Source organism: Neoarius graeffei, chromosome 24 (assembly GCF_027579695.1).
Source record: "Neoarius graeffei isolate fNeoGra1 chromosome 24, fNeoGra1.pri, whole genome shotgun sequence".
Classification (NCBI taxonomy): Eukaryota; Metazoa; Chordata; class Actinopteri; order Siluriformes; family Ariidae; genus Neoarius; species Neoarius graeffei.
This window is the reverse complement of record NC_083592.1, coordinates 1,600,930-1,673,018: the sequence shown is the minus strand read 5'-3', so window position 1 is coordinate 1,673,018 and position 72,089 is coordinate 1,600,930. Positions and strand designations below refer to the sequence as shown.

At 43.0% G+C, this 72,089-nt stretch overlaps 2 protein-coding genes across 4 annotated transcripts; both read left to right on the top strand.

The window, feature by feature from the left end:
• Positions 1-53: 53 nt before the first annotated feature.
• Positions 54-11,497, top strand: LOC132872390 (uncharacterized). 3 transcript variants are annotated; one of them, XM_060907166.1, is made up of 6 exons: positions 54-137; positions 4,915-4,968; positions 5,427-5,735; positions 6,354-6,659; positions 6,785-6,823; positions 11,097-11,495. In XM_060907166.1, exons 1-6 carry the CDS (start codon positions 116-118, stop codon positions 11,336-11,338), a joined length of 972 nt encoding a protein of 323 aa, XP_060763149.1. In that variant the 5' UTR covers positions 54-115; the 3' UTR covers positions 11,339-11,495. The 3 variants fall into 3 exon arrangements, with proteins under 3 accessions (XP_060763149.1, XP_060763147.1, XP_060763148.1); XM_060907164.1 differs by lacking the exon at positions 54-137 and adding an exon at positions 524-871 and having other exon boundaries at positions 11,097-11,497; XM_060907165.1 differs by lacking the exons at positions 54-137; positions 6,785-6,823 and adding an exon at positions 524-871 and having other exon boundaries at positions 11,097-11,497.
• Positions 11,498-29,197: 17,700 nt separating this feature from the next.
• On the top strand, positions 29,198-54,767 carry LOC132872693 (uncharacterized). The gene is made up of 6 exons (XM_060907680.1): positions 29,198-29,428; positions 45,225-45,269; positions 45,633-45,935; positions 47,899-48,189; positions 52,300-52,338; positions 52,445-54,767. Exons 2-6 carry the CDS (start codon positions 45,227-45,229, stop codon positions 52,675-52,677), a joined length of 909 nt encoding a protein of 302 aa, XP_060763663.1. The 5' UTR covers positions 29,198-29,428; positions 45,225-45,226; the 3' UTR covers positions 52,678-54,767.
• Positions 54,768-72,089: the final 17,322 nt, after the last annotated feature.

Below are 72,089 nucleotides of genomic sequence, written 5' to 3'. Positions count from 1 at the left end.
CCTGGAATTTAGGCCACGCCCACTCTATAAACCGGGACACACCCCTTGAGGCAGTCTCAGTTCGAGTCCCTCAGCAGCTGCGCTTCATCCGGACCGCGTTTAGCTTCAGGATTTAATGATGTTTGTACAGATTATTGGTGAGTACAGAACTAAACAACCTCTCTCTCCCATATCAACCCCCCCCCCCCCCTCTCTCTCTCTCTCTCCCATATCAACCCCCCCCCCTCTCTCTCTCTCCCATATCAACCCCCCCCCTCTCTCTCCCATATCAACCCCCCCCCTCTCTCTCCCATATCAACCCCCCCCCTCTCTCTCCCATATCAACCCCCCCCTCTCTCTCCCATATCAACCCCCCCCTCTCTCTCCCATATCAACCCCCCCCTCTCTCTCCCATATCAACCCCCCCTCTCTCTCTCTCCCATATCAACCCCCCCCCTCTCTCTCTCCCTCTCCCATATGAGCCCCTGTGTGTGTGTTTAGTCTCCAGTCCGCTGTTAAATGAAGAGGTTTCTGAATGAACGCTGTTAGTTTAGTTTTGGGTGATCAGATTCCCCGAGTCTATTCCGGGACACTTTGCGCGTGACCGTGATACTCGTGCGCGCACACGCGCTTTGACGTAAGCGCGCGCGGCTCAAAGCGGCTCAGACAGGTGCGTTCATCATCCTGTCCCGCTCACTTTATCAACACCTCCGACAATAATCAACTGTTTTCTTGTTCTCTACATGTACTTCTATCACAATTCAGTTAAAGTAAGAAAATCCGACAGCAGAAGTGATGATGGGGAATCGGCCAAAACTTCAGCTGATTTATTTCACCTTTGTCGGGACTGGGGACACACAGCTCAAACTCGAGACTGTCCCGGTCACGCTAGGTCAGGTTTGACGTAGAAACTAACACTGCACTGTTGTGTTAATCACTGCTGAAACACACATTCACTTGCAGGGGTTCTCAACCTTTTGCAACCTGGGCCCCACCAAAGCTGGTTCATTGCAGTTGGGGGCCCCTCTTCTCGCCCCCCCCCCCCCCCAAACACACTCACCCGCAGTGACGTCACCCGACCTACAGCACCTTATATCGACCGATAGATAGATAGATAGATAGATAGATAGATAGATAGATAGCCCTGGGCTAGATTATTATTATTATTATTAGTAGTAGTAGCAGTAGCAGCAGTAGTAGCATTATCCATAGTAGACTAGCAGTAAGAAAACAACAAAAACAACAAATTATTTGGGTAGAGCTGAAATGGGGAAAGCAAAAATACAGTGTGGGGTAGTAGTCTTTAAAAAGACTGTTTGGGTTTTGCGCTGTATCGATGGATTGATGATAGTAGACTAGCGAGAGTCGGCACGAGTTAACTCGGCAAGAAACCAGACTAGTGTGTGTGTGGCAAGCACTCACACGGTGGCCACGGTATGCAGACTCACTCACGTGACGTTGCGTCATGTTCGCGTCACGGGCTTAAAATAACCTACACACAAGATTTTATGATAGATTGATGATAGATTTTATAATAGTATTGATTTGTATGTAATAGTCCAATGTCCTGCATTTTGCCATGGGTAAATGTGTTGCATCTGCTTAGCTACTATAGCCTGTTAGCCCCAGATTTTTTTTTTCCTCCATACATGAAGCCTACTCGCGACCCCCCTGGAGTACCTCCGCGCCCCACCAGGGGGCGCGCCCCACCGGTTGAGAACCACACACACTCATTCACTTACACACACATTCACAGCTGCTCCATTTCCTTCCCACAGTGACTCAATAACATGAATAACATACAGTTGTGGGTTTTTTTTTAACTTCCTGCTGCTGCTGATCACAAACAAAACACCCCAAGTATGTATTTACAGTTATTTTCAACTGCTTACACACATTTTCAAAGCTCTGTGTCTTTTTCTCAAAACTTTACACACAAATCCAACTATTGCTCACACGAAATGCAAAAAGCGCGCTGTCTCCTGCGAAATGAAACACAGGATTCAGAATATTCTAAACACACCTCAAAAGCAAGCATTTGTCTCACATCATAAACACATTTCCCACAGTATCACATACGTGTGTATATCATTTACACACTGTTGCTCTAAATCTAAAGCTCTTTTGTTTTTATGTTTTTTTATATATTGCCATACAAGAATGAAAATACAGTATTATGCAAACAGAAGTCAACACAAGCAATTCTGGAACCAAAAATATTAAATTTTCTGAATAAATCGGTTGCTGTTGTGAATGCAGTATTGTTCAGCATATAAGAAAAAAAGAAAGCAAAGTGCACCAACCACCACATATGGTGATACAGCAACCAAAAAATAGACATGTATGAAAAAAGTGTGTGTGTGTGTGTGTGTTGATGGGGAGAGCAAGTTGGGTGTGTATTTAGGATGAATCTCTCCTCCGGGCTGGGTCTGGCCACAATATTTCATCAACATCACATGCTATATTTTCTCTTGCCAAACATCGAGGAAAGAATCGTCTTGTGTGGCGTATCCAACCTTGGATAGAAGCAGCATCAGTGTCACCACATGCTTCCTCCATTGCCTGGAGAAGTGTAAGGCGGGCATAGGGACGATGATCATACACTTTCTAACGCCATGTTAAGAATTCTTTGATCGGGTTAAGAAATGGTGAATATGGAGGCAGGTTGACAACAGAAAAATGGGGATGGTTGACAAACCAATTTTGGACCAGCTGGGAGCGATGAAAACTGACATTATCCCATATAACCACAAATCTTGCCTGTTCTGGATTCTCTTCTTTTGGAGCAAGAATACCATGAATATTGTCCAGAAATGTTAGGATATGGCCAGTGTTATAGGGGCCAAGTGTTGCATGGTGGTGCAGGACACCATTCTGCGTTATGGCGGCACACATGGTGACATTTCCTCCACGTTGGCCTGGGACATTGACAATTGCCCTCTGTCCAATGATGTTTCTCCCCCTCCATCTTGACTTTGTGAGGTTGAATCCCACCTCATCCACATAAATGTATTCATGGAGGATGGGGTGGGCATCCATCTCCAAAATTCTCTGTATTGGACAAAAGAATAGATTAGGATACGCACAATACAATAGTCTGTCTCAGCAGGTGAAAGTCTGATGTACTGGCAGTGCTATGTACATACCTCCACATAGTCACGCTGCAGGTTCCTGACTCTGTCACAGTTCCTTTCAAATGGGACCCTGTACAGCTGCTTCATCCGTAACTGAGTCCTCTGGAGGACCTGATGTATCATAGATAGACTAACAGCATCAATATTGTTGAATATGGTGATGTCTTCCAAAATATTATTTTGAATCTCACGGATTCTAATGGCATTATTTGCCAAAACCATATTCACAATTGCGGTCTCCTGCTCTTGTGAAAATATACGACCTCGTCCTCCATGATGCTGTTGTCTTTCCACTCTAGAAAATTCAGAAATACAGTAGTACTGTAAGAGTGCTGTATAAAGTCAAGGTTGCACTGCCCTGTGACCATTCATACAGTGTAGTGCAGTAAAATGGATGCTTGGAGCTACAATAGTATACATGTATTTTACAGCTATGCAGGAATGGCTATTACATGTACATTACAGTACTGTTGATTGTTGCATACCTGTTCTCATTTCGAAAAGTTCGAATTATGGCCGCCACTGTAAATCGACTCAAGTTGGGCTGGACTCTGAGTCCAGCCTCTCTCATGGTCAACCCATGATTGATCACGTGATCAATCAGAGTAGCCCTAATCTCATCAGAGACTATTCTTCTTGGTTCTTCGTCCCTTCCTCCTTCAACTTGTCCTCGTCCTCTTCCTCTTCCTGCTCCCTTTCCAAAGTGTCCTCCACGAACCCGAACTCCTCGTCGTCCTCTGTGCCTTCCTCTGACTCCCCTGGCTCTCTCTGCATTGTTGTTATCCATTGTTCAAGACTGATAACTTGACCTTTACCCTGTTTATAGGCCTATGACAGGCAGTGATTGGTTGGTGTTCATTAAAGCAATTATTGTTTGCACATATGAGGACATAGTCTGAGGCGCTGATGAATAAGTGTGGCAGTTTGGTTGGTTGTGTGTGAAATAGGAACTCAAGTTACTTCCTGTTAGATTTTCGTGTGTTAGGTAGAGAATTGGGGGCGGCACGGTGGTGTAGTGGTTAGCGCTGTCGCCTCACAGCAAGAAGGTCCTGGGTTCAAGCCCCGGGGCTGCCGAGGGCCTTTCTGTGCGGAGTTTGCATGTTCTCCCCGTGTCCGCGTGGGTTTCCTCCGGGTGCTCCGGTTTCCCCCACAGTCCAAAGACATGCAGGTTAGGTTAACTGGTGACTCTAAATTGAGCGTAGGTGTGAATGTGAGTGTGAATGGTTGTCTGTGTCTATGTGTCAGCCCTGTGATGACCTGGCGACTTGTCCAGGGTGAACCCCGCCTCTCGCCCGTAGTCAGCTGGGATAGGCTCCAGCTCGCCTGCGACCCTGTAGAAGGATAAAGCGGCTAGAGATAATGAGATGAGATGAGATGAGGTAGAGAATTGTGTGTATTGATTTGCAGAAAGTGAATAGCTAAATTGAAAACTGTGTCAAGGCTGAGAATTAGTTTATGGTTTTGCTGATTTGAGGTGGAGTTGTGAAGTTTGAGTGACAGAGTTTAGAAATAGTGTAATATAGAAAGGTTTTGCGTGCAAGCAATTGAAAAAAACTGTAAGTTAACCATAAAAGGCTGCGAACCCTTCTCCACTTCCGCAGGGGGATATTACGCCTTACTGAGACTGAAGCCCTAAATTTGAATGGTGGTCAAAAATCACAGTAGTGTGTGACATCATTCAGGTTGTAAAGCCTTATATGGGGAATTCCAGAAGGGCGGTGTGTGTGTGTGTGTGTGTGTGTGTGTAACAGCAGAGTTAAACTGGGACTTGATGTTTATCTGATTGTGTTTCTGTCTGTAGATATTCAGACCTTCACTCTGCACACCGTCCTGCTGTGGCTGATGTTTGCTGATGGTGAGTTTGGGATATTCTTTCTTTCTTTCTTTCTTTCTTTCTTTCTTTCTTTCTTTCTTTCGAGTAGAGTTGCTCACTCAATGAGGATTTAATACTGAAACACTACCATCCAGTGCTGTCCACAATTATTACAAGAGCCCTGTTAGATTTTTCTACACTCATCATTTCCTCATTTTATTGGCGCTCTGTTAGAAATATCCGGTAACGTTAGCAGTGTGAGCTTCATGCAGGTGACGTTAACAATCTGAATGTGGAGCTCAGAAACTTCACTGAATCAGCTGCAGAACCGACTCTAAACACCAGGAACTTTCCTCACAAACACTGACGTAACTGAGACTCTGAGGATCATCCTCACTTCATGTGTTTGTACACACTCACTCTCTCTCTCTCTCTCTCTCTCTCTCTCTCTGGCAGGAAGTTGACTGTATTTGACTTCCTGTGTCTGTGTGTTGCTGCAGGTACAGCCTCTGTGCCAGGCTTCACATCGACAGTAGGGAAGCTTGGTCAGCCTGCCACTCTGTCCTGTATGTGGAGATGTTCAGGCTCAGTGAAATGGACCATGATCCAGAGGCTGAGTCCAGATGTTGTGGTGGCTTGGTGTGATCAGAGTTCCTGCAGCTCTGTGGAGGGGTTTATCATGTCTCATCCTCAGTACATGGAGGGGAATCTCTCTCTCGCCGTCACTGCAGCTGCTTACAGTAGGCGTGGCTGGTACATGTGTCGGTGTGACGGCGAGGACGTCTGTCAAGTGAGTCTTCGCATCGAGCGTAAGTGTTTATGCGAGTTACACTGATGAGGGAAAAAGTGTTCATCAACTTCATCCAGTCTGTTTTCATCAAATCAGTCACAACTCAGAAGGTGTTGATTAATTCTCTGTAACAGCAGCTCTGACAGTAGTGCAGCTTTGTCAGTGCACTGGCTCTAAAACATTATGGTTTCTATAGTAACGGCTCAGTCACAGGGCGTGTCCAGGAGACGCTCCGCTGATGATGATACTCATTTACATACACGACTAATCAGTGTTGGGATTTCTGTCAGGAGAAGTGCGCGTGTGTGTGCATGCACATCATTTCTGGAAGGAGTCTCTAGTGCCAGCGCTGTGTATCAGTCAGAGGTGAAGCTGGAAGTTAAAGTTTTCCCAAATGTTCATCTTCAGGACAGAGGAGTTTACACTTCTTTGTAGTTTCTCAGGAACATGATAAGCTGTGTTTTGTGAGAGAGAGAGAGGTGAGGGAATGAGTGTGAGTATTGCACGCTGTCACTCGGTGTAAGTGTAGGAGTAAATTAAAATCACGATGTATTGGTTATTCCTGATGATTAATAATGGCTAAACGGGTGGAAGGGGACTAAGGTGTGTGTGTGTGTGTGTGTGTGTTTCTCCTCAGCTGTAGAGGTGGTGAAACCTCTCCGTCCTGGAGATTCCCTTGCTGTGGATGTGGTGATCCCTGAGCGGGTGGAGGTTGCGGTACAGAGGAGCGCTGATGGTGGTGATGGAGCTCAGAGCTCTGTCTCAGTCCGACTCTGTACGGTTGATGGACGGACGTTTCACTGTGACCCTGAGTATGAGAGGAGAGTGTCGTTCACATGCTCACTGACTCTGACTGCGGTGAATGAGACTGACGGCGGTGTGTACACTGTCCGCGACACTGACAATGACGAGATCATATCCAAAACCACACTCACACTCACAGGTAAGACTCGACACTCATCTGGCTTTCAAATCCTGGTTAACACTGTGTGTGTGTGTGTGTGTGTGTGTGTGTGTGTGTGTGTGTGTGTGTGTGTGAGACTAATATGTCTGATTTCACCATCACAGGAAATAACACGGATCCCAACAACACACTGCCTGCAAAAGGTACACATCTCTGACATGTTTATATATTTATTTATTGATCTAGTAATCAGTTTAAACACCTGATTCGATCAGAGAGAATACACACACTGGGACTTGTGACTTTTGGCTAAATGGAATATGAGACGCAGCAGGAAGTGAGTGTAAGTGCGACTTCTATAAACTGTAAACAGTGGGACGCGGTAAAAGGGCAAAGTAATTACTTGTGTAAAATCTCATCTCATTATCTGTAGCTGCTTTATCCTGTTCTACAGGGTCGCAGGCGAGCTGGAGCCTATCCCAGCTGACTACGGGCGAAAGGCGGGGTTCACCCTGGACAAGTCGCCAGGTCATCACAGGGCTGACACATAGACACAGACAACCATTCACACTCACATTCACACCTACGCTCAATTTAGAGTCACCAGTTAACCTAACCTGCATGTCTTTGGACTGTGGGGGAAACCGGAGCACCCGGAGGAAACCCACGCGGACACGGGGAGAACATGCAAACTCCACACAGAAAGGCCCTCGCCGGCCACGGGGCTCGAACCCGGACCTTCTTGCTGTGAGGCGACAGTGCTAACCACTACACCACCGTGCCACCTCCTGTGTAAAATCATCTGGTAAAAAAAGAACAAGCTCTAAAAATTTACTTCAGGGATAAAAGTAAAAGTTGTTTGTGTATCCCACTTTAGTTCCTGATGGTGAGGAACCGAACACTAGCCAAGGCTAACTCACTAAAGCTGTCCTCCTCTTCTCTCACATGCTAGCTAGCATGATCGTTACTCTGCTACGCTAATCACAAGCTGTCCCAGTACAAACCGCTGTGCTAGAAATGAAGTGTGTGAGAGTGGAGACTCATTAGGAGTTTAGTGAGGCTGAAACATCGCCTTGTGACTCTACGGACGTGGGATTATAATGAAACGCGGGGTGCAGGGAGTCGAGCTGCTCTGAAATGGAGTCATGAGAAGAAAGAAAGTCAAAAAGAAACCCTGTACAGTGGTGCTTGAAAGTTTGTGAACCCTTTAGAATTTTCTATATTTCTGCATAAATATGACCTAAAACATCATCAGATTTTCACACAAGTCCTAAAAGTAGATAAAGAGAACCCAGTTAAACAAATGAGACAAAAATATTATACTTGGTCATTTATTTATTGAGGAAAATGATCCAATATTACATACAGTGCTGAGCGTAAATGAGTGCACCCCCTTTGAAAAGTAACATTTTAAACAATATCTCAATGAACACAAACAATTTCCAAAATGTTGACAAGACAAAGTTTAATATAACATCTGTTTAACTTATAACGTGAAAGTAAAGTTAATAATATAACTTAGATTACACATTTTTCAGTTTTACTCAAATTAGGGTGGTACAAAAATGAGTACACCCCACAACAAAAACTACTCCATCTAGTACTTTGTATGACCTCCATGATTTTTAATGAGAGCACCAAGTCTTCTAGGCATGGAATGAACAAGTTGGCGGCATTTTGCAACATCAATCTTTTTCCATTCTTCAACAACGACCTCTTTTAGTGACTGGATGCTGGATGGAGAGTGATGCTCAACTCGTCTCTTCAGAATTCCCCAAAGAAAATAATTTCTTTACACCACAAAGGTGAAGGCTACAAGAAGATCAGCAAAGCTTTACTTATCAGTCAGAATACTGTAGCAAAAGTGGTACAAAAATTTAAGAAAGATGGAACTGCAACCATCTCACAGAGACGTCCAGGTCGTCCACGGAAGTTAACGCCTCGACAGGAGCGTCTTCTGATGAGAAGGGTTGAAGAAAATCGGCATGCAAGTTCACTGCAGTTATCTAAAGAAGTAGAAAGCCAAACTGGGGTGACTATTTCCCGCGACACAATACGGCGTACACTGCAGAGGAATGGCATGCATGGATGCCATCCACAAAAGAAGCCTCTCCTAAAGCCCAGGCACAAAAAAGCCCGCCTAGAGTTTGCCAGGGCCCATGCTGACAACGATGAAGACTACTGGGACTCTATACTCTGGAGTGATGAGACCAAGATAAATGTTTTTGGAACTGATGGCTTCAAAACTGTATGGCATCGCAAAGGTGAGGAATACAAAGAAAACTGCATGGTGCTTACAGTGAAACATGGTGGTGGCAGCGTCCTTATGTGGGGCTGCATGAGTGCTGCTGGTGTCGGGGAGCTGCATTTCACTGATGGCATCATGAATTCACAGATGTATTGGTCTATACTGAAAGAGAAGATGCTACCATCACTCCGTGCCCTTGGTCATCGTGCACTTTTCCAACATGACTAAACACACATCTAAGGCCACTGTTGGATTTCTGAAGAAGAACAGGGTGAAAGTGATTCAGTGGCCAAGTATGTCTCCTGATCTGAACCCAATCAAACACCTATGGGGAATTCTGAAGAGACAAGTTGAGCATCGCTCTCCATCCAGCATCCAGTCACTAAAAGAAGTCGTTGTTGAAGAATGGAAAAAGATTGATGTTGTAAAATGTCACCAACTTGTTCATTCCATGCCTAGAAGACTTGGTGCTATCATTAAAAATCATGGAGGCCATACAAAGTACTAGATGTAGTAGTTTTTGTTGTGGGGTGTACTCATTTTTGCACCACCCTAATTTGAGTAAAACTGAAAAAAGTGTAATCTAAGTTATATTATTAACCTTACTTTCACGTTATAAGTTAAACAGATGTTCTATTAAACTTTGTCTTGTCAACATTTTGGAAATTGTTTGTGTTCATTGAGAGAGTGTTTAAAATGTTACTTTTCAAAGGGGGTGCACTCATTTATGCTCAGCACTGTACCTGTGAGTGGCAAAAGTATGTGAACCTTTGCTTTCAGTATCTGGTGTGACCCCCTTGTGCAGCAATAACTGCAACTAAACGTTTGCGGTAACTGTTGATCAGTCCTGCACACCGGCTTGGAGGAATTTTAGCCCGTTCCTCCGTACAGAACAGCTTCAACTCTGGGATGTTGGTGGGTTTCCTCACATGAACTGCTCGCTTCAGGTCCTTCCACAACATTTCCATTGGATTAAGGTCAGGACTTTGACTTGGCCATTCCAAAACATTCACTTTATTCTTCTTTAACCATTCTTTGGTAGAACGACTTGTGTGCTTAGGGTCATTGTCTTGCTGCATGACCCACCTTCTCTTGAGATTCAGTTCATGGACAGATGTCATGACATTTTCCTTTAGAATTCGCTGGTATAATTCAGAATTCATTGTTCCATCAATGATGGCAAGCCGTCCTGGCCCAGATGCAGCAAAACAGGCCCAAACCATGACACTACCACCACCATGTTTCACAGATGGGATAAGGTTATTATGCTGGAATGCAGTGTTTTCCTTTCTCCAAACATAACGCTTCTCATTTAAACCAAGGAGTTCTATTTTGGTCTCATCCGTCCACAAAACATTTTTCTAATAGCCTTCTGGCTTGTCCACGTGATCTTTAGTAAACTGCAGATGAGCAGCAATGTTCTTTTTGGAGAGCAGTGTCTTTCTCCTTGCAACCCTGCCATGCACACCATTGTTGTTCAGTGTTCTCCTGATGGTGGACTCATGAACATTAGCCAATGTGAGAGAGGCCTTCAGTTGCTTAGTAGTTACCCTGGGGTCCTTTGTGACCTCGCCGACTATTACACGCCTTGCTCTTGGAGTGATCTTTGTTGGTCGACCACTCCTGGGGAGGGTAACAATGGTCTTGAATTTCCTCCATTTGTACACAATCTATCTGTCTGTGGATTGGTGGAGTCCAAACTCTTTAGAGATGGTTTTGTAACCTTTTCCAGCCTGATGAGCATCAACAACGCTTTTTCTGAGCTCCTCAGAAATCTCCTTTGTTCGTGCCATGATACACTTCCACAAACATGTTGTGAAGATCAGACTTTGATAGATCCCTGTTCTTTAAATAAAACAGGGTGCCCACTCACACCTGATTGTCATCCCATTGATTGAAAACATCTGACTCTAATTTCACCTTCAAATTAACTGCTAATCCTAGAGGTTCACATACTTTTGCCACTGACAGATATGTAATATTGGATCATTTTCCTCAATAAATAAATGACCAAGTATAATATTTTTGTCTCATTTGTTTAACTGGGTTCTCTTTATCTACTTTTAGGACTTGTGTGAAAATCTGATGATGTTTTAGGTCATATTTATGCAGAAATATAGAAAATTCTAAAGGGTTCACAAACTTTCAAGCACCGCTGTAACTGTAAAGTGCTGATTGTGTGTTTTAAATGAATGGGATGATGAAACGCCTTGTTGTTTGTTTTTCAGGTAAACAGAGCAGCTGGAACCTGAAGAGAATCTTTAAGGAGGAGTGGAGAGGCGTGGCTGTTGGAGTGTCCCTGGGTCTGGGTGTGTTTGGAGTTCCGTGGCTGGTCCAGTGCTGCTGTTTCATCAGGAGGAAAGTGGAGAAGTGTCGGAGATGCAGTGATGATCACAGCAGGCAGAATGAGGCGTGTACTCCTGGTGAAAACGTCAAGCTGAATGTATTTGATGATGATTTACGGCTCTAGGATGGGCGTGTCTGATGATGAGTAGGGCTCTAGGATGGGCGTGTCTGATGATGAGTAGGGCTCTAGGATGGGCGTGTCTGATGAGTAGGGCTCTAGGATGGGCGTGTCTGATGATGAGTAGGGCTCTAGGATGGGCGTGTCTGATGATGAGTAGGGCTCTAGGATGGGCGTGTCTGATGAGTAGGGCTCTAGGATGGGCGTGTCTGATGATGAGTGGGGCTCTAGGATGGGCGTGTCTGATGATGAGTAGGGCTCTAGGATGGGCGTGTCTGATGATGAGTAGGGCTCTAGGATGGGCGTGTCTGATGATGAGTAGGGCTCTAGGATGGGCGTGTCTGATGAGTAGGGCTCTAGGATGGGCGTGTCTGATGATGAGTGGGGCTCTAGGATGGGCGTGTCTGATGATGAGTAGGGCTCTAGGATGGGCGTGTCTGATGATGAGTAGGGCTCTAGGATGGGCGTGTCTGATGATGAGTAGGGCTCTAGGATGGGCGTGTCTGATGATGAGTAGGGCTGTAGGATGGGCGTGTCTGATGAGTAGGGCTGTAGGATGGGCGTGTCTGATGATGAGTAGGGCTCTAGGATGGGCGTGTCTGATGATGAGTAGGGCTCTAGGATGGGCGTGTCTGATGATGAGTAGGGCTCTAGGATGGGCGTGTCTGATGATGAGTAGGGCTCTCGGATGGGCGTGTCTGATGATGAGTAGGGCTCTAGGATGGACGTGTCTGATGATGATTAGGGCTGTAGGATGGGCGTGTCTGATGATGAGTAGGGCTCTAGGATGGGCGTGTCTGATGATGATTAGGGCTCTAGGATGGGCGTGTCTGATGATGAGTAGGGCTCTCAGGTGATGCGTGGTGTTTCCCGTTAGGAGGTGTGCATTATCCACGGTTACGTTAGTGTTTCCCAGCGTCACACATGTTGGGTTTACACTCCCACACGTGCCATTCTGTGTGTTCTGTAAAAGCAGTAAATGATATGAGATAAATCATGGCCATTAGCGTCACTGTCGGCTCTGGTACTGTTCCTGTACAGCGTTACCGCGTGGGACCAGCCGTCAGACAGAAACCTGACTGCACTGATACACGCTTTGAACCATTTTTTTTGTTGTTGAACATAAAAGTATGAAAAGCCTGCAGTTTTTATAAACGCTTGTACTTCTGTAACTGTAACGTGGCAGTGTTCAGGTCCTGTTTCATTCCTGTAACTCTGTCACATGACCGTGACGGGGGATGATCAGTGCCTCGCGTTAGACTCCAGGGAGAGGAAATGTTCAAGCGTTTACACTGACTTTTTATTCGTGAATATAATAAATAGAAAATCACACAGTGGAGCAAAGATATGAAGTTTATCTTCTTGTGTGGGCGGCACGGTGGTGTAGTGGTTAGCGCTGTCGCCTCACAGCAAGAAGGTCCTGGGTTCGAGTCCCGTGGCCGGCGAGGGCCTTTCTGTGCGGAGTTTGCATGTTCTCCCCGTGTCCGCGTGGGTTTCCTCCGGGTGCTCCGGTTTCCCCCACAGTCCAAAGACATGCAGGTTAGGTTAACTGGTGACTCTAAATTGAGCGTAGGTGTGAATGTGAGTGTGAATGGTTGTCTGTGTCTATGTGTCAGCCCTGTGATGACCTGGCGACTTGTCCAGGGTGAACCCCGCCTTTCACCCGTAGTCAGCTGGGATAGGATCCAGCTCGCCTGCGACCCTGTAGAACAGGATAAAGCGGCTACAGATAATGAGATGAGATGAGATGAGATCTTCTTGTGTTGAAAAATATTTTCACTCGTTCACTCTCTCAGGATATAAACATTCACCACTCGGAGATAAAGTTCAGATCTCTGCACCACCATGTCATCTCCTCTATACACGTGTTAAATGTTGAGTGTAATTATAGATTACATTTTGTGCTCATTTCATAAACAGAGTTGAAATGTATCGCTGATAAAAATGTTATTTTCTAATTTAAAAAGAAAATGATCTAATGTTTAAAAGTGACTTGATAATAAATTTTCACACTTTTTTAAAGGTGTAAACTTTATTCCTCACTTCACTATCGCACTGTCAGACACACGGGGGGATCCTGGGGAATCACTGGCTTTGTGACGTCATGTGAAAGCGACATTTACAGAGTTCAGGATGGAGGAGACCTTCAAGGCCTTGAATTAAAAACCATGATTGAAGGCATACATCTCAACCTTTAGTTCCCCACGCCCTTACAACTCTGTACTTTCCCCTTACACACACCCATGAGCCCTTATACACCAGAAACAATTCCAATATATAATCCAAAGCACCGATAGTTTTATTCCACATTATACACTCCTATTGTAATCAGCATATTTATCACACTGCATCAAGTTAAAGGGATCAAATAATAAGCATGTAGTGAATAAAAAGAAATTTTAGATCCCAGAAAAAACAACTGAATTAAAAAGGACTATATGTACAGTCAAGTCAACAATTATCTACTAAAGACAATGACTGAACTATAAACTTTATTTATTATACATTGTATCAGTAATACCAGAATTATTGAAGAAAATTTTGCAAATAAAATGTATTAATATTAAATCAATATTAAGTCAACTAAAGATGGCTGAACCACATCAAGAATATTATGTAAACAAGGATAAGTGAAAATATTAATAAATTATGAAGTTAAATTGAAAATCTTCCCAGTAATTTATAACAAGAAGTTAAATTTTATTCCTTTTTGGAGTTTTCTTTGCTGTACAAAGATGTTGCAGATTTGGCACGAGCTATAATATCACTGCTTGGGTCGCAGTTGTAGCTCCTCATCACACTTCATTTTAATTTGCAGATGTGCAGTTCATGTGTCTGCAGCCGTATTTTTTCTGTCCTCAGGATGAATTTTCCTAACCAATGAAAAAGCCCTCTCACTATCTGCATCGCTCTGTGGGAGGCACAGCAAAGCAGTAAAAAGTTGTTTCAGCATTGGAAACCTGGCAACACCCAGAGCAGCTTTTACATCCAAGACCTTTCCCCAATATACAGCTATTGGTACTTTTTTGCCATCATTTGCCCTGCATGGCACAACATCATCTGGCATAAGCTGAAAGTCCTTCCACTCGTCCTTCAACTGCTCCAGGTCAAAGCCAAAAGAGGAAGTTAAATTGACAACACTGCTATAGTCCAGGTCATCCTTTTTAGATGGATCTAACACTGCAAGATTGACCAACACATCATTGTCAAACGGAAATTTATCCATCATCTTCCTGGCAGCAGCCTCATAAAATCCTCTGACAGAGGAGACGACCTGGGCAGTTTTTGCGTCCAGGTCTTCCTCTAGCTCCACCAGGCGAGATCTGACTGCAGGCCCCACTGCCAGCTTGTCATCGGACTGCTGCAGCTCCTGGTTGCCCACATCAAATTCCCTAAGGTTCCTGCAGGACTTGACATGCTTCAGCTCCAAGAACTTCACAGCAAACTTCCGTAGAAGCCTGTCCATCTCAGGGAGGAGACTGACAACCATGCAATCCTCCCCTTGAAAAAGGATGTTAAACTGATTGAGCACTGGCATAATGTACTGCAGGAACAACAGTATCAGCTCAGTCAGGGGTTCCTGTAGCCTGTCATTTATCAACTTGACTTTGCCCGGATTCTCAACATCTTTATGACCAGCAAAGTAGCTTCGCAAGGCCGGCAGTTGGCTCAGCAGGCGGTTGCAGACTTTCTCTAGGGACAGCCAACAGGTAGGACAGTGCTTCAAGATCTGCTGCTCCTCAACCTAGAATTTAACGTACAACAATTAATTGCGGAAAAGCTGGAAGACTACCAGAAGAGAATCTCAAAGACTCCTTATGTTTTAGTGATACGCTAGGTCTGTTAGCTAACCTCTGTAAACTGCTGAAATTCTTTGAAGTCCTGAATGCGCTTTGAGCTGTGGTGGAAAAAGTAGAACACATCCACCAGAACGTCATCTACTTTAAATGGCAGCGCCGTCACACCGGCCTTCACGCAAAGATTTGTCAAGTGGCAAATGCAGCCAATGCTGAAACAGAAATAACAGTAGAATAAGTTCAGTACTGGAGTACTATTCTGATAAAATTTTAGTGCATATTATTACAGCACCCTCCACAATTATTGGCACCCCTTGTTAAGATGTGTTCTTAGCTTCTAATAAATTCTTTTTTTTTTAAATAATATAGGACAACAATGTAAAAAAAGAGAAAAATCCAACCTTTAATTCAAGTGCCACAATTATTGGCACCCCTGATGTTAATACTTTGTACAACTCTCTTTTGCCAACAAGACAGCACTTGATCTTCTCCTATAACATTTCACAAGATGGGAGAATACAGAGAGAGGGATCTTCAACCATTCCTCTTTGCACAATCTCTCTAAATCATCCAGAGTCCTGGGTCCTCTCCTATGCACTCTCCTCTTCAGCTCACGCCACAGGTTTTCAATTGGGTTGAGGTCTGGGGACTGAGATGGCCATGGGAGGAGCTTGATTTTGTGTCTGGTGAACCATTTTTGTGTAGATTTGGCCACATGTTTAGGGTCATTATCTTGCTGAAAGACCCAGTGACGACCCATCTTAAGCTTTCGGGCAGAGGCCACCAGATTTTGATTTAAAATGTCCTGGTATTTCGAAGAGTTCATGATGCCATGCACCCTAACAAGGTTCCCGGGGCCTTTGGAAGAGAAACAGGCCCACAGCATCACCGATCCTCCCCCATACTTCACAGTGGGCATGAGGTGCTTTTCCGCAAACTCATCTTTTGTGATGTATTAGTGTTTGTTGCCAAAAACCTCTATGTTGGTCTCATCTGACCAAAGCACACCGTCCCAATTGAAGTCCCAGTACTGTTTAGCAAACTCCAGACATTTACGTTTATGCTTGTAAGTGAGAAAAGGCTTTTTCCATGCATGCCTCCCAAACAGCTTGTTGGCATGTAGATAGCGCCTGATGGTTGTTATGGAGACTTTGTGACCCCAAGATGCTACTCTTTGATGCAATCCTCTAACAGTGAGCTTTGGAGAACTTTTTACTTCTCTTCCCATCCTCCTCACTGTGCGTGGTGGTAAGATAAACTTGCATCCTCGTCCAGGCTTGTTTGCCGCTGTTCCAGTTGTTTTAAACTTCTTGATGATTCCTCTGGCTGTAGATATGGGCCGGTGTAGGTGAGCGGCTATTTTCTTGTAGCCATTGCCTGACTTATGAAGGTCGACACACATCTGCCTGACTCGAATGGTGTGTTCTCTTGTCTTTCCCATGTTGAAGAGTGGATAAGAGAAATAGGCCTCTGTGTCACATCATATTTATACCCCAGGGAAACAGGATGTGATGAATTACTAATTAAAGGTTCCTAGATACTCTGATCAACTTTATAAACTACAGTAGAAATGACAGAAATGCTTCAATTGCATTTATTTTCCAGGAATTGTTATGGCTGCCAATAATTGTGGAACAGGTGAGTTTATGAAAAATAATTATTTCTTAGTCAGGGATTTTTTTTTAATTCACTTGAGCTAAAGGTTATATTTTTCTACAATTTTCAGTGTGAGATTATGCTTCTGCAATAAAAATTGAATTTATTTTAAGGCTTTTAACACATCTTAACCAGGGGTGCCAATAATTGTGGAGGGCGCTGTATATCTACATATATTATATATATATAAAATATATCAACTTATGACACATGAAACATACCTAAAAATCTTGGGACTTTTTGCTTGGAGCCTGGCCAAAACACAATCTTCCCTGCCAGTCATGGTGTTGCAACTGTCACTTGCAAACCCAGCCATGTTGGCCCAGGGGATGTCATTCTCACTGAAAATATGCATTCGTGCTCATTTTGTAATTATAAAAGTTACAAAGGTATTTATATTATTATACATATTACTACACACTTCTAGTCTAGATTGTTAAACAGGTATAGGGTGAATATCACTGATCGGTGCCTTTTGCTGTCCTGGACATAAAACAAGTCATTTGCACTGTTGATATAATATAAAGTTAATTGATAAAGGGTGCATTGTACTGAGCTTCATGTGTTGCATTCACAAAACACCATTTCTTAGCAATTTACATTCATATTAAAGACTTTTTTCAGTTTTATGTGATAGGACGCATGCTATTTTGGCATGTCCCCTACACCACTCAGTAGATTTCAATATGAAAAAATATATATATCATATTTGTTTTTCCTTAGATTTTATTTTAAATTGTTATTTTGGTAAGTAATACCTTGCCCACTTCAAGGTCATTTATCATTTGGTAGTAAAAATAATAATTAATTTCATAAAAAATGAAAAGATTTTAGATGTCCCCGAAACAATTGTCCACCCTGTCGTATTGAGAAATCTGTCCCTATAAGAAGAGGTCCTCTACTGCAGTGACATCACAACAACATTTTTTTCTCTACTCAGTGGCGACATTTAACTGCTGAGGTGAGTGTGTCTGATGACCTCTGTGTTGATCTTTGTTGTTGGTTTAAGTGTGTTTTCTTCACCTAACTAAGCTTACCATGTCCACCCTATCAGCATAATATTGAAGGATGTGTTAAATGTTTATTATTTACAAAATATGCAGGTTTATGTACATAAAATTCTCTTCAAGGACATACTAGCTAGTTAGCTAAGGACAGAGTGTAGTTACCTGAAATGCTAACTAATAGCTAAAAATGTCCACCCTGTCATATTGATATTTTTAGATTATAATTAGTTTATCCTGTTAAATATTGTATATTTAATCAAATGTGTTCTGTAGTTAAGTTCAGGGCAATAACATGGACGTAAGAATTCCATCCAAATATCACCGTTTTATCAAAATTGACGCAAACATATCTGCGGATGGTAAGAGTTCCTTTAAAATTGACAGTTTGCACAGAGTTTTATTAATTCATAATTACACACACACACACACACACACACATTATCTCTAGCCGCTTTATCCTTCTACAGGGTCGCAGGCAAGCTGGAGCCTATCCCAGCTGACTACGGGCGAAAGGCGGGGTTCACCCTGGACAAGTCGCCAGGTCATCACAGGGCTGACACATAGACACAGACAACCATTCACACTCACATTCACACCTACGCTCAATTTAGAGTCACCAGTTAACCTAACCTGCATGTCTTTGGACTGTGGGGGAAACCGGAGCACCCGGAGGAAACCCACGCGGACACGGGGAGAACATGCAAACTCCACACAGAAAGGCCCTTGCCGGCCCCGGGGCTTGAACCCAGGACCTTCTTGCTGTGAGGCGACAGCGCTAACCACTACACCACCGTGCCGCCCTAATTCATAATTAAAAAAATGAAATTAATAACCCTCAGTAGGAAAAGGGGACATCAGAAAAGTCTATTTTTATGATACTATTTTAATGAAAACACATTTTAACAGAATTGCATATGTCCATGACAGGGTGGACACATTATATGGTTTATGCTCTAATTAATATCCCATAATTAATTTAAAAAATGTGCAGGAGCTCAGTAAATACTAATTTCATAATGTTGAATGTCAATTATTTCTAATGGGACCTAAAAAGAATGGGAAATTAAGATTTGAATTTATGGAAATCCTGGGCCTGAAAAGGCACTCCCCAATGATATTCACCCTATACAGATTCAGCAAGCTGGCACACCGTTTTACAATTTAAAGAATAAATTCTTACCTCATGAAGCCGTCAACAGCTTCAAATATCGCTGAAGCTTTACCAGAAGCAAGTTCTGGTAAATCTAGTGTTCTGGTTTTTACACAGACATCTTTAAAAATGTGTGCCAGAATGACCAAGCGCTTGGTGCCGTTTCTGTCGTTGCGCTCATCTATCATAAGGCTAAACGGCTGCTGGCGCATTTTTTCGGTGACAGGATTTGTATAAGCAGGGGCTAAACTTCCTTTGACGACCATGGTCATCTTCGTTCGTTTGCATGCAAAATCCTGGGTGAACAACAAATGAATGAAAGGTTAGGTCTACGTACATAACTGGCAAGTACAGATTATTTTCCTGGTCAATAAAAGAAAATCAGAGCACGGCAAACATGTAGATCAGGGGTCATCAAACTATGGCCCGCGGGCTGACTCCGGCCTGCCACCCCCCTTTGACCGGCCCCCCAGCCCCTCTGCCCCCCACCACTTGAACCAGCCCTATGAGGCAATCCCCAAAAGTGGTCATAGCCTATTTTTTTTAAATTGCTTTTTGGCAAATAATAACATGTCTGCATCTTGTATTTTGTTGATTTTATCAATTAAAATTGATATTTAGTTATAAAATGAACTATTCATATTTTCTGAATTTTCATCATATGCTCGCGATCAAGCAGTGACAGGCAGCGCACGCGCAGAGAACTGTCAGTGTTCAGGACAGCAAAATGGCGAGCGGTCAGCGAAAAGCTGACAGAGAGTGCAGAGTTTTTAAAGAACAGTGGACCACCGATTATTTTTTCGTTCAGTGTAAGGACCGTGCAGTTTGTCTTGTATGTAAAGAAAGTGTGTTGGTTTTCAAAGAAAATAATCTGCGTCGTCACTACAAAACCCGCCACAAAGAGTATGCTAGCTTGAGAGAGAAAACAAGAGAAGACAGGATTCGGAGGATGAAATGCGGACTGGCTGCACAACAGAATGTATTCCTTCGCCAAACCCAGATCAATCAGGCGGCTGTCCAAGCTAGCTATAAGGTAGCTCACCTACTAGCTACCCATGGAAAGCCGTTTACTGATGGGGACTTTGTTAAAGTATGCATGCTTGCTGTGGCCGAGGAGGCGTGTCCCGACAAGAAGGATGCGCTCAACATGGCGAGTCTCTCCGCACCTACTATGACCAGGCAAACCGAAGATTTGGGGGACAACGTGTATGACCAGCTGAATGAGAAAGCGTCAGAATTTGAGTTTTTTGCTTTGGCCATGGATGAGAGCAATGACGTGCAGGACACAGCACAACTGCTGTGATCTATTGATCTATTGCTCATATTATAATTTCACTGTTTTTTTTAAATGTATTTATTTTATAGGCCTATTTATTTGACCTTTATTAAGTGCTGCACACAATTATTATTAATAATATCAACAGGCCTACCTACAATTTATAATTTTCCACTCACCTTTGCCAGTGTCAATCACCTCAACTAGGCAGATGTTTCTTACCTTGACAGCTTTGATGTTATTTTTATTAGAAAATAAATAAATGGAATATCTGTGGTATTTCAAATTAAAACAAAGTGCGAAGACTCGATTACCACTTTTGCAAACCACTAGTAAAGATAAATATGTGCCAGGAATCAAGTGTTGATATAGTAGTGGGGATATAGTAGTGTGGATATAGTAGTGGGGATATAGTAGTGTGGATATAGTAGTGGGGATATAGTAGTGGGGATGGCTGTGCCAGGCTAGTAATCTCTACTACACAATGAGGACTGCTGGTGGTCATATTTGTCTGGGTCATACAATTCTATGTTATATAGCTGACCCGACCCCGGCCCCCCATCACAGTCAGGAACGACAATGTGGCCCCCAGAGAAAAAAGTTTGGTGACCCCTGGTTTAAACAGTTCCGTTTGGAGATGGGAGTGGTAAGATGGCGGCCAGATGATGTCACTCTGATGAGTCAACGAGCTCCCTGGAGTTTATACAGAGTGCAGCCACCTTGAAGAGTCAGACAGTGAGGGAGCACAGATGGCGGCCGAGACAGTCGAGAGAACGCATGCTTAGCCGGTTGTAGAGGATTATTTTGCCTTAAACTTTACAATTATTACATGTGAACTTACTAAATTGACAGACCCATCTTCTGTTTTTGAACTTTGGACTCTTACGAAGACTTTCCTTGAAACTAACTCTTAATATTATCTAACACTGATTTCGTTCGCCCCTCCTAGAACTGCCACCTTATTGTGGTGGAGGGGTTTGTGTGCTTGAATGATCCTAGGAGCTATGTTTTCGGGGGCATTATGCCCCTGTTAGGGTTTCCCAAAGCAGACAGGTCCTAGGTGACAGGCCAGACCAAGAGCAGTTCACCGAAACCCTTATGGAGAAAAAATCGAGGACCGTGACGTCTCCCGGTATGGCACAGCCGGGGCCCCACCCTGGAGCCAGGCCCAGGGTTGGGGCTCGTATGCGAGCGCTTGGTGGCCGGGCCTTTGCCCATGGGGCCCGGCCGGGCTCAGCCCGAAGAGGTGACGTGGGCCCGACCTCCTGTGGGTTCACCACCCACAGAGGTAGCAGTAGGGGACTGGTGCAGTGTGGATTGGGTGGCAGTCGAAGGCAGGGGCCTCAACGACCTGATTCCCGGACACAGCAGCTAGCTGTTGGGACATGTGACCGAAAGAACAAGATTGCGGATACAAGCGGCCGAAATGAGTTTCCTTCGCAGGGTGGCTGGGCGCTCCCTTAGAGATAGGGTGAGAAGCACAGTCACTCGGGAGGAGCTCGGAGTAGAGCCGATGCTCCTCCACATCGAGAGGAATCAGCTGAGGTGGCTCGGGCATCTTTTTCGGATGCCTCCTGGACGCCTCCCTGGGGAGGTGTTCCAGGCATGTCCCCCCGGGAGGAGGCCCCGGGGAAGACCCAGGACACGCTGGAGGGACTATGTCTCTCGGCTGGCCTGGGAACGCCTCGGTGTTCTTCCCGAGGAGCTGGCCGAGGTGTCTGGGGAAAGGGAGTTTGGGCTTCCATGCTTAGACTGCTGCCTCTGCGACCCGGTCCCGGATAAAGCGGAAGAAAACGAGACGAGACGAGATTTCATTCGCCCATAACCCATCCGCCATGGGAGACAAATGGTCAAGAGAGCAAGGCAAGGCCAACAGAACTCTTTCATTTACATCATTAGTGCAAGATTCAGGAAACAATATGGACATATCTGCAATAAATGGGCATGCATACGCCCAAGCCGAAGTCATTTTACTCCCCGAATCGGCTCCTTCCACTCCCGCCATGAAAAAGGGAAAGATGGAGCCAACTCTCTCCGAACTGCAAGACAACATTGTGAGGTTGGTAGCGGAAAAATGAAAGAAAACGCAGACTCTTTAGCCTGTTTGATAAAGAAAAATGCGGATTCGATTGAGTCTCTGAAAGATTCGACGGAATTTCTTGCAAGAGAGGTTCAGATCGTTAAAGCTGACATGACATCATTAAAGCAAGTTAGTGAGAAGCATCAGGGAAAGCTTACAGAGGTGGAAGACAAAGTTAATGAGATACCGGTAGAACGCTATCATTGTAGATGGAACTTAAGATTATATGGACTTGAGGAAAAGGAGGGAGAAGTGGTGAAGGAATGTGTGATTGACATTTGTAAAGCCATCATACCAAGCAACAGCAGCGAGGATCTACGATTTCACGTGGACGTATCCCACAGAATTGGCATAAAGGAAAAGGGGAAAACGCGCCCAGTCATCACTCATTTCACGTCGAGATCTACGTGGGAATTGGTGTGGAAATGCGCAAAGTATTCTGGCTACCTCAAGGATAACAAGCTCAAGTTTGGAGAAGACCTTACTTCTAAGGATAAGGAGGCGCGCAACATGCTATGGCCTCAGATCGCTGAGGCTCGTAAACAAGGGAAAAAAGCCTTCTACGTTGGTGCGAAAGCCAGTATCAACGGCATAGAGATCAGAGCCTGTGAATGAATTGGCTTTTTAACGTAGCCTCTGCCTCCTTAATGTATGTAGGTTCGGCTAGCAAAGGCCTACTATCAAGGCTAGGGTGCATCAGTTGCCCTCACTTTCATAAAATCTGATGCATTTTTGTTTGGGTGTTCCTTTTCACCAATAAAGACATCCTGTAAAATTTTTTTGACCATATTCAAAAGTCTAATGGTGGCACCATGACGTTCATTTTTTGCTAAAAAAAAACGCTTATTTTATGTTTTCGCGTAAGGTTTGAATCACAATGTTGGACTCCATTTATTGATTTCTTGTGAGCCAGAGATCATGTTAAGAACCTTTGCAAGGGATTGAGAAGCATTAATGTGATTCATAATACATTTGTATTGTTTAAAAGTAGTTGAACAATGATTCAATGAACAGCTAAAACTCAAACTGTGCTTGATAATATATTTAGAATATGTACTAAAAATGTGTATCTAAGATATTTGGTATACTCTATAAGGTGCCATAATGTTTCATGAAAAGTGATTGAAATTTTGTCATAAAAATAGCAGCTTTTTCCATAACTTTGAGCTCCTGGTGCCACCATTAAACTTTTGAAGTTTGTCAAAATATTTCACCCAGTGTGTTTTCTTACCAAAAGGAACATAAAAACAAAAATGCACCATGATCGGAGGAACTTTTCATTTTTAGGGGGCAACTGATGCACCCTAATCAAGGCTGACTATCAAGGTTTACTTTTTGTCTTGATTGTTGATTGTTGTCTATCAATCGATTGCACTGAAGTTCAGCATTTGCTCTCATAAGAACTATGAATGGAAATGAAAACAAAACATTATTTTTCCTCTTTAATACATATATTTTTTCTTTCTCTAGGATACATTTTTCTATCGAGAATCTTTGGCTTGGCAGTCTGTAGATTGACTTATTCTTTTTGTTACTGGTACTGATATTTTCTGAGGCAGAATAATGCAAATGCAGATGTTTTTATGGTTCATAACAGTTTTTCCAAAGGTGAAGCTCATCTATACTGGTTCTAAAAGCTCAAGTTTTTTTGACAGGTTCCTGTTATAGCGCTCAACACGGCACTTTACTTATGTTCACTTAATGTTAGGGGTATTCGTGAGCAAATTAAGAGGAAGGCTATTTTTTTATTTTGCAAAAATCTTAAGGCTGACTTATTTTCTTCAGGAAACCCATGCTTTCAGACTTTCAATTTTGGAAAAATCAATAGGGGGGATGACATCTGGATGTTTTATGGAAATAGTAATTCAGCTGGGGTGGCAATTTTAAAGGGCTCTTTTCAAGGGAGAGAATGCAAGAGTATATCTGACAACTCTGGAAGATAGTTAATTCTAGTCATGGAGTTTTTGAATGACATTTTTATTTTAGGTAACATTTATGGTTATAACAGTAGTGTAAGAAACAAAACCCTGTTTGAACAGTTTGAGGAGCAAATTCATGCACTGACAAATACCTTTGTGAATGCTAAACTTATCTTGGGAGGGGATTGGAACTCTATAAGTGATCCTCTTGTAGATTGTTTCCCCCCCAAGACCAATGGGAGGATCTTATGGTGAATTTAGAAATTTATGTTTGCATTTAAATTGCTGTGATACATGGAGAACTAAAAACCCTCGACAAATCCAGTTCACTTGGAATAACAAAAGACCTGTCTAGAAGGTCTAGGATCGATTTCTGGCTTGTTTCTAATGAGCTATTAGACAAGGTGAAGGAAACAAAAATTGACCCCTCAGTTCTCTCTGATCACAAAGTTATCTCTCTTGCTTTACTGATGGAAAGTTCTCCAAATAAACGCAAGTTAAACTTGTGGAAATTAAACAATACACTCTTAAAAGATCCTATCTTCAAAGAAAAAGCCATAGGAATCATTACTGAAAATTGGAATAAAGCTCAAGAAGAAAAAATATTTGGTAAACACTGGGAATATACAAAATTCCAAATGCATAACGTTGCAATTTCAAGGGGTAAGGAAATGGCTAGAGAAAAAAGAGCTCTACAAGATAAAACTCTTAAGGACATAATAGCCATTTATGAAAAAGACACACTGTCCTGAGTTGACATCAATAAACTATCTGGTCTACAACTGCAATTAGATGGTGTGTATATATATATATATATATATATATATATATATATATATATATATATATATGAGAGCATGGCACAGGGTGCCTTTGTTCACTCCAGACGTAAATGGTTGGAGCAAGGTGAAAAGAACACTAGATACTTTCATAATTTAGAAAAAAGGAATGCCAGCTTTAACAACATACATAAACTAAAAATTAATCAATTTATCCAACTTTGTGGAAGAATTTTATAGAAAACTATACACTGAGCCAGATGTAATTTATGATACACTCCCTTTTTTGTCCTCTTTAAAGAATAATGTAAGGCAGATTGACCGAACACAAAAAAGTCTATGTGATCAGAATATGTCCTTAGATGAAGTTAAAAAATATATTAGTCGGCTAAAAAACGGGCGGCACGGTGGTGTAGTGGTTAGCGCTGTCGCCTCACAGCAAGAAGGTCTGGGTTCGAGCTCCGTGGCCGGCGAGGGCCTTTCTGTGCGGAGTTTGCATGTTCTCCCCGTGTCCGCGTGGGTTTCCTCTGGGTGCTCCGGTTTCCCCCACAGTCCAAAGACATGCAGGTTAGGTTAACTGGTGACTCTAAATTGACCGTAGGTGTGAATGTGAGTGTGAATGGTTGTCTGTGTCTATGTGTCAGCCCTGTGATGACCTGGCGACTTGTCCAGGGTGAACCCCGCCTTTCGCCCGTAGTCAGCTGGGATAGGATCCAGCTTGCCTGCGACCCTGTAGAACAGGATAAAGCGGCTACAGATAATGAGGTAGGTGTGTGTGTGTGTGTGTGTGTGTGTGTGTTCAAAGAAGCTCTAGATCTTGGTAAACTCCCTCCTTCCTTGTGTCAAGGGCTAATTACCTTGATAGCTAAAGCTAATAAAGATCATTTACTAATTGAAAATTGGAGACCTATTACTTTAATAAACAATGATGCTAAATTATTTGCACATATTTTCTCACAACGTCTCAAGGTGTGTCTGCCCTCAATTATAGATGAAGGCCAGTCAGGATTTATGCAAGGAAGACTTATCAGCAACAACATTAGACTAATTTTAGATATAATTGACTATAGAGAATTTCTAACCGGCAATAATTTTCATCTTATTTATCGACATATATAAGGCTTTTGACACTAACAATGTCTTATTTGATGTTCTGGACTTTTTATGGGTTCGGCCCTTTCTTTAAAAGGGCAATAAAAACTTTATATAGTGATTGTAATAGTTCAGTGAAACTTCCAGGAGGTACCACTCACAGATTTCACATATCTAGAGGAATAAAGCAGGGAGACCCTGCAGCACCAGTATTGTTCATTTTAGTTATGCAAATTTTGGCTCTGCATTTATTTAATGACTCCTTTCAGGGTATCAGCATTTCAGGAAGAGAAATAAAATGCTGTCAGTTAGCTGATGACACAGCTATCTTCCTCAAAGATGAAATGCAGGTCAAAAAAGGTAATTGAATGTATCAAGGAATTTTCAAATATATCAGGCTTGCATTTAAATCTCAAAAAATGTGTTCTCTTCCCTATAAAAGATGACGTCTAACTGAACTTGAAGGTATTCCAGTGTCAGACAAAGTGACTTACCTGGGTATTGACATTTGCAAAGATCAGTCAGAAGGAGTGAAATGTAACTTTAACCCCCTGATCCCTAAAATCAAAAGAAGATTTAACCTATGGTTAATGTGTGACCTTTCTATCAAAGGCTGCATTTTACTTTCTAAAACAGAAGGTTTATCTCGTTGAGTTTACCCCGCTAGAGTTCTTGACATCCCAAAATCTATTATTAAAGAAACAGACGCTACTTCATTCAATTTTATTTGGAGGAATAAACCTCATTATTTAAACAAACAAGTTCTAGGTAGCCCGTGTGATCAGGGAGGGTTAAATGCTCTAGACTTTCATTCATCCAATACAATTTTCAAAGTGAGCTGGATTAAAGATTATATAAAAAACAAAAACAAGTTATGGTACCTTTTGCCAAATCTTATTTTCCAGAAAGTCGGTGGCATAGAACCTTTGCTTCGTTGCAATTTTCAGGTTGATAAACTCCCTAAAGCTACGGCGCTACTTGTCTTCTCTGATGCATCATTAAAATGTTGGTGTAATACAAAACAGATTGTGGCTATGAGATAAAGAAAAAAAAAGAGTAAAAAACAGAAATATTTCTACATAGTAATCTCATCTCATCTCATTATCTCTAGCCGCTTTATCCTTCTACAGGGTCGCAGGCGAGCTGGAGCCTATCCCAGCTGACTACGGGTGAAAGGCGGGGTTCACCCTGGACAAGTCGCCAGGTCATCACAGGGCTGACACATAGACACAGACAACCATTCACACTCACATTCACACCTACGCTCAATTTAGAGTCACCAGTTAACCTAACCTGCATGTCTTTGGACTGTGGGGGAAACCGGAGCACCCGGAGGAAACCCACGCGGACACGGGGAGAACATGCAAACTCCACACAGAAAGGCCCTCGCCGGCCCCGGGGCTCGAACCCAGGACCTTCTTGCTGTGAGGTGACAGCGCTAACCACTACACCACCGTGCCGCCCTCTACATAGTAATGTGATATATAATCAAAACCAGATTACTTCTCGTCATCAGTGCCTCTAGAAGGCTTGTTATGTAATGTGTTCCTTGTTTGCAAGAACATGACACCACCTTGCCTGATTAAATATTAACACCACAATATTCTCCTCAGCAACTTCTACAGGTGCACAGTGGAGAGCGTCCTGACAAATTCCATCACTGTGTGGTACGGGAACTGCACAACTCAGGACAGAAAGGCTCTCCAGCGTGTCATTAAAATGGCACAGTTCATCTGTGGAGCTGTCCTCCCCCCACTACAGGACATTTACAACACCCGGGTCACAAAAAGGGCACAGAGCATCATCAGGGACCAAACACACCCACAACACAGACTATTCACGCTCCTACCATCTGGCAGACGCTACAGGAGTGTGAAAGCAAGGACTACTAGACTGACAAACAGTTTTTACCCCCAGGCCATCAGGCTTTTGAACCACAGATTATAATCACCATCAGGGCTCTCAAGTTTTGAATGCAGGCAAGGGTGACATTCCCCTCCTCCCCCATTGGGGGGTCCGGTTGGACGGGTCGCAGGAATGGGGGTCTTTCATTAATAATATCATTAATAGTGTTGTTGTTATTAATAACTGCTCAGACTTGCAGAAGAAAGGACAAACACACGGCACTGACAATTCAACCAAATACAAAGTCTTTATTCAATTTCCGTGTACTGAATAAGTGTGTGTGTGTGTGTGTGTGAGAGAGAGAGAGAGACAGCCACAGCCCCGCTGCCGAGTCCCATACCAAGACCCATGCCACCTCCATAGGCTGTGGAGCTGCTGATGTAGTTTCCACCTCCAAAGCCACTCCTGGTTCCTCCATACACTGTAAGAAGGAAGAAGAAACCTGTAAAATCTAACACTTGCATTAACCTTGTTTACTTTACTTTCAGCAACAAACGTGTGCATCTTAATGATTTGGGTAAAGTAACAGTTCCTGCAGGGCGAAGAAAGCATGCTACTTCATAAGACTGAGGGCAACTTGTCTGAGACAAGCAACCTCAACAGTGACATATTTCTACCATTACACTCTTAAAACCAATGTGTTGGAAATCAACACATCTTTTGTGCAAGTTTAATTTCAACAAGAGTTGTGTTATATTTCAGAAATGTTTAACACCAAAATTGCACAAATAACAAATAATGTGTTAAAATGAACAAAAGTTCTGTTGTCCCAATCTGGACATAGAGATGTGTTAAACAATGCAAGTTGTGTTATTTTCAACACATGTGTTTTAAGAGTGTAGGAGATTCATATCTGCAGTGAAGAAGAGGAAGTGGTCTGGGCAGCGGCTGAGTGAGAAGCGTCCTGCGCTGGGATTGGGGTTTCAGTTTTCTCTTCCTTTTGCTCTCCTGAAGAATTGTTGTTGAAAGCATTTAGAAGGTGAAAATAAGCTGCAGCCCTGCTGGTTTCGGAAGCCTTTGCGGTGAGCTGTAGAGATGTGTTGATCCGCTGTTAGAATTTCCCCGGGTGTGTTTCGGGTGCTAAAGCGCTCGCGACACAAGGTGTCTAACACCGGAAAGCGTGACGCAATGCGCGAGACTTGCGAGCCCTGATGGGGGAGGAGCCTCGGCACAAGACGTCACCCTTTAGTGAAGTTGTGGACTGACAGCCTAACAGTCGAGAGTGCGCATGCTTAGCTGGTTACAGCGGATTATTTCGCCTTAAACTTTATAATTATTGCATGTGAACTTCCTGAACTGACAGACCCGTCTTCTGTTTTTGAACTTTGGACTCTTACGAAGACTTTCCTTGAAACTGACTCTTAATATCATCAAACTCCGGTTTCGTTCGCCCACAACACATCCGCCACGGGAGAGAAACGGCCCAGAGAGCAAGGCAAGTCCAACACAACCCTCTCATTACATTCCCCCCCGCGGGACATCCTAAAACGCTTAACGTGAAAAAGCTTAACGTAGCTTAATGTTCCAAAACAATGATCAATCATCACCAAACTTCTCATGCACATCTCTACTCATACACACTACGACCACACTAAATATCAAAACAGAAATCCAAATATTATGGATGTAGCCTGCGTTAAGCTTTTTCATTCATATAGGCGTCTATGGGGAGGAAAAAGCTTAACGTAGGTTAATGTCTAAATGAAGCCTAGTAGCCATTTCCACCGCCAGGACATGAAAACACTTCCCTGAGCTAGGACAGGAACATTTTGTGTCATTTGAGGTGTTGTGAACCACATGAACCGATTCATTTGATGGACTTTTGACAACAAATACTCCCGCAGATGAATCCAGGCTCACAAGGCCCATCTCTACCACCGTCTTTGCCAGAGAGTTCTGTGTTAATCGGCTGGCTGACGGTATGTCCATTCTGGATGGTTCCTGTTTGGTTTCAGACCTAACCCTTTCTATTATGCTCTCCAAAGGTATAAACGAGGGCATCTTCACATCTTTTGGAGCAAGAGGCACCCCATGCTTCACTGAGTAATTGCCCAACCTCAATCTGGCTCTTTGAAATTCAAAAAGAAAGTAAAACTGCATGTAGTACAAAGACAGGACCATACAGTCAACAGGAAGTTCCCTCCAGTCATTTTGATCATTTTGTTCATTGCCTCACTTATGTTATTAGTGGGACTCTTGTTTTTGAAAGCTGCAAACTGTCGGGTGTAGAATGAAGCCACATTCTCACTCAAGTCCAAATTTAAATGCTGATCAAAGTAATTTAAAAAACCCTCTGACCACCCAAGCCTAAATTTGGCAATTTAAGCCTCAAATTTTTCTTTGCTGGCCGAATCTATCAGCATGTCTATTTGGTCTTTGAGTACCTTTACATTGTCCCTTGTTCCCCCATGCTTTTTAACCCAATATTCAATGTCCCGCAACACATGATTCCTGCAGTAGACCAAACTGACATTGGGGAATGTCTTTTTCAAAGCTCCAACAATGCCCTTTTCCCTGTCTACTACCAGAGGCACTTTGCTTAGCTTCTTTGAGCCCATCCCAAGTTTTCCTAGGATGTCCTGTAGAAACATTTCATGATGCTGCATGAATTTCCGTTCATGCAGCATAAATCCAACGGGAAACACTGGGTCATTGGTTAAGGCAGTGTTTCTCATTGCCACAACTGAAATGTAAAAGTCACCCATCTGAAAAGTAGTGTCATAACTTATCAGTTGTGGGTAGCTGTGAGAAACTGCCTCCTCCAAGTTGGCCCGTGCCAAATCTAGCATCTCGGGCATACCACCAAAAACCAGCAGGTCTGGAAAACTGGAAATGTGCCACACAAAGCCTGGAAGTTGGTATGCCAATTCGTGGAGACCAAAAAGTTCATCACGACAGATGCGTTGACTATTTCGGTTGCCATACACAGTGTTTTGCACCTGTTTAAGGTTTCGTGGACAATTTACAGGCATGTGTTGCACATTTTCATTGGAAGCTTCAGCTTAGGTTGATTGATAGGGAATTGCCCATGATCTCTCTGAAGGATATTGGTGAATACCTGCTTTTTAGATGGAACGAAAACCCTCTCCGTTTTTGCATTCCCATGCTTCATTGGCGCATACACTGTTTCATCCCCCAGGTAGTGCACTAAATACAAATTTGCTGCCAAATTATCGGGATCCATCAAAGTGTACACATGCTTTTTAAACATTGCTGACCCGTTGTTGTGCTTAAGTGTTCTGATGTGATAGTAGCGCTTCAGTACTTTCCCCCCGTATTTTTTTATATTGTGAAAATTTGACTCCTTTTGCTTCCAAATCATTTGATCAAACCAAAAATCCATGCTAGAGCGTCCTTCTTTTAAACTTTTGTAAAGGTACACATCACCCCCCCTTTGGCTCCAACAGTGGTTCCTGTAAAATGCTGTCTTTAAACTTTTCAGCATCGCTCAGAATGGTCTCTGCCTCTGCCAGGGTAAACTCTGTGTCTTTCTGCATGAAAGACATTTTACACCTTACCGCTGTGACAAGGTAAATGATGAATCAAAATAAAAAATCTACTGTAATTGTAGACTCACAGTGTTTTGTATTTTATGATGTGAAATAATAAAAGAAATATGAATTGAATATAAAGATATGTAATGTGTTTTTATTGTCCAATATGCAAATGTAATGTAATGATGTAAAAGGATGCAATCGACAATGTATGTATACACTGCCTACTACTCAAAATAGCCTTTAAAAAGACTGTTGATGAATAAAATGTTCGATCAAAATAGCCTTTAAAAAGACTGTTGATGAATAAAAAAAAACGTTCGATAGAAGTACGCGGTCACTTCACGCACGATGAAGACAAGCTCCTGCAGTTTGTGAAAGGGACGAATGGGGTAAGTCTGTGCTGCCAGGCTGTCTTAAGTTCTCGCCAATTTCAAATGACAACATTTAATGTCATTGGACCATCAACATGTTTCTAATGTCTGTGGTTGGCCAAAGAACTGACCAATCGCTAAGCAGCGGCCTTTACCGTTGGTCTCTACGCTTTAACCCTTTAACCAGTAAAAGTGATTAGTTTCGTGGTTAGTAGCCTAGGCTAACTTCATAATGCTGTGTTATACCATCATGCATTGCAGTCGCGCTGAAAGAAATGGGGGATTGCGGTGAATGGACGGAGGAAGAAACACATTATAAACAGATATTCAAGTACAATTTAAAAAAAAAGAATAAAAAAAGCTAAAACAGAATTAGACATAAAAATACAAGTATTAAAAAAGTTACAGTTCATGAGAAGTTAGGTGATGATTGATCGTTGTTTTGGAACATTAAGCTGCGTTAAGCTTTTTCTCTATAGTGGGCGCCTATGTAGAGAAAAAAGTTTCATGTTGACTGCGTCCACAAAAATGGGATTTCGGCTTTGATTTTCATAGAGATGGGAGACGGTATGAGTAGAGATGTGCAGGAGAAGTTTGATACTGATTGGTCGCCGTTATCTGACATTAACCTACGTTAAGCTTTTTCCTCCCCATAGACGCCCATGTAAATGAAAAAGCTTAACGCAGGCTACGTCCATAATATTTGGATTTCTGTTTTGATATTTAGTGTGGTCGTAGTGTGTATGAGTAGAGATGTGCATGAGAAGTTTGGTGATGATTGATCATTGTTTTGGAACATTAAGCTACGTTAAGCTTTTTCACGTTAAGCGTTTTAGGATGTTTTAGGAGCTTTTGTTTCTGTGATTTCTGTGTTATGTGATTTGTGTTTCTGTGTTATGTTTAAACTGATATTACAAGCGTTTTCTGATATAACAAGTTGTTTTAGTATAAAAACAGTACATTGTGCCCTTCAGAAAAGGGAAAAGTTGAACATCTCATCTCATCTCATTATCTCTAGCCGCTTTATCCTTCTACAGGGTCGCAGGCAAGCTGGAGCCTATCCCAGCTGACTACGGGCGAAAGGCGGGGTACACCCTGGACAAGTCGCCAGGTCATCACAGGGCTGACACATAGACACAGACAACCATTCACACTCACATTCACACCTACGGTCAATTTAGAGTCACCAGTTAACCTAACCTGCATGTCTTTGGACTGTGGGGGAAACCGGAGCACCCGGAGGAAACCCACGCGGACACGGGGAGAACATGCAAACTCCACACAGAAAGGCCCTCGCCGGCCCCGGGGCTCGAACCCAGGACCTTCTTGCTGTGAGGCGACAGCGCTAACCACTACACCACCGTGCCGCCCGAAAAGTTGAACATTTTATATATAAATAGGTTTAAATATATAACAGAAGGCACAAAAACTATGCATCCAAAATGTCCAATGATGCCCGAGAGGTATATATTTGCATACCAAACACCTAGACTATTACTAGTCGCACCTCTGTTTTTAGCAAGTTTGCCCAATGTTAAATTCTAAGGCCAAATTTGACTTTCTTACATTCTACAGCCATCATGGTTTTAAATAGGTTGTTTGCAGTACCAGAAAGTTTGCTAGAACTCAGTTTTGTGATGTCACAAACTTGTACAATTTGATGTACAAAAAAGTACAATTTGATTCTGACACTGATTGATCATTTTGTATAATAGCAGGTCCAAAAGTCTAAAGATGTTTTTGATTGTTCTTTGTATTCATATTAAACATACAAGTTCACAACATAGTGTTCCTAATAAAGTTAAGGTTCAAGATTTGTAGTTGTTATGTTTATAGTTCCTTTAAGCGTCCGAGCACTCCATATTTTATCCATGGGCTCCGAATCCTGCATTCCACAAGCTTCACTGGTTTTCTTAGGCCTGGTTCTGGATGGTTGAGTCACAGAATGACACTTCCCCACGATGTGCCACTGTTTGTCCCACACCTAAAATTTATTAAAAAAAAACAAAAAACAACCTACCTACCCGGTATTTTGTGTGATAAAAATAAAATAAAAAGACCTACCTACCTACCCTATTTTTTTTCAAGATGTAATAGGAAACAAAACAATTATTTTTTCTTGGCCTTAGGGTGAAATGCAGATGACAAATTTGAAGTGTAACTTCATAGTCATGGTAGGCTCCTTTTAAATCGTTTGGTAAATAATTTATTAAACCTCAGCAGGCAATGTAAATGAACAACTGAATCTTTTCATATCAAGTCAATAGAATTTTTATTCAAAGCTGAACATTGGGAACATTGAGTTAAATACAGAGGTAGGCAGGGAACCAATCAGCTACAACAAGCAACAGTAAATTGTAAATCAGACTAAACTTCCTCAAAGATGTTTGAGGCTTTATGCATTTTTTTTTTGTTTTTTCCTTTTTGTTATTATTGTGTTTATTCTTATGAGTAATGCAAATTATACATGTCTATACCGGTTATTATTTTAATGGAAAGAAAAGAAAAGACCAAAAAAAGTCCTCCTTTGTGGGGCAGTGAAGGTGGGCAAAGAAATGGCTTTACTTCTCATGGTTTTCCTACCTCATAGAAATTTCCAAAGACTTTCATAATCATGTTTTTTGTGGTCAATTTTCCGGGCTCTTGCTTTTGGATCATTAGCGTCATTTTCATCTGGTGTGTTGGCCCTCCATTGACACTGTTCAGACCAGAGGTGTATGTCAAGTCTTGGCTTCAACACCATTGTGGACTGGGGGAATGCCAGAGTCATCCGCACAGAAGATAATAAACATCAGTGCTGGATCAGGGAGGCCATAGAGATCCGTAAGCGAAGTCCGAGTCATGATTATGAAAGTCTTTGGAAATTTCTATGAGGTTTGTTTATCTGACATGTTTCGACGTACGACTGTCGTCTTCCTCAGAGTGTCACCGGATGTTATTGGTGACGCATCTTTTATCAGCTGATGTTTCTGAACTGATGTTTCTCAGACTTCGCTTACGGATCTCTATGGCCTCCGTGATCCAGCGCTGATGTTTGTTATCTTCTGTGCGGATGACTCTGGCATTCCCCCAGTCCATAATATGATTTTCCCTTTTCCAGTGATCTGTTATGGCTGACTTATAATTTTCCTGTTGTGCCTTTTCTTTTATTGTTCGGGTTTGTCTTGTAGCTGTCTCCTTTTCGCACTCTTTCTAATGTTCATTTTTTTTTGTGTTGAAACTCCTTCCTGTCTCCCCAATGTAAGTTTTATTGCATAATTGGCATGGAATCTCATATATGGTGTTGCATCTGTTGTCTGGATGTATTCTGTCTTTGGGATGAACCAGGATCTGACGGAGTGTTGTGTGTGCGGTTTGACAGGTGTGTTAATGTTGTGTTTCCTCATTGCTCTTTGAATGCGTTCCGTTATTCCTCTGATGTATGGTAATGTAACTACTCCCCTGTGTTCTTGTTTGTTGGTTTGTTTTTTCTCTTTCTTCTGTGTTTTATTGTTTTTGACCTGTTCCGCCCCTTTGGATATTGCCCACTGTGGATATTGACACGCCTTCAGTGCGTGTTGTATATGTTGTTCTTCCTGTTCTTTGTCCTGTGCATCTGTGATTATTGCTGCGCGTTCATGTAATGTTCTAACTACAGATATTTTGTGCATTATGGGGTGTTCGGAAGTCCAGTTTAAATATTAGTCGGTGTGTGTGGGTTTCCTGTGTACTTTTATTTTGATGTCCCCCTCTTCTGTGTGATGTATTTTTAAGTCCAAAAATGCTATTGACTGCTCCGTTTCCTCTTCATGTGTGAATTTTATATTACCGGTATTGTCTATAGTATTGAGATGGTCGGCAAGTTGTTGAGTGTGTCCCCTCTTTACTTTTTCCAGTATGTTATCCACACAGCGTTTCCAGAGTGTTGGTCTGTATTCCGCTGGTATTGTAGCGAGTGCTTTCTGCTCCAGATCTTCCATGAAAAAGCCGCACATGATGGCTGATAGTGGGTCTCCCATGGCAAAACCTTCCTTTTGTCTGTAAATTGTGTTCCTGAACTGAAAGTATGTGGATGTGGCGATGAATTGAAGGAGCTGAGTGATGTCTTGTACAGTGAGGTTTGTGCGTTTCTTGAGCGTCCTATCTGTTTTTAATTTTTCTTGTACTACCTGTATGGTGGCTTCCGTGGGTGTTCTGGTGAAAAGAGATATGACATCGTGTGAAATGAAAACTTCGTCTTGTTGCATTTTTATGTTTTTTAGTTCTTCTGCCAGATGTTTTGAGTTTTTGCAGTGTTGGTCTGTGAGTCCTAGTAATGGTTTAATTATTTCGGTGAGTGCTTTTGATAAGTTGTATGTCACTGAACCAATGCTATCTACTATGGGGCGTAATGGTGTTCCTGGTTTGTGTATTTTTGGTGTACCGTAAATCCTGGGGATGACATTGGCTGTGGGCAGGGGCGCTGCCAGGGGGGAAAGGTTAGAACAATTCTAGGGGCCCAGCACTGCCATGGGGCCCTTTAAGGGGCTGATAATATGCTTTTAATGATTTTAATAAGACTTTTGAAATAACAACAATGCAATATTCCATCTGGTAAAATGAGCTAATTGAACAAGGTTGTCTATTTCTTGAGTTCTTCAACATATTGTCATTTAACCCTCCCCCTTTTGCGAAATGGTACGGTCCAGTTCTGGTAGAAGCGCGATGCGTTAAATCTGTGTGCTGATCAGTGCAACGCTACTTGCTGCTGTGTCGCGGTGCAGCAGCCAGCAGTGGCGTGCGTACAGTCTATGATCGCTAAATATGAAGAGTGGCTGTCAAAAACGTAAAGAAAGGCAGCTGAAAGCTGAGAGGGACCGGAGAGGCAGGCAACTGGTCACTCAGTTTTTCCCAAAGAAAGGTAGCTATCGCTCACATGTGTGTTCAAAATATTAGCGAATGGTAAATGAACAGTATGAACGTGGTTGGATTAGCCTATCAAGAGAACACTTTTACAGTTTGTACAGTGACTTTTTTTCCATTTTAATAACTGAACTGACTTGTGTGATAAACAAGATGAAATATTAGGTTATGCTGGTGCTAATAACTAGTGCTAATAACCAGTTTCATAACTAATGGGGTGCCCTAAATATGCACAGATTCAGCCTCAGGGGGACCTCCGCCCTACCAAACCACTGAACCCCCCTTTGGAGAAGGAGGTAAGCAGCAATACAACCCATAAATGCTTTAGGATTGAAGTTTTTAATGAGCGAGCGCCATATACAGTTTGCTAGATTAAAGTGTTGCTAATAACGGACACCAGTCAAGTGTTTGACATGGTTAGGTGTGTGGAATGTTCACACGTTCTAAACCATTGGTTTCAAATTAATTTTAACCATTGGTTTTAAACCATTGGCTTTCAAATTAATCCATAAAATGTAATAACAAAGTCACAAACTCAAGGTCCATGGGCTATCAAAAGTCAAATAATGACAATACTGCAATTGGGAAGAGGGTGGGCAAAGTTGGGGTGCCCAAAATTCTAACCTTTCATGGGGCCCAAAATTTCTGGCGGCGCCCCTGGCTGTGGGTACTAAATGATTATATGCCTGTTTATCTATTTTATTTTCATCGAGTAGCGGTTTGAGTAATGCTTTAAGTTTCTTTTTCTTGTCTTCTGTTGGGTCTTTTCTTAATATCTTGAAGGCATTGTCACTGAGTAATTCCATCATTTTGTGTTCATCTTCATCGGTGTCCATGATAACTACTGTTCTGCCTTTATCTGCTGGGAGGATTGTGATGTCTTTATTTTTTGCTAATGTTCTCATGGCTTTGGCTTCCTGTTTGGTGATGTTACTGGGTGGTGGTTTGGCCGTTTTCAATATACCAGCTATTGTGTTTCTTAGTGCTGCTTTTTGTGCCTGATCCTGTATTTTCTCACATGCTAATTCAGTTGCCAGAATGAATTCATCATGTGGTATATTGTGCGGTGTGACAGCATAGTTGAGTCCTTTTCCTAGTATACTGCGTTCTGCTTGTGAGAGTTTGTACCTTGATATGTTGTGGATCCATTTTTCGTTGATGTGTGCGTGCTCTGGTTCTGCCTTTTTCTGTGCAATGAGTTTGTCCAGTTTTCGGATTTGTCGGGTTTTTGTCTTGGTAAATTCCTGCTCGTGTATGTCTGCCAAGTGTCTGTGTATTGCTATTTCCATTTCCTTGTTCTGGGGAAACCGGCGTTTGAAAGTTTCCATCTCCCTGTGTAGTTCGCTGTTGATATCATTGAGTTTGTCAGTTGTGCACCGTATCCGTTCTTTTACCAGAGTCATCCGCACTTTCCTGATCATCTTCTCCGCGTTTCTGGTTGGAATCGGGTTCTTGATGTTCAGGCTGGCCGGTACGACGACTTCATCCCGGCAGCGCAGATCGAATCTCAGGTGGTTCCTGTAGCGTGCCTGTTTTCGCGTCAATCTTTCAAGGCGGCGAAACTCCTTGATGCTTTTATCTCCATAACTTATTCTTAATCTTTCGATTACGTTCATTATGTCTTATATTGAATATTGTTAGTTTTTTCTTTTTTATCAGACATCTAATTTTTTAGGTTTGTTTACCTGACATGTTTCAACGTACGACTGTCGTCTTCCTCAGAGTGTCACCGGATGTTATTGGTGACGCATCTTTTATCAGCTGATGTTTCCGAAGGCGTGGCCTTCCTGTCTGGATTGACAATCCAGACAGGAAGGCCACGCCTTCGGAAACATCAGCTGATAAAAGATGCGTTTGAAAATTTAATTATATTTTGATACTATTTTAATCATTTGACGTTGACAAAATAATGTGTGTTTTGTTTGTGTTCTCCTGTTAAACTTGAAAGCTTTAAGATTTAAGTTTTAGGATTTTTTATTGATTTGGAGTTCACGGTCAGATATAGGATTTTAATTTAAAATGCCTGTTCTGTATTTATCTGAAACAGTTGTATAGTGTTACATGTAGTGTTCAATTTTGACAGAAAATAAATATTTAATTAAAAATTAACCTTCTGATATCTTCAAATCTCAATTAAGAGTAACAGGGAACATTTTAAAATTCACAAAATAGTCATATTAGTTTTATATTGTGATGTATCAATAGCAACTGATTTAAAAAAAAAAAAATCATGATATGACTTTTTCCCATATCGCCCAGCCCTATATCAACATACTGATAGCGATCAGTTAAATAAGAGCTGAGCCAGGAGAGGGCCGTTCCCTTCACTCCCACAATATTTTCTAGTCTATCCAGAAGAATGGAATGATCAATGGTATCAAATGCTGCACTAAGGTCAAGCAACACAAGCAGCGAGACACAGCCCTGATCAGACGCCAACAGTAGGTCATTTACTACTTTAACCAGAGCTGTCTCTGTGCTATGATGAGGTCTAAATCCTGACGTATACATTTCATGGATGTTATTCCTATGTAAATATGAGCATAACTGCTGTGCCACAGCTTTTTCAAGGATCTTGGAGATAAAGGGGAGGTTTGATATTGGCCGATAATTGGACAGCTGACAGGGATCAAGGTCAGGTTTTTTAATCAGGGGTTTGATAACTGCTAGTTTAAAGGATTTGGGTACATAGCCAATCATAAGAGAAGAATTTATTATTTTTAGAAGCGGTTCAATTACTTCAGGTATTATCTGTTTGAATAGACGTGTAGGTAAGGGATCTAGTACGCAAGTTGAGGCTTTTGATGCCGAGATTAATGAAAGTAATTCAGTTTCTCTAAGGGGAGTAAAACATTCTAATTGCTGATCTGATACAGTTATATTGTTAACTACAGGGTCACTTACATTGTCTGACCTTAAATTAGTAGTTAGAATTTTTTGTTGGATATTCTCAGTTTTGTCATTAAAAAAATTCATGAAGTCGTTGCTACTCCATACTGCAGGTGTGCATGTGTCTATAGTGGACTTATTCCTGGTTAATTTTGCTACAGTATTAAATAGGAATCTAGGATTATTTTTGTTATCTTCTATTAGGGAGGAGAGATATGTTGATCTCGCAGCACTAAGAGCTTTTCTATACTTCAGGAAGCTCTCCTTCCACGCTAATTTGAACGCTACCAATTTTGTTTGACGCCATTTATGTTCCAGTTTTCGAGTGGTCTGTTTTAATGTGCGAGTGTCATCATTATACCAGGGTGCTAATTTTTTGTCTCTGACCATTTTCCTTTTTAGAGGAGCTACATTATCTAAAGTATGGCGGAATGTTGACTCTAAGCATTCAGTTGCCTGATCAAGTTCTGCAGGGGCTGACAGTGACCCAATCAAAGTTGATAACTCTGGGAGATCATTTATAAAGATCATTGTCTAAAGCTACATACAACAACTCTCTGCAGATAAGACAGTGTTATTTACAGATGGTTCAAAAACCCTGAGTCTGGACGCACTGGTGCTGCAGTAAATATCCCACAGTATGGCACAGCGATAAAAAGGAGAAGAGACCATCTTTCAGTGTACACAGTAGAGCTTGTGGCCATAATGCTCGGATTACTGTGGGTTGAGGAAAACAACCAGAACAATACACTAATAGCAACAGAGGTTATCAGCACTCATGAGCATCAGGTCAGGGAAGTCATGGCGGGTTTAACTGTAGGTTTCATTTGGGTTCCTGCTCATGTAGGGGTGGAAGGAAACGAGGGCGTGGACATATTGGCAAAACAGTCAGTGAAATCACAACCAGTCCATCTGCAGATTCCATGATGTAAAGCTGAGGCGAAACCCATCGTTAAAAGTCAAAGAACAGAAAAAGTATGGCAGGAGAACTGGGACACCAGAGATGCAGGAAGACCTCTCTACAATGTACAAAAGCGTGTGGGTGCTGGGAGGAAGGTGGGGAGAAACAGAAGAGAGGAAACCGTCATCACCCGTCTAAGAATAGGCCGTACAGCACTCGCGCTTTTTACCTGATTAAATCAGTTCACTTTATTTATTAATTAAATAAACAAAGGTGTTTTGTAACGATACAAAATCATTGTAGCGCGAGCTGGCAGAAATACAGCGCCTCTACTGGACGAACATGAAACAAAGCACAATAAACATTTGGTCTTGGTATGTAGTGAAAGTTCATTATGTCTAATTATTATAACTATTTTTTAAATTCGTTTCTTAAGACACGTATTTTTTAGGATGTTACCTTGTTTGTTGACAGTTTCGGCGAACACTTCCGCCTTCTTCAGAAACAGTCACCAGATGTCGAGTGGTGACGTGCCTTATCAGCTGATGTACTCTATGGAGGCGTGAACGTCCCGCCCAATTTGACAGGTAGTCCACGCCTCCTGCTGTCAGGTCGCTCCTCCAGGACGGCGCTCCAGGTGTGTGACAGCGCGTACGCTCCCTCATCCCGGTTCATCATCCTCTGCACCCGCTTGCGTATCTCCACTGCCTCCAAAATCCACCGCTGGTATCTATTCTCTTCAGCGCGAATGACTCTGGCCTCTTCCCAATTCATTATGTGATTTTGTCGTTTGCAGTGGTCTGAAATGGCTGATTTTAAGTTTTCTTGGTGTGCTTTTTTTTCGGATCTTGAGTCTTCTTGTTGTTTCTTTTTCACATTCTATTTGGTGTTCTTTCCTGCGAGTGTGGAAGCATCTGCCCGTTTCACCAATATAGACTTTATTGCATGAACGGCAAGGGATTTCATAGATGACGTTGCATTTATTGTCCAGTTGTATTTTATCTTTGGGGTGAACTAGCAGCTGTTGGAGGTTCTTGTATGGTTTGACCGGGGTGTTGATGTGGTATTTCCTCATGGATCGTTGGATGCGTTCTGTGACTCCTTTTATGTATGGTAGTGTGACAAAGCCCCGGTTTGTTTTTTCTGTGTTTTTTCTTGTTTGTTTGTTTTTTTCCTTTGTTTGCGTCTGTAATTTTCCTTTTCGAATTGCCCACGGTGGATATTGGCAGTTTTTTAATGCCTGTTGGATGTGTTGTTCCTCCTCCTGTCTGTCTTTCTCCTCCGTGATGCTCTGTGTTCGGTCGTATAGTGTTCTGATTACTGACATTTTATGTGCGATGGGATGTTCAGATGTCCAGAGAAGATATTGGTCGGTGTGTGTAGGTTTTCTGTATGTTGTAATTCTGATATTACCTTCTTCTGTGTGGTGTATTTTTAGGTCCAGAAACGCTATTGTCTTGTCCGTTTCCTCTTCGTGTGTGAATTTGATGTTGCCTGTCTTGTCTATGGAGTTTAGATGATCCGTGAGTTGTTGTGTGTGTGGCCTGTTTTGGTTATTTCAAGAATGTCATCAACGTATCGTTTCCAGAAAATGGGTTTGCAGTCATCCGGTGCTGTTTCTATGGCTCGGGTTTCCAGATCCTCCATAAAAAAGTTGCATAGAGTGGCAGATAGCGGGTCCCCCATTGCAAATCCCTCTTTTTGTCTGTAGATTGTGCCTCTGAATTGGAAATATGTGGAAGTGGAAATGAAATGTAATAGTTTTGTTATGTCCTGTGCTGTAAGTTTTGTGCGTTTTTTCAGGGTTCTGTCTGCTTTTAGCCGGTTTTCTACTATGTTAAGTGTATTTGTGACCGGTGTTTTTGTAAAGAGGGATATGACGTCATGTGATACAAAGATTTCATCCTTTTTTATCTTGATTTCCTTTAGTTCTTTCGCCAGTTGTTTTGAGTTTTTGCAGTGGTATTCCGTGAGTCCGAGGAGTGGTTTGATTATGTCTGCCAGTGTCTTGGAAAGGTTGTAGGTAACTGATCCTATGCTGTCTACTATGGGTCTTAGTGGTGCTCCGGGTTTATGAATTTTCGGTGTGCCGTATATCCGGGGGGTGATGTCTGCTGTGGGGATGAGGTGGTTGTATGTTTGTTTATTGATTTTGTTGTCGTCCAGTAACGGTTTGAGTAATAGTTTGTCTTTTTTCTTTTCCTCTGTCGGGTCTTTTTTGAGTATTTCATATGTGTTTGGGTCCGTGAGCATTTCATTCATTTGTTTTTCATATTGATTAGTGTCCATGATAAGAAGGCAGAAGTGTTCGGCGAAACGGTCAACAAACGAGGTAACATCCTAAAAAACACATGTCTTAAGAAACGAACTTAAAGAATAGGAATAATTTGGTCTTGGTATTTGCACAGATCGACATTCCTTTTATCCGTAAAGCTGGAACATCCTCGGAGGAAAACACACGAAGTGCTCTTTTAGGTCGAACTGAGCTGAACAGCCACTTCAAGACTGAAGCAAAATCTTCTTAGAAAAAAGTAACAGCGCTGATTTCAGCAGGTTCGTTCACATGTAGCCTGTTGTCTGTGGGTCTGCTTCTGTACTTCAGGGCAGAAATTGGCTTGAGTGTTTTGAAGCTTGGTGGGGAATGGGGTCCGGGCCCGGGCCGTTTCTCGCTGCTGAAGAGACCAGGGGCTCCGTCAGGTTTTCCTGGGGCAGGGTTTTATTTATTTATTTATTTATTTTTAAGGGAGATTGGTATCGATAGATAGGTTGGGGAGGTTATAGCTAACTGTACATATTATCACCCACACACATTCAGAGGGTATAACATCTTTATTAATGATTTTTGCACTGCGCTGTTAAATTTATGTACTACAGTTTGTCTTATTGCTTCTTTATTATTATTATTATTATTATTATTATTATTATTATTATCACCATCCATCATTTCTCAGGAAACCGAGGCATGTGTCAATTGACTTAAGTATCTCTAGTAAACTTTATCAGTTTAATAGAAATGTGTGATTTCTGACTCCCATCTCTCTCCTTTCGGACCACAAAGACACTCTGAGCTCCATTATTATATGACAACATCCACAATCCCAGAGGACGTCCCATCTCACAAGACCATGATCATATGTCTTCCAAGTTTCTCTCTCAAACACTAACACCATTTTCTCCAACACGTCCAGGCTCCGTGGACTGCAGCAGCTCATGTGTAGGATCTGGACAGCACGTTTAGATTGACATTTAATATTGCGAGGCAAAACAAAGCGATTTTATCCCTCTCTGTGACTGTCATACCAAAGGCTGGCTGCTTCTGCGTCGGCTACATGGAGCATTAAAACATGGGATTAAATGATGTCAGGACAGCTGTTGGTGTCTATATGAACACAGATTGTTGTCGACCTGCTCAGTAAACTCCGTCGGGGTAAACAGACCCCCGCTGTAGATATTCACCGGGACTTTTGAGCTCGCCTGGCTCACTAATCATACAGACCCGACACTGTAAATCCAACAGAACCAGCTACACGGAGCGGATTCTGTGCAGCAACAGTTTGACAGGTTACTCTGTTGATAGTCTGAACACACCCACGTGTACACACGCCCACGTACACACACTCACGCTCGATGACTTACCATCTGTTTACATCTTCAAAAACCCAACAATAATGGATTGTTTTTTGAAGTCGTCTTCCAGTCAGTTCTGAATGTTCTTCTGTTGGCGGTTACCAACAGTTTGATTGTGCAGCGCTCCGTTATGTCCCCCCTCCCCCCGTCTTTGGACGCTGCAAGTCAAGTTTCGATCTGTTCCAGTTGTTTTCTATCACTCTCTCACTTTTTTTGAGGGTGAGAATGCCCAGGGTTAGACTCAGAATGCCCAGGGATATAGCCCTGAGCGATAGGGCCTAACGACACCACTACTCCTCAGGTTCCCCTGCTGAAGGTGCTGGGTTCAGTTCCCTCTGTGGCACAGCAGAAACCAGGGCTGAGGTTTCATTCACAATAAACTTCATCCTGCACATTTTACTTTAGGGGAAGCAGATGGAGGGTTTTTGTGACTTTTCTTTAATTATTTGTCAGTAGATCCATCAATAAATCCATAAATGTATCATCCAATAAATCTTTCAATTTATTACAAAGCTTATTTCAGTTCATATTTCATAATTCAACACATTTAATAAAGGATTTTTCTGAAAAGGTTTATTGAAGGATAAATTGAAAAGGAGTCTGAAGGAGGGTTTGAAAGGTTCAGGGGTTTGGGCTTCAGCTCAGACGAGTTGCCTGGCCAATCAAGCCCAGTAATATCACAGTCAGCAAACCATTTGGTACAAGTTTTGGCACCGTGGGCAGGTGCTGAGTCCTGCTGGAAAAGGAAATCAGCATCTCCATAAAGCTCGTCAGCAGACGGAAGCATGAAGAGCTGTAAAATCTCCTGGGAGACGCTGCGTTGACTTTGGACTTGAATGAAGATTACTGCTAGAACGTGTATCTCCCTGTGTTCTATATTTCTATATTCTATAATCTCCACTCATCTCCCACTGCTCAGGAATTATGAGAGAAAAGGAATTATGATAATCTGTGAACTGAAAGCAGAATAATTCTTTCTTTTGCAGTTGATGGAGACAGAAATGAGTTAGCTGGTGTTTTAATGTGAATGATGTGTAACTGTGTGTGTGTTCTGTGTTTCTGCAGCCATGTGGAGCCACGCCCTTCTGTTCACGCTGCAGGTTCTCACCGGTACGTTTTTCTTTCTCTGTAGTACCACGTACACGTTTTCTGCACAGAATCCGGACTCTGACAGTCTGTATTAACCCTCCAACCATCACTGTGCTTTCACACACACACACACACACACACACACACACACACACACACACACACACACACACACACACACACACACACACATATCTATCTGCTGATTTACACTTCTGTCATTGTCTTTACGCTAATTAAGTTTCTGTTGTTTCTTTATTGATGTTTCCTGTGACATGCTGTTGGTGTGTGTTAGCAGAACCGAACCGCTGGTTTGGGTTAATAGACGATATTTAAAGGATGGGTTTTTAGTTAATGCTTTCTTTTTCTTGTTTCTCTTTTCAGTTCCTCCCTCTGTGTTCAGTCAGCGTTCTGTAACGGCTGAACTTCATCAGGCCGCTACTCTCCACTGCGACTGGAAATGTTCTGGTTTGGTTAAATGGACCCGGTTTCATCTACCAGATCATGTTCTGGCTCAGTGTGATCAGACATCCTGCAGGTCCGAGAAGGGATTTAATATCTCCCATGATCAGTACCTGGAGGGGAAACCATATCTCACCATCGCTGCGGCTGATTACACTACGAGAGGGATATACACCTGTCAGTGTGAGGCTTCAGAGGTCTGTGACGTGCGTCTCTTCATTAAGGGTAAGTGTCCTTCTTTCACGCCTCAGACTTCTTCCAGTTGGTCCTAAAGGTGCATCAGCGCCTCGTGTCATTCTGTTAGAAGGGCTGGAACAGAACGCTGGTTGTGTGTCTAACTGTGTCTGTGTTCCTTGTTGTTCCCAGCCAGCACTGACCCGGACACATTAAGAAGGCATTTGTGTGAAAAACAGAACTTGTTGCTAAACTGCACTGGGCAGTCAGAATAGTAGTGAATCTAAAAACAATTAGGATCTCGTGAAAAAGTTCTCCCTTTTTTCATAATTTAATTAAAAATATCGAACTTTCATATATTCTATGTTCATTACATGTAAAGTGAAATATTTCAAGCCTTTTTGTTGTAATTTTGATGATTATAGCTTATAGCTCATGGAAATCAGAAATCCAGTCTCTCAGATTATTAGAATATTTCCTAAGATCAGTCAAAACAGGATTTACAATCCAGAAATGTCCCACTTCTGAAAAGTCTGTTCATTTATACACTCAGTACTCGGTTGAGGCTCCTTTACCATGAATTACTGCTTCGAAGGGGCGTGGCATGGAGGCGATCAGCCTGTGGCGCTGCTGAGGTGTTACTGAAGCCCAGGCTGCTTTGATGGCGGCCTTCAGCTCGTCTGTATTTTTGGGTCGGGTGTTTCTCATCTTCCTCTTGACAGTCGCCCATAGATTATCTCTGGGGTTCAGCTCGGGTGAGTCGGCTGGCCAATCAAGCGCAGTAATATCAACAAACCATTTGGTAGAAGTTTTGTCACTGTGGGAAGGTGCTGAGTCTTGCAGGAAAAGGAAATCAGCATCTCCATAAAGCATGTCAGCAGATGGAAGCATGAAGTGCTCTAGAATCTCCTGGTAGATGCTGCGTTGACTTTGGACTTGATAAAACCCAGTGGACCAACACCAGCAGATGACATGGCACCCCAAATCATCACAGACTGTGGAAACTTCACACTGGACTTCAAACCCCTTGGATTCTGTGCCTCTCCACTCTTCCTCCAGTTCAGTCTCTGGTTCAGGAGGGGCTTGATATGAGGAATGGGACAGATGCATCCCCTTTCCTGAAGACGTCTGTGCGTGGTGGCTCTTGATACACTGACACCAGCCTCAGTCCACTCCTTGTGAAGCTCTCCTGAGTTCTTGAATTGACTTTTCTTGATGATCCTCTCGAGGCTTTGCTCATCCCTGTTGCTTGTGCACCTTTTCCAGCCAGCCTTTTCAGCAATGACCTTCTGTGGCTTACTCTCCTTATGGAGGGAGTCGCTGACTGTCTTCTGGACAACTGTCGAGTCAGCAGTCTTCTCCATGGTTGGGGTTGTGTGGACTGAACTGAACCGAGAGATACACAGCATTTATACTGTTTTACTCAAAATTAAATGGTCTAATATTTGGAGACTTTTTTTGCACTGTAGGCCATAATTATCAAAATTAAGAGAAAAATGCCTGAAGTATTTTAGTTTACATGTAATTAGTCTAGAAAACAGTGACATTTTTAATTTCTTAAATAACTGATGGAAATAATTGAACTTTTTCACGATATTGTAATTGTTTGAGATGCATGAGTATTCCTAATATAATAAAAATAGTTGTAGCTTAATTTTCAGTGTCTAAAAGTAACACGCACAGTATTAATAATGAAGAGAGCGCCCCCTGGCTGGCCGTCCTGTGGTTCAGTACCAGTGTCGAGTTGTGTTCCTGATCATCACTCAGTGTTGTCGTGTTCTCTGTAGCAGCAGAACCCCGAGTGTGTTCTTGTCTAATCGTTGTAAAGGAATATTTCTCTTTAGCTGTGTTCCGTTGTGTTGTGCTGATGCTGTGGTGCTGTTGCGTGTGGTTTTGTGTTTATAGTTTTATTTCTGTAGTGTTCTACACCACTGGCCCGGTGTAATGTGGGCATGAACCTCAACTCCACACGCTTTCTGCTCATATTTCTAATTTCCTCCTTTCCTCTCCTTAGCTGTGGAGGTGACCCGTGTGGTTACCCCAGGTGAGCCCATCGACGTGCTCTTACCCCTCAGTGACATGGTGGAGGTGCGTTTTAGTGCGAGCGACGCTCTACACCCATCACCCCTGCAGATCTGCACCGTGGACAACGAGAGGATGGAGTGCAGTCCAGAGTACAGAGAGAGAGTGTCTCGCATCAACACGCTCCAGATTAAAGATGGGAATGCGTCCGACAGCGGGAACTACACAGTCCGGGACAGCGGGACCGATGAGACCATCGCCATCGTACAGGTCCATGTGAGAGGTGAGAGAGTAAATCAGCACTCGCGCTATAGAACTGTAAATAAATGTGATGTTTGGGAAACAGTTGTACTGAATAATGAATTCGATCCGGAGTCCAGCTTTAAACAGAAACAGACTGGGATTAAAACTGTACGAGCCGAGACACTGCGCGCAGGGGTTAAATTGGGCCGGGGCTGTCCGGGGCTGAGCCCCGGCACATAAGCTTGGAGCGGATGGCATATGATCACGCACACATCAAAAGCAACAAACCCTTTTCACGATTTTCAGTTCTGAATAATTAAATATTGTTTTATTAATCAATAAACCCATGACTTTTATGAGATAGATCATAGTTTTCCTGATAACAAGACGACCTGTCAAAGCTATTTAGAACAGAACTTGCGATCAGAGATTCTGGTTTCTGGAACACTGCGTGGGTTGCCAATTCCGCTTTTTATAAGCGACTTTGGGGTTTCTTTTTTTGTGAGCTCGCTTTAAAAAAAAATCAGAAGTCGTGGTTTGCGGGTTTTTGGGCTTGTGTTTCAGCGTTGTTACTTGTTTATAATTTTCTCCGTACACCGTCTCCCCTTTTACCTGCGTACGATCCTAATCCATCAGAGGTGCTTGAACGAACTGTCTGTGCATTTGGCGAGTTCAATTTCCATAGTCCCCAGTTATCGACAGAAATTAGCCAGGGGGAAGGGGGAGATGTCAGTTAAAGTCAGCTAGTGAACATAATCATTATCATATTTTTTATTATTAAAAACAAAATATCAAATAATACTGAAGAGGGGAAAAAATAATACTGATCTAAATATGTTGTGTTTTTATTTTTAGACAGTATGTGTTTAGCAAAATTTTTTCCCCTCTTCAGTATTATTTGATATTTTGTTTTTAATAATAAAAAATATGATAATGATTATGTTCACTGTATTGTTAATATTATTAGTGTTTTATTATTTATTGTTAATATTTAATTTAATGTTAATTTATTATTATTTATTGTTAATATTATTAGTGTATTATTAGTGTAATTATTATTGTTATTATTATGTATTCAATTATTTATTTGGCATGTGGTGCTTTTTGTATTGTCTAGAACATACATAAGATGAGCATATTATAGCAGCAAAATAGAAGCACAGTCATTTGAATGCAGCAAAACTTTTGCTGCATTCAAATGATTGTGCTTCTATTTTGCTGCTATAATATGCCCATCTTATGTATGTTCTAGACCCTGGGTGCCCACTACGTCGATCACGATCGACCGGTCGATCTCGAAGGCAGGGATAGTAGATCTCATGATTGATATGTAAATATTAATATATTTGTTATGAAATTTAAAAAAAAAAAACGTCGTGGTCATTTTTACATGTAAACAAATTCGCTTTTTCCCTGAAGCGAAATGTCAGCCAAGCGCTGCGTCAAAAAAAATGTTACATTAGGTTACCATGACAACCAGTAAAATGAAACTGCTGGTTTCAAAGATGCAGCGCCGTGATTTAGGAAACTTCCGAAACCTCGCCTCGGAGCTGGAGATGCAAGGGAGGGCGTTTGCGCAACTTAACAGTGCGCGCTACGCTGAGCAGATTGAAATTCTCCAGTCAGAGTTTGAGAAGCGATTTCAAGACTTTGCTTTGCTCGAGCCACTAGCTACATTCATGTGCCACCCATTCGGGGAAGATACTGAGGTGGATTCCCTCACCTCAAAAGTTGCGGCACTGTTTCAGCTGAACACGTCTGCCGTGCAAGACGAGATGCTGCAGTCTGACATCAAGTTGAAGTCCAGGGCGCATGGGCCGTTTTGGAATTTACTCACGGAGGCGAAGTACCCGAACATGCGGCAGTGTGCCACCTCCTTAACCGCATTGTTCGGCTCCACTTATTTGTGCGAGTCGGCCTTTTCGCATATGAAGATCATTAAGTCCAAATACCGCTCCAGTATGTCCGACGATCATCTCGAGGCCTGCTTGAGGCTCGCTACCAGCAGCTACTGTCCGGACTATGCAGCCCTCTCTGACTCCCTCCAGTGCCGATCATCATCGGATTAAGATCTGATTTAGGGCCTACATCAGTATGCTATGTATTAATGTTGTGCTGTTGCTAAGTTCCACGGTTAAAAAAAAAAATAAAAAAAATATAAAAGAAGGAAAAATGTCTTTATATAAAATTGTTGTAAATGTCAAATCTCTGTCTAGCAGGCTATACAAAAGTCAATTGATGTGAACAAAAATGTTTTGGGGTTTACAATGCCTGTCTGGATGCATTTAACTTTTTTTTCTAAACATAGCCCTTTTTTTTTTTTTTTACAGTGGGCTTGTTTCATGTTTACTTATTAGTAGTTTGTGGTTTATAAAAGTTAACAGTGATTTGAACAAAAATACGTTTAGGAGTACAAAGCTTATGCATTTAACATAATTTGAATGTAAATTTCAGTCACCTTTTTGTATGCATGTTTGCATATTATTAAACAAATTGCATATGAATGTTTATAAATCAAAACAAGTGTCATTATTGTTGTTATTATTATTATTATTAGTAGTAGTAGTAGTAGCAGTACTAGTAGTCATAGTAGGCCTAGTAGTGGTAACAACCTAGTCCGAGTAGATCATATTAACATGGTCTTTTTAAAAGTAGCTCGCGAATCAAAATATTGTGGGCACCCCTGTTCTAGACAATACAAAAAGCACCACATGCCAAATAAATAATTGAATACATAACAATAATAATAAATGCTTCCAATGTTATAGTGTTGTTTGTATTTGGTTGCATTCACTGCATGAATATATTTGATTGACAATTTGACTGACAGTGTTTTGGCATATTTAACATTTATCCTCCAAAACAAATCAACTGTTTTGGTTTAAGATTGTGCAAGCCTTCAAATTTTCTCACTGAACATTTCTCCTTCACATTTTTCACCTGTAGGCATGTGACAAGATTTAACATGATATTGCTCAACCTACCTCTGTAAAGTCAGCTAACAACTTATTAAAATGCACCAGAATTCAGCAAATAACATGTATGATAATAAAAAACTTCTGGGGGAGGACCCCCAGACCCCCCACTAATCATTTCCTTCAAACCAATGTACAACAACCTGTACAATCTGTTACATTGGCCAACCAATCTACATTCAAACTGCCATAATGTGTAGGGGGGCACTACAAGACACACATAGGCCTACAACACACAGATAAGGTGTATATCTCTGTGCAATATGATATGGTTATCAAATTAGAGGGTTATTTTCCAAAAAGTATATTGGGGCAGGGCGGCGGGGGCAGGGGCGGGTACGAGGCAGAGCCCCTCCACATAACCAATCCCAATTTAACCCCTGACTGCGTGTGTGTGTGTGTGTGTGTGTGTGTGTGTGTGTGTGTGAGTGTGAGATTGGCACGCATTACCCACCAAATGCAGGTGAATTTACTCAACCTACCAGCCACGATGGTGGATAAATAAACGTAGCATAAGGAAGAAATAATGCAGTTGTAACTGAGGTGTTTGACGTTCCACAGCACAGACTGAATCACGAGTCTGCTTGTTCCACTCGGACACTAATGAGAAGATTTGTGTCCTCGTTAAAGACAGTTAAAGACCGTCTCCTCTTTAAAGTGTCCAAGTGAAACAAGACTCGGCTTTAATGTGGCAGCTTGAGTGTAAAATGCTCACGACTGACTGACCGTTAAAGAGAATTAGCTGAGGTCGAGCAGTCTGGGCTCCCACTGCAGCAAAGTGTTCCAAACCTCCCAGGAGACGCAGGCCAAAGAAGGGAAGGTCAAACAATATTTATTTAATGAGAAGTGGAGAAAAGACGACAACAACAGGGAGTCCTGTGAATGGTTCATGATTTTAATCTGCCCAGCTCCTCAAACACAACTTCCATCAGCTCAAACAGGAACGGGGCGGGTGGGTAAAAACCCCATCTGAGTGTGTGGTAGATCTCAGACTCGAGCAGCCACAGTGGCAGGAGAGTAATAAAGTTAATTTCCAACCCTGACACGCTCGCTGTCACAGGTACGACTTTATCTGCGTCTGGGTTTTACCTCTGCAGAATGTGTTAGCTGTTGATGTAAAGTTGAGATCCTGGTTAATGGTGTTCTGAATGTTCATGTTCTCTTCACCACTACAGCGAAGAAGACGGATGATGAAACCTCGCCTCCAGTGAAAGGTGCGTGTTCATCACAAGCTGTTTAGATTCCCTGATGGATAGGTGAGCTCGAGTTAATGACCTTGTGATTGGACTTGTTTGTGAGAGGTGTGTGTTCTGTGTTCAGGTGAACATGTGTACAGCAGCTGGACTGTCGGACTCGTGTTCTGTGTGGGTTTGGTGACTGGCGTTCTCCTGCGTCAGTTTGTCTGGCCGTGGATACTTACAGGCTGGAGTCGTGTCAAGAAACAAGGGGCAAAGAGTCCAGAGTGTGACCACCGTCCTCTGGGGAAGGACCACAACCGTCCTCTGGGGAAGGACCCCGATCCTCCTGAAACCACCTCGCTGAAGTCTGTATGAAGTCTCTAAAGGAAAGGGGTGCGCGTGTGTGTGTGTGTGTGTGTTAAACCTTTTGCAGCAGTGTGTCGGAGTCGTGAACATATGCACAAGTGTTGACTCATTGCACACTGAACCCACCACGGGAAGTGCTGACTAGAGGGTCAGTGGGAAGATCAGAGGAGGAGCCGATCCTGTGGGTTTCTGAAATGTGGCTTTATTTTAAGATGAGGCCGGAGTCACTCACAATCATGACACTGAATTACACGAGTAACCCTGGTTTTGTATCAAGGAAAAGTAGCACAAAACACTTCAGATTGTATAAAACCCCGGGAGGAGGCTCCTCACCTGGCAGCATGCATTAATCATCCAGGAAACATGAGAAGGTTCACATCCCTTCACTCACAGGGTTGGTGTGGTTGAGTTTGAGAGCCGGTTCCGTTTGCTCTTTGAATGTCCTGATGTTTTCTCTGAATCACTCGACTCCGTTTTCTTTTTTCGTGCCTTGAATTTCCAGTTCTGACCTCACGCCATAGAAATGCTCTGAATCCAGAATTAATAAGCAACTTCAGCCCCAGCCTACTGAGTGTTAGATTTAAAGCTGCAGTAAGTAACCTGTGTAAAGTGTCATTTTTCTCATATTTGCTTAAACGGTCACTGTTCTGAAGAACAGGACAGGAGCGAGATAATCTGTGGGGGAAAAACTCCACCTCATGTGCCTAATGCCACCATGCCTGAACGAAACAACCAATCAGAACAAAGAGGAGTGTCTGATGGTGTCAGTCGCTGCTCATGAACCGTCTGGAAGTTGAACTCCTCCTTCAGGTTTTCAGAAATGCTTATTAAAGGCCTCTACTCTGATTTATTTCCCCTTCATTTCACTTTGGTTTATTTTTAGAACTTCAGGAAGAGTAGGGGGCATCGTACCGTATCTCCTGCTGCTGATTTGACCAACTTCCAGAATTTTCTCGGGTCATTTGGATTTTGATCTATTAAATTAAAGTGATGCTCACTTTTTGTGCTTTTTATCAGCCGAGTGCATCTGTTTCTTAATACCCGATAATCTACCCAGTGTTTAGCTTCATTAGTTCTCTTAGCTTTGCTCCACGCATTCTCCTGCTGTCTGATAGCAGATGCTCTGAACCATGGGTTATCTTTACCGCTAACTCTAAACCTTCTCTTTGGTACATGCGTATTAATTAGGGACAGGAACGAGGTTTTCAAAAATTCCATCCCAACTCAACATCCCCCATCTCGCAGACAAAGTTTAAGTCACTATGGAATACATCATGCAGGAAAGCCTGCTCATTAAAACATTTGTAGTTCCTGTTAAAAATAAATCAAGGTTTAGTTTGGGGAACTTTTACGGCTTCTAACACAGGCAACTGTACAACGATCACTGACCTCGTTCGAGAATATTCCAACAGCAGAATATTTATGTGGAGCTTTTGTGAGAGTGACGTCGAGTAAGGTAGACTTGTCCAAGCGTTTCGGATTTAATCGTGTGGGAGAATGTAGGAGTTGCATCAGATATCGAGTGTCACAAATGTCCTTAAGTGCTCTTGAGGAGGTGGATAATCAGTCCCAGTTTAAGTCTCCCAGTATAACTACTGTAACCGTGAGCAACTGAAACAAACCGAGACAAACACGTCTCTGTCCCCCACTGCAACTCTCACCCCGGCAGGCCCTCAGTCACACAGCCGAGACCTCGCTGTAATCCAACGGGATGGGGCAAAAGGCTCGACCTCCGAATACAGCATGCAAACAGATGTTGGGGAAGTGTGTGTGTGTGTGTGTGTGTGTACACTGCTTTTAAAACTGTGTGCGCGCGCAAACAGACCAGAGCAGCTTCTAATGAATGGACCTCAACCACAACACTCTCACTTAAGACAAAGAAGAAACCTTTATTTGTCACATGCACACTTCAAGCACAGTGAGACTCATCCTCTGCATTTAACCCATCTGAAGCAGTGAACACACACACACACACCCAGAGCAGCGGGCAGCCGCACTACAGCACCCGGGGAGCAGTCAGGGGTTCAGTACCTCGCTTAAGGGCACCTCAGCCCAAGGCCGCCCCACGTTAACCTAACTGCATGTCTTTGGAGGAAACCGGAGCACCCGGAGGAAACCCACGCAGACACGGGGAGAACATGCAAACTCCACACAGAAAGGCCCTTGCCGGCCACGGGGCTCAAACCCAGAACCTTCTTGCTGTGAGGCGACAGCGCTAACCACTACACCACCGAGCCACTTAGCAACACTGATGGCTAGAAACTGGTACAAAGCTATACTCATGTCCACTTTATTAGGAACACCTCATTCGTGCAGTTATCCAGTCAACCAACCACGTAGATCCAGCTCAGGAGCTTCAGTTAATGTTCACCTCAAACATCAGAATGATGAAACTTTAACCATGACATGGTTGTCGGTACCAGATGGACTGGTTTGAGTTTTTTCAGAAACTGCTGATCTCCTGAGATTTTCACACACATCAGTCTTTAGAGTTCCACGGAACGGAGTAAAAACAGAAAACGCATCCTGTGAGCCGAGGGTTGGCATTTAGCAGATGCTCTTATCCAGAACGACCTACTAGAGGACCCTGACACACCCACAGGGAGCAGGTGGGGGTTCGGTGCCTTACTCTAGGGCACTTCAGCCATTCCTGCTGGTCCAGGGAATCGAACCAGAGACCTTTAGTTCCAAAAAAACCAACAACATTGGGCCATGGCTTCCCTGTGTAAACTCTAGAGACGGTTATGTGTGAAAAATCCCAGGAGCTCAGCAGTTGTTTAAACACGCAAACCAGCCACCATGCGCACAAACCATGTTCAGGTGTTCCTAATATAGTGGACAGTGAATGTAGTTTCTTACTAGTGCCCTCAGAGTAGTGGGGGGGGGCTGCTGTGGGCCTGCAGGTCGTCATAGACACAGCAACAGCTAGCTTTAAAAAGTGTTCATGCTCCAGACAACCACAAGCACATCATCATTAAACATCTGATTGGTGGTTTTGTTTTGGGTGTGGTGGATTCCTGCAAATGAAGAGTGGCACAGTGGTCATCACTGTCGCCTCACAGCAAGAAGGTCCGGGTTCGAGCCCCGTGGCCGGCGAGGGCCTTTCTGTGTGGAGTTTGCATGTTCTCCCCGTGTCCGCGTGGGTTTCCTCCGGGTGCTCCGGTTTCCCCCACAGTCCAAAGACATGCAGGTTAGGTTAACTGGTGACTCTAAATTGAGCGTAGGTGTGAATGTGAGTGTGAATGGTTGTCTGTGTCTATGTGTCAGCCCTGTGATGACCTGGCGACTTGTCCAGGGTGAACCCCGCCTTTCACCCGTAGTCAGCTGGGATAGGCTCCAGCTCGCCTGCGACCCTGGAGAACAGGATAAAGCGGCTACAGATGATGAGATGAGAACTTGGAGTGTGACTTTGATGCTTTTTCTTATCGTTGTAAAACTGAAAGTAATAATAATAATAATGGAAAATAACTAGCTGGAGCTTAAACATTGAAGTCTGCTTCTTATCATGTAACGATACAAAAACAAGTGCTTTTTGAAGATATTTCTTTATTGGGGTGCGTTGTGTTCCCAGTAGAATGTTAGATTTTGTGCACAGTTCCAGTTTCCCATGTGTAATAGGAATGTCCTTTATATTCGTAGCAGTGCGGACTGCACTATTGTCTTCACACACACTGAGTGAATCTGATCTGTACTCTGCTCGTCTCCTGGTCACCAGTAACTTGAAGGGTTCAGTGAAAAGGTGTTGAGTGTTAATCCCAACTCTTAATGTATTTTATGATGCTGTAGTTTTAAACCCCATTTCTTAAGTTATTAAGAGCACAAATTGTTGATGACTTTTACAGGATCTGAACTTTGCACTGCTTTTAATTTAACTTCTGAATGAAGAGATTAAAACTCAGGGTTGCCAGATTTTGGCAGATAGCTCGGGGAACCATGTACAGTGGACTACAGCATCCTCCCATCAGGACTCTTTACCGCATTGTGTTACCGATCCGGTAGCTTTGGGAGTATTTTAAATCACTCTAGTCATTATCTTTGCTTTATTTTTCACTTGGAAAAAAAAAGTTAAACTGTACTGTATAAATTTATTTTCCAGCTGAGTAAACTTGAGAAATAAAGCCATGAGAAATCTGTTTATTCACTGTGTTCAATTAAATTCTTTTATTGATAGTATTTTTAACAGTAGACACTGTCACAGAGCAGCTTTACACAAACCCACATTTAGATTTATCTGTGATGAGCAAACCAGAGGTGGCTGTGGTGGTGGTGGTGATAAAATATTGAGAGATGCATTACACCAAGTCTCAAGACATTTATAAAATAATTGTAGAATTAACTAAAAGTTGTACGAGTTCTAATCCGTAGGCTTTGTGAAAGAGGAAAGTCTTTAGTCGAGATTTAAATGCTTCAAGTTCAAGTTTCAGATTTATTATCCTTTAAAAAAGGAAATTTGGTGTGCAGCAGGTATTCAGAGAACATGAGTGAAGAAGACGTGGACATGGACCACACAGACCCATTCATAAATATATTTACACACAAGCACGTTACTCAAATGGATATACCCACCAGCCCACCCGAGCCACTTCAGGCGTAGTGGCTTGTTTAAGATGGAAGACCGTTCCATCGCTTTGGAGCTGCGGCACTAAACGCTTTGCCACTGTATGTGGAAAGTCTAGTTTTGGGAATTAAGTTATTACTCGATGCAGACCGTAGAGCACGTGCTGGATTGTATTCATGGAGAAGATCCATGATGTAATCAGGAGCAATGCTATTTATAACTTTGCATGTTGTGAACAAGATTTTATATAAAATTCTTTCTTCTAGCGGCAGCCAGTGAAGCTCTCTTCAGACTGGTGTAATGTGTTGGGAATTGTTGGTTCTTGAGATGATTGGTTCAGGCCGCTGTGTTCTGTAGACGCTGTAGTTTCTTGATGTCTGTTGCTGGGAGGCCGAAGAGAACGGCATTGCAGGACTCCACTTTCGATGAAGTAAACGTTCACATTCATGATCAGAAAGATATTTTCTGATTCTCCCAGTGGTCATTAGGGACTGGGACTCTGACTGGCATACTGTACTGACACGGGTCTTAAACATTTAGATGATGGTCGAGTGTGATACCAAGGTCTCTCACCTCCAAAGTGGGTTTGATCTTTAGATTACCAATTGTCAGAAATTCTACATTGGTGGGTGAATTAGAGAACTGGGAGGTAAACTGAATAACTTCAGTCTTCGACGGATTACAAACCAACATGTTTTACTTCATCCATTCCATAACCTCTCACAAAGTTGGAGTTTATTGATACCATCATGCTGTTGGCTGCACTTGAAGGATCTATACGATTGAGAGTCGTCAGCATAAAACATCACATTCGAGGAGTGTGCGGTGATGACGTCTTCAAGCGGTGACCGGTACAAGGAGAAAAGGAGAGACCCCAAAACAGAACCTTGCGGTTATATCGTTGATCACATGTATGAGGGTCGTCTCAGTGCTGTGAAATTTACAGTAGGCAGGTTGTATTTTGGTGTAAAGTTGGTTGGTGTTAAGATATTCATTCAACTGGATAGCCACTATTCTTTCTAACACCTTAGAAATAAAAGGCAGGTCAGAGACTGGGCGATAACTTGAAGTCTTCTTGGTCGAGGGTCGTCTTCTTTATGGACGTAAGTACGAGGGAGTTCTTCAAGTTTGCTGGGAAAATTCCTTGCATCAGAGAAGTGTCCATCATGGTTGTAATATGAGGAAGAGGCTCATCAATAGAGACTTTCAGGATCGATGTGGGAATGGGATCCAAAGAACAAGACTTCATTGAGGATGACGACAATTTTCTTGACGAGAGGAAGAAACATGTTGAAAACTTTGGAGGCTAGTGGGGCATGTAGAAGTAATACCAAAGTAATTTGGTATTGCTGTGGTGAGGAAATCCTCCCTTAGCTACAGGCACACCTCAGCTCGCCATGCTTTGTGATGGGTTATCGATGAAAATGGGGAGTTTTGGTGGCAACACATGGTGAGATACAGATGACCTAAAAGTTGTGGTTACACAGCAGGTGAACACTTGGCTGTCGCACCTTCACACGCTCGAGCCTGGTGCAGCTCGAGTGGCCACGGTCGCTCACGGAGTGCATTGTGCGCACTCTTGAGACCCAGGCGTTATGACAGTGTTTCTCAACCACTTGGCCAAGTGCCAGCTAGTGGGCCACAAAGTTTTTTCAAGTTGAGCCTCATTTTTAGTCGGGTACAATGGCTGGGCTGCATCTGACATCACGTCCTCCTCATCAGATATATGACACATGAAGTGGTGGTCAGCTGAACTCACTGTTCACAAAGCGTTACTATCACTGCGGCTCCTTGCTCGTCGTTAAAATGCTCTACGCTTGTATTGTTTTGCGCTGCTCGAATCAAACAAACCGTGAAACTGATAAAAGTTTCTTTTGGATTCCCCGTGAAGTGATAAAAAAGGAAAGAGCAAAGGATTTGATCAAAAGACGGTGAGAAAGGTGGGTCTTGAACCTTTCGCTGTGACGGAAGGGAGCCGAGTTGAAGAACACTCGAGTCTGCAGCAGTCGCTTCGGGAAAGGTTTGTAAATTCCTCGGATTTATTTCGTTTGGATTCACAAATCACTTTTCTCACCATTTTCTGTTATTCTGTGATGTTTTGAAGTTCAGGAGACGCTTCAGTCCTCAGACGTGTTTTTGTTTACTCTTTGATCGTGGTCTCCATATTGTAAACTAGCGCGTATGTTTTCACTTTATTTATCAGGATGTCTGAGTGCAGGGGCGCAGATAGGATTTTTGACCTGGGGGTGACTGAGCTGTCAGCAAATTTTTCCATTTTGTGTAAATGTATATATATATATATATATATATATATATATATATATATATATATATATATATATATATATACTGTATGTACTGAAGCTTCAATATACATTAGAATTGTGAGTTTTCTAACTGAATGAACATTGGTAGACAAAGGCCTACCTGGTCAACACTAGCCATACATGATCAAATTGTTATGTGTCTGGTTTGTTAATCACGCTCCAAAACTTCATGTCTTCTGCATGTTTTATTTAAACATTTGCTGATCTCAGCAGGATGAAGAATCTCATCACAAAAACTTTAACTGTAACTTCTAACAAAAAGGGAATGTCCAAAATTAATAACAAAACAAATTGAAATGATTCACACTCGTGCCTTCAGGTAAGTGCAAATGCCTTCTTATTATTGTCAGACTAGCTACTCAACATTATAAAGAGAATATCTGCCACATCTGGGAAAGTTAACAGGCAATATGATACTTACATTGCTCGGTTTTTGAAAAAAACGCTGCAATTGTTTTTTGTTTTTTCATTGTTGACCCCACCAGGGATTGCCTGCAGGCCAGGAGGACAATGTTAACATCTTGAATCTCATAATTTCAGTTAACAGTTGCTGCTTACTAAAATAACATTATACATAAAAATAACAACATTAAAAGATATTCACCTACAGCCTAGAATGCTGTTATTTTACATTTAGCCTCCTTCAGGTAAGTCCAAATTCCTCCTTATTATTATCAGACTAGCTACTCAACATTACAAAACAAGTATTTGTCACATCTGGGAAAGGCAACAGGCAGAGGATATTTACATCTTTTGGTTTTTGAAACAAACGCTGTGATTTTGTTCCCTCTTCTCTGGCTTAATGTGGCAGAAAGATCACCAGCTCGGTCATTAGACAGTTGTTTATGATCATTATGGTTACCGCGACAGGCAAAGTCCCCAGCTGCCCTTAGGACCCCGGGGTCGAGATGGTGCGTTACATTTACATTGGAAGTCGGAACTTGGAGCTCCGAGCAACATAACCTCAGAACTGAGCGCTTCCCAGTTTAAAAACTGGGACATCATGGAACATGGAATTTTAAAAAAAAATGGCCAGTTAATGAAATGAAACGAAAACCCCAGCGTTTATGCTGGGAGATGCTGGATTTCAATGCTTTTCCGACTTCAAACTTCCAACTTACGAGTACAACTGAACGCACCATTAGTCACAGCAGAAACACTGTTGCGATCAAATGGATGAGCTGTGCAGTGTTATTAACCCAGAATTACGTGGAAAATTGAACACCTTGCTTTCCCAACTCTGCAAGGATCTGCTCCAGCCTTTCCCCTTCTTGAATCGGTGCAATGTGGATTGATCACTGACAAGGCTCCACAGAAACACAAAAGCAGAGCTCACTAGTTATCAGCACGAAACTGCTTCCCCGGCCGTGCGGTTACAGCGAGCCGTGATCACGTCTCTGTCCTGTTTCACCAATCCCCAGGTCTTTAACCCTTTGATGCAAAACATACGCACACCCCTTCTAATGCACAACATGGGTCAACAATGACCCGCATTCATTTTCCAGGTTATTTCATGCTGACTGAGATTTTCTTTGCTCTATCTTTTGAAATCAATTTATTTTATGATTGAATATTCCAAGTATTCTTTAAATATCTTGTTTTTAATTACCACAAATCATTAATTTAATTTTTTCTTTCCTACTTTATGAACAAAAATACTTTTTATATTACTACACATGGGTCATCCAAGTGTAAGATACTGAAAGTCGGTGAATACAACGGATGCACAGTTCACGACTTTGTGTGTAGTACCGTTGTACAACTGAAGAACAAGTCAAGATCAACCCCATATGTATTACTTTCTTAGACTGCTAGTGCCGGGCGGCACGGTGGTGTAGTGGTTAGCGGTGTCGCCTCACAGCAAGAAGGTCCGGGTTCAAGCCCCGTGGCCGACGAGGGCCTTTCTGTGCGGAGTTTGCATGTTCTCCCCGTGTCCGCATGGGTTTCCTCCGGGTGCTCCGGTTTCCCCCACAGTCCAAAGACATGCAGGTTAGGTTAACTGGTGACTCTAAATTGAGCGTAGGTGTGAATGTGAGTGTGAATGGTTGTCTGTGTCTGTGTCAGCCCTGTGATGACCTGGCGACTTGTCCAGGGTGAACCCCGCCTTTCGCCCGTAGTCAGCTGGGATAGGCTCCAGCTCGCCTGCGACCCTGTAGAACAGGATAAAGCGGCTAGAGATAATGAGATGAGATGAGACTGCTAGTGCCCCCCAGTGGCAGAACAATACATTACATCTCCCTTTCTTCAGTCTATAAAGAACACATTACATTGTTTTAAAGGGCTCAGTAATGAAATCACCTTTGAGCATAATCAGCTTAACATTAATTAACAATTAAACATTAGGCTGCCTAACAAGTAATGATTAGAACAAAAGTAACAAAGAACTGCTTAGCACAATATAATTTGTCTCAATAACTAAAATGACATATGACTTTGGCAATGCATATCAGAACTAGTTACTGTATGAACCCATTAGACTACAATAATAATAATAAGTAGCCTACAGATCAAGTCTTTTAGGAGGCTTTACTACTCTGCCCTGTTTAGTGATGTAGGGCATGGGGTTCAATGCTTGGCCAGAGTTCAAACGTTTCTCTGTAGGTGGGCCTAAAGTCTCACCCAGTGAAGGAAGTGTCTCTGCTGTACCTGCTCTGCTGACGGCCGCACCTGGCTGGACGACTGGACCTGGCTGGGTAGCTGGACGGCTGGACCTGGCTGGACTGTGCTTGGATGGATGGCTGGACCTGGCGGGACGGCTGGACCTGGATCGGCGGCTGGTTCCATCCATGGGTCATCTGGTATGAAGTGTCGAGACTGGTTGGCCATGGCTGTGCTCTTTCGTAGATGCTGGATGTTGCGGCGGAACTCCTTACCACCATGGTCCACGACATAGGACCTGGGGGCGTTGTGCTCTCGGATGACAACTGCCGGAGACCACTTTTTGTTGCCTGGGTACGGTTGCATCCTCACCTCTTCTCCTGGTACCAGTGTCGAGCGATGTGGTGTTGTTCTGTTTTTATCATAGTAATGCTTCTGGAGGGCTTTGGAGCGGTTGAGCAGGTGTCTGACTTCAGAGGAGTTGTATGCCTTTGGAATCAGCAGCTGTTGGGCAGTGGGGAGCTGGTTCCTGGGTCTCCTACCCATCAGTAGCTGTGCTGGAGACAGTTTCACTGACTCCAGGGGGATCGTCCTGTAATTGAGCAGGGCCAGGTGTTTATCTGGAGCCTTGTTCCAAAGTCTTTTCACTGTTTGCACTGCTCTCTCCGCCTCTCCATTAGAGTGGGGAGTGTGAGGGGATGATGACTGATGCATTATGTCATAACTTTCACAGAAATCTCTGAACTCCTCACATGCGTACTGTGGGCCGTTATCTGTTCGAATGACAGCGGGAATGCCATGTCTGCTAAACTGAGATTTCAGCACTTCAATGGTGGTACGGCTACGCTGGTCTTTGAGCTTATCTACTTCAATGAACTTTGAAAAATAGTCCATTAGGATGATGTAGTGCTTGCCTTCAAACTCAAAAATGTCTGATGCCACCTGTTCGAAAGGAAGCTCAGGAGTTTCTGTTGTTTTTAGTGGCAATTTGGGTAGCTTGTTTTGGAATTCTGCACATGTGCCGCAATTTCTCACCACCTCCTCTATCTGAGCATTCATGCCTGGCCAGTAAAGTACTTCACGCGCTCTCTGCTTGTTCTTCACTATTCCTAAGTGAGACTGCTGTACGAGCTTTAACATGTATTGCCTCATAGTTGGTGGGACGACTATACGCAGCCCCTTGTATACCATTCCATCACATACTGTAAGTTGACTTGAGTCCCAGTATGGCTGGACAGCAGCTGGTGCGTCCTTCCTATGCTCTGGCCATCCGTGCTGTATTGCATGTTGCAGGGAGCTCAGTTCTTTCTTTGTGCGATCCTTAAGCTCAGCATACCTCTCTTCACTCACAGCTACGTAATTCAGCATGGACACACATTCCAACTCTTTCAGCTCTGGAGTGTTGTATGGTAGCTGGGCTCTTGACAGTGTGTCTGGCAGCTCCATATCCTTTCCCTTCCTATATCTGACAGTCAAGTCATGCCATTGCAGGCGGAGGCGCATCCTCTGAATGCGCATGGGTGTAGACAGGAGAGACTTTTTGAAGATGTCCTCCAGTGGCTTCTGGTCATTTATACACTGTGACTGGCTTGCCAAAGATGTAATGGTGAAATTTGGCACACGCATGGACGATAGACAGCATCTCTTTTTTTCTATCTGTGCATAGCGTGTTTCGGCATCAGTCATAGACCTGGATGAGAAGGCGACCGGATGATTGTCTTGCAAAAGTACAGCGCCCAATCCACTGCTGCTGGCATCGCAGAAAATGTCCAGAGGCTCTGCCGGATCTAAGTACTTCAGCACTGGAGGATTTGAACAGAGGTCTTTGAGCCTGGCGAAGGCTTTTGCCTGAGTTGATTGCCATGTGAACTCCACATTACTTTTCAGTTGTCGCAGAGGTGCATCTTCTTCACTCAGGTTCGGTATGAATTTGGACAAATATGTGACAAATCCTAGGAATCAGCAGATCCCCTCCTTGTCAGTGGGTGCTGCCATACCCCTGACAGCTTCGACTTTGGCCGGGTCTGGTTTCAGGCCATCTGCAGTCAGTAAGTGGCCCACGTACGGCACCTGGCTTTGCCGAATGTGACACTTATTGAAATTCAGCTTCAAGTTGTAGCTGGTTGCTCGCTCAATCACTTTACGCAGGATTTCATCGTGCATTTCTACGTTGGGTGCCGCGATCAATATGTCATCCATGATGGCTATGGCTCCCGTTATGCCTTCAAGCATGCCATCCATGATGCGCTGATATATTTCCGGGGCACATTTGATGCCAAATGGTAGCCTTAGCCACCTGAATCTGCCAATAGGTGTGTTAAAGGTTGTGAGCACTGAGGACTCTTCGTCCAATTCAATTTGGAGGAATCCCGATTTGGCATCGAGGACAGAGAAGATCTGTGCACCAGGCATTGAGGCTATAACCTCCTCAACAGTTCTCATCGGGTAGTGCTCTCTTTTGATTACTTTATTTAAATCGCTGGGATCTATGCAGATTCTTATCTTGTCTCCCCTGCAGACTGCCACCATTGAACTCACCCATTCAGTGGGCTGCTCCACTCTTGCAATGTATCCATCTTCCTCCATCTCATGGAGTTTCTGCACGATCTTTTCTTTAAGCGCAGCTGGCTGCCTGCACACTGGATGGACAACACCTTTGGCGTTGGGCTCTATTTTTATTGTGTACTTGCCAGGTAAGGTCCCTGTTGTGCGAACTAGTTCATGGAAGTCACATAGGCCTTGTGGAATAGTCTCTGAAAGGCTGACCTTGCATGCTCGTGTCTCAGAGGCGGTCTGCAGGGAGTCCAGTCTCGCTATCGAGCCTAAAGCTTCAGCTGTGGACCCACTAAGTACACTCTCTTGGGCGATATCCACTATCTTAAATTCAGCCTTCATGGTGTGCTCTTTGTAGTGGACTGGTAGATCAACTGCAGCCACTGGCTTGAGCTTGTGGTTCGAGTAAGAGCGCAGCAGCTTGTTAGAGCGCTTCAATTCACCTGCATGCATGAGCTGCTGGTAACTGTTCAAAGTATTGCATTTGGCACCAGTATCTATTCTAAATTGAACTTCCTGGGACAGAATGTTCATGTGTACTGACCATTTATCAGCTGCTAATGAGTCAACGGGGTGTACAGTGTCAGTCAGGCTAATGTTCAGAATCTCTTCTTCTGCCTCGGGCACTTCCACGTCCAGTGTGTGAACAGCACGTTTGCGGCACATCGCCATCCAGTGGTTAGCTTTGTGGCAGTAAGAACATGTGGAGCCTTTGGCTGGACACTTTCCATCATTCCACTTGTGTTCAGGGTGCTTGCCGCAGCTAGGACAGAAAGCTAGCGGCTTCTGCTGAGCAAACTTCCAACGTTCTGAGGGATGACGAGTTTTCTGACTTTGGCTGGTAGCTCTGGGCGGCGTGTTTTCCGATACGGTAGACACTTGCAAGCATGAGGATTCATCGCGGACTATTTTCATTTGTTTCTGGGACATTTCATATTGTTGTGCAATCTCTATGGCCTTTGCCAGCGTCAGCTCTTCCCCTTTGTCTAGCAATCGTTCTTGCACTTTTTTCTCACAGACACCCGTGATAATGGCATCGATAAGCATGTCATCTGGTTCTGCATATTCACAGTCCATCAAAAGTATCCTTAAGTCTTTCACAAAATTGTCAAAACCCTCACTAGTACCTTGTTTCCTCTGCTTGAAGCGGTGATGAGCTATCCTCTTATTCTTCCTCAGTCTGTCGTAGGCTTAAAACTTATCCAGCACTTTTTCAGGATCCTCCTTATCCCCAGTAGCCCAGGTCAGTGTTTTATAGATTTCTCTGCCTTGCTCCCCGATCCACATACCTAGCCAGCCAGCCAGCCAGCCTTCTGCTTCCCGCTTAGCTCGGATAGGGGTCCATCAAAAACGAAGGCAACATGGCTTCTAAACCTGTCGAATTCTTGATATAAATCAGCCGCATCCCAGTCAATCCTTGGGTGCTCAAACGGTGGGGTAGCCATGGTAGCCATGGTCCACTTCTGACACCATGTAAGATACTGAAAGTCAGTGAATACGACGGATGCACAGTTCACGACTTTGTGTGTAGTACCATTATACAATTGAAGAACAAGTCAAGATCAACCCTATATGTATTACCTTCTTAGACTGCTAGTGCCCCCCAGTGGCAGAACAATACATTACACCAAGTGTGATTTAAAATTAAATGTCTTAATACTATAATAATAATTTGTTTCAAGTAATTACTTTAGCAGTGAATGGGGCCAGTTATTTATTTATTAACTATGTCGTTAGCTAAGCCAACTACAATAAAATTAGCTAACTAAAGTAGAATATGTCGACAGCTCGGTAGCTAATAGTAATTACTGTAACTTTCTGAGAAGTAATCTACTCACTCTCAAGGTAACTTAAACATAAACAATTTTTTTCTAAGGTAATGTTAGAACAATTGAAAAACATTACTTGCATGTATGAGATGGGCAAAGGACGCTGTGCTGAGCTGTGAAATGTCTGACACAAGCACAATTCACAGTTCCCACCAAACGCTGGAGTAAATGCATGCGGGTCGGTTCTGACCCATGTGTGTAAACTTGATGTAGAATTACAAAAGCTGTGCTTGTTCATAACTTTAAGAAAGGAAAAATAAAAATGATTTGTTCTAAACAAAAACAAGATATTTACTGCATATTTGGAAAAGTAAATGACAAAATGAATTTATTTCAAAAGTATATGATAGAAACACTCGGCCATACATGAAATAACCTGGAAAATGAATGCAGGTCGTTTTTGACCCATGTTGTGCATTAGAAGGGTAGTGATACAAAAAGGGTTTTTATTCAAAAAGTAAGAAAGGAAAAAATAAAATAAGGATGGATGATGATCAAAAACAAGTTAATTGAGGAATACCTTGAATACTGAATGATGGAATTAATTTATTGCAAAGATATAGAAGATAAAAACTCAGCCGGGTCACTTTTGACCCATGTTTTGCATCAAAGGGTTAAGACTGCGTTATTACTTTTGGTTGTTTTTATACGCTAACACCATAGCAGGATCAGTATGTGAACTGCAGGCATGTGACAGGATTATTATTATTATTATTATTATTATTATTATTAACAACTTAAAATGTTGTTGTTGTTCTTTCCTTGAGTGAATCATGCAGACCAAATGGTAAATCAGAGATGTGACATTTGTGTAATTAGACAGTACTCCATCCCACTACTCGGGCAGGAGAGATAAACCCCTGCAAGGTACAGAGAGTTCTATATCTCGTGAACTGTATATTGTACAATCAAACTTCTTATTTTCCCAGATTCCTTGGGTCCAAACGAAAAAAGGCCTCATGAGAGATTAAGCTCCTCATGTGAGGAAACCCACCAACATCCCAGAGTTGAAGCTGTTCTGTACGGAGGAACGGGCTAAAATTCCTCCAAGCCGGTGTGCAGGACTGATCAACAGTTACCGCAAACGTTCAGTTGCAGTTATTGCTGCACAAGGGGGTCACACCAGATACTGAAAGCAAAGGGTCACATACTTTTGCCACTCACGGATATGTAATATTGGATCTCATCTCATTATCTCATCTCATTATCTGTAGCCGCTTTATCCTGTTCTACAGGGTCGCAGGCGAGCTGGAGCCTATCCCAGCTGACTACGGGTGAAAGGCGGGGTTCACCCTGGACAAGTCGCCAGGTCATCACAGGGCTGACACATAGACACAGACACATTACAGTTACATGGCTGCTAATTGTGCACAGCCATTGGGAATGGGATAGCTGGAGCTGAGCTGATTAGCCGCTAAGCTAATATAGCAACTGTCTGATGCTAAGTAACATCAGTGAGTAACCAGGTTTTAGTTCAGATCTTGTGTATTATTATTATTATTATTATTATTATTATGTTGACATTAATATTCACCAGACTAATCAACCATCGACTTCATTCATGTGCCGTGTTCTTGTTTCTTTGATAGTCAAGAATTTCATTGATGTTACGTACCTGGTTAACATCGTAGTAAAATGTAATCCAACACTGAGACTTTTCTTTCGCCAAGTGGCAGCTGTCTTTAACTGGGGCAGGACATGACTGAATGGGTGTTTCTGATTTGTCAGCTGTCATCCTTACACCGCATGGCATGCCCCAAGCATTTACAACACAGGATTCCAGGTTCTCTGCTCCAAAATCAGCAGCTTCAAAATGACAGATTTTTTTTTTTTTAACCGACAACCAAAAAAAAATTAACCGGTTGACGTTGATTCGGTCAACCATCGGTCAAACGGTCATCGGTTAACATCCCTAGTGCATAGCCACCCTTACAGGCTACCTGAACACAAGAAAAAAGTGGTTCGGGAAGAACTTGAGGCCATGCTCGAAATGGGCATTGTCGAGGAGTCCCACAGTGACTGGAGCAGTCCGGTGGTCTTGGTACCCAAGGCCAACAGGTCGGTCCGGTTCTGTGTAGACTATAGGAAAGTCAACGCGGTGTCTAAATTCGACGCGTACCCAATGCCTCGTATTGATGAGTTGCTTGATCGAGTAGGCACAGCTCGCTTTTACTCAACACTGGATTTAACAAAGGGTTATTGGCAGATCCCCTTGACTCCATTATCCCGAGAAAAAATGGCCTTTTCCACACCGTTCGGCTTACACCAGTTTGTCATACTTCCTTTTGGGCTGTTTGGGGCACCTGGTACGTTTCAGCAGCTGATGGATAGGGTCCTCTGCCCCCACGCGACCTATGCGGCCGCCTACCTCGACAACATCATTATTTATAGTAATGACTGGCCGAGGCACCTCCAACATCTGAGGGCCGTCCTTAGGTTGCTGAGGCGAGCGGGTCTCGCAGCCAACCCAAAGAAGTGTGCGATTGGGCGGGTGGAAGTACGGTATCTGGGCTTCCACTTGGGCAACGGGCAGGTGCATCCCCAAATTAACAAGACAGCGGCAATTGCGGCCTGCCCGAGGCCCAAGACCAAGAAGGGGGTGAGACAGTTCCTGGGGCTGGCTGGCTATTATCATAAGTTTATACCTAATTATTCGGACGTCACCAGCCCACTGACTGAGCTGACTAAAAAGGGGGCACCAGATCCGGTCCAGTGGACGGAGCAATGCCAGCGGGCTTTTTCTGAGGTAAAGGCTGCACTGTGTGGTGGCCACTTTTACACTCCCCTGACTTTTCTCTCCCCTTTATGTTACAGACGGATGCATCAGACAGAGGGCTGGGGGCTGTTTTGTCCCAGGAGGTGGAGGGGGAGGACGGCCCAGTGTTGTATATCAGTAGGAAGCTGTCGGTGCGTGAGGGGCACTACAGCACCATTGAAAAGGAGCGCCTAGCGATCAAGTAAGCGGTCCTCGCCCTCTGTTACTACCTGCTGGGACGCCCTTTCGCCCTCTGTTCGGACCACGTGCCCCTCCAGTGGCTCCACCGCATGAAGGATGCCAACGCACGGATCACCCGTTGGTATCTGGCACTCCAACCCTTCAACTTCAAGGTGATCCACAGGCCGGGGGTGCAGATGGTCGTGGCGGACTTCCTCTCCCGTCAAGGGGGGGGGGGGGGGAGTCGGCTGCAGGCCGGACGGCCGCCCGGCCTGAGTCGGGTGGTGGGGGTATGTGGCAGTGGAGGCGTGGCCAAGCATCGGTCTGTGGGCAGAGTCAGGGAAGGTAAGTGGCAGAATCACTGCACCTGAGGTTAATTAATGTGTTTGTGTGTCTTCCCCAGTGACCGCGCCCTATTTAAGGAGAGAGAGCGAGAGCAGAGGGAGCTCTCTCCCCAACCAGATGACTGGAGTGTGTGCGTGCATGTGTGGCTGAGAGAGTGAAAGTACACTGAAAAGTGAAAATAAAAGAGTTTTGTGAACTCAGTTCTGGCCTGCCGTCCTTCTGTGCTCCACCCACCCATCCGAACTGCTACAGTCTCAAACAGAACCTCCAACATTTTGGGAGTTGTCTGGTCAAGGTCATCAAAAAGGTCAAGATCGTTTTTGTTGTGTCTACTGCCTCATATAGAGGCGCTAGCCACAACGCCATCGTGCTGTAAGAATGTAAGAGTGTAACAGTCGCACACTGCGCATACGTGTTCCTATTACAACCCCGATTCCAAAAAAGTTGGGACAAAGTACAAATTGTAAATAAAAATGGAATGCAATGATGTAGAAGTTTCAAAATTCCATGTTTTATTCAGAATAGAACATAGATGACATATCAAATGTTTAAACTGAGAAAATGTATCATTTAAAGAGAAAAATTAGGTGATTTTTAAATTTCATGACAACAACACATCTCAAAAAAGTTGGGACAAGGCCATGTTCCCACTGTGTCCCCTTTTCTCTTTACAACAGTCTGTAAACGTCTGGGGACTGAGGAGACAAGTTGCTCAAGTTTAGGGAGAGGAATGTTAACCCATTCTTGTCTAATGTAGGATTCTAGTTGCTCAACTGTCTTAGGTCTTTTTTGTCGTATCTTCCGTTTTATGATGCGCCAAATGTTTTCTATGGGTGAAAGATCTGGACTGCAGGCTGGCCAGTTCAGTACCCGGACCCTTCTTCTACGCAGCCATGATGCTGTAATTGATGCAGTATGTGGTTTGGCATTGTCATGTTGGAAAATGCAAGGTCTTCCCTGAAAGAGACATCGTCTGGATGGGAGCATATGTTGCTCTAGAACCTGGATATACCTTTCAGCATTGATGGTGTCTTTCCAGATGTGTAAGCTGCCCATGCCACACGCACTAATGCAACCCCATACCATCAGAGATGCAGGCTTCTGAACTGAGCGCTGATAACAACTCGGGTCGTCCTTCTCCTCTTTAGTCCGAATGACACGGCGTCCCTGATTTCCATAAAGAACTTCAAATTTTGATTCGTCTGACCACAGAACAGTTTTCCACTTTGCCACAGTCCATTTTAAATGAGCCTTGGCCCAGAGAAGACGTCTGCGCTTCTGGATCATGTTTAGATACGGCTTCTTCTTTGAACTATAGAGTTTTAGCTGGCGACGGCGGATGGCACGGTGAATTGTGTTCACAGATAATGTTCTCTGGAAATATTCCTGAGCCCATTTTGTGATTTCCAATACAGAAGCATGCCTGTATGTGATGCAGTGCCGTCTAAGGGCCCGAAGATCACGGGCACCCAGTATGGTTTTCCGGCCTTGACCCTTACGCACAGAGATTCTTCCAGATTCTCTGAATCTTTTGATGATATTATGCACTGTAGATGATGATATGTTCAAACTCTTTGCAATTTTACACTGTCGAACTCCTTTCTGATATTGCTCCACTATTTGTCGGCGCAGAATTAGGGGGATTGGTGATCCTCTTCCCATCTTTACTTCTGAGAGCCGCTGCCACTCCAAGATGCTCTTTTTATACCCAGTCATGTTAATGACCTATTGCCAATTGACCTAATGAGTTGCAATTTGGTCCTCCAGCTGTTCCTTTTTTGTACCTTTAACTTTTCCAGCCTCTTATTGCCCCTGTCCCAACTTTTTTGAGATGTGTTGCTGTCATGAAATTTCAAATGAGCCAATATTTGGCATGAAATTTCAAAATGTCTCACTTTCGACATTTGATATGTTGTCTATGTTCTATTGTGAATACAATATCAGTTTCTGAGATTTGTAAATTATTGCATTCCGTTTTTATTTACAATTTGTACTTTGTCCCAACTTTTTTAGAATCGGGGTTGTAATTCTGGTCTAATTCTATTTATTGTAATCGGATTCCAAATACTCTATAAACATTCCATTCTGTTATCAATCAGAAAAAAAATTATTATAAATCACAGCACTTTCATATTTTTTAAAGTACTTCATCTACTTCAACAACATTACACAAAGATCGATCCATAACAGTTGTAAATGTCACTTAATTCCACAGGGTGTCGATAATGGTGGACACTGGTGAAAGTGATCACTCAAGCGCGCATTTAGATACAAAA

Bases quoted from the DNA above. Each gene is read 5' to 3' on its own strand.
- LOC132872693 (XM_060907680.1), top strand. From the start codon at position 45,227: ATGTGGAGCCACGCCCTTCTGTTCACGCTGCAGGTTCTCACCG. The intron at 45,270-45,632 runs GTACGTTTTTCT...TTCTCTTTTCAG, and splicing joins CACGCTGCAGGTTCTCACCG to TTCCTCCCTCTGTGTTCAGT. The intron at 45,936-47,898 runs GTAAGTGTCCTT...TCCTCTCCTTAG, and splicing joins CGTGCGTCTCTTCATTAAGG to CTGTGGAGGTGACCCGTGTG.
- LOC132872390 (XM_060907164.1), top strand. From the start codon at position 775: ATGATGGGGAATCGGCCAAAACTTCAGCTGATTTATTTCACCTTTGTC. The intron at 872-4,914 runs GTCAGGTTTGAC...TTCTGTCTGTAG, and splicing joins GACTGTCCCGGTCACGCTAG to ATATTCAGACCTTCACTCTG. The intron at 5,736-6,353 runs GTAAGTGTTTAT...GTTTCTCCTCAG, and splicing joins AGTGAGTCTTCGCATCGAGC to CTGTAGAGGTGGTGAAACCT.